We start from the raw sequence: 54,476 nt of genomic DNA, 5'->3' as shown, positions 1-54,476 counted from the left end.
CTGTTACAGGAACTGAGACTTTTTGCACACTGCTCTGGTGTCTTTGGTTTGATTTGCCACTGATCATTTTCTTTTTCAGAATTCAATATATTTACTCTGAAAAATCAACACCAGACTTAGTTTCTACTACACTCTGTCTGTCGTCACAAATAAGAAACACTGCTACCCTCGATATTTCTGCAGGTGGTGCCTAATGATACAGCACGACACGCATCTAAAACTGTCCTATCCTTTTCAGTCAGTTAAAAGGGTAACATAACAATGTCATTACTATGTCTTCACATGCGTGAGTCCTCTGATTCTCTTTAAAAAGTCAGAGTTAACAGAAAAATGCCTGTGAGGTAAACAGGAGAACTAGTAAATACACTTCATATTAGGAAGTAATGCACCAAGACAAGCTGCTGTGTGTATAATGTTGGTCAGGCTAACTTTGCAAACTCTGCTAGCTGATGCTTGATTGAATTGTAGCAAGAGGATTTCTCTCTCTTTTGATCTTTTTGTACTTTTATGCATTTAAATGAAAGAAGGAGCTGTGTATTTTCCTGCACTACTGTCAGTCTGAACACATGGCCTTACTGCAGCATCCCTCCATCCCAGGCATGTGTGGTCAGGCTGTGGCTAGTCCAGACATGCCTTTAACAACTGCAGAGCGGAAAAGGAGCTGGAGGGTGGGGGCTTTGTGGTTCAGAGGTTTTATTAGACTACGCCTAAAAAGTGACAATTATTTAGTTGTCCAGTTTTGTTGGCAAAAGTATTAGAAAAATCAATCTTTTCTTAATGAGGGATCTTTCCACCCTGTGACTCAAAGTGTGTGGGCACTGGTGACTTTGTGATTTTCATGTGTGAAATTTTAATCACACTGAGCTCTGAACGTAGGAAATCTCACTGTGTGTTTTTTTTTTTAAAGTTTGGTACATGGTTCAAGACTTCCTGAAACATATAAAAATTTGACAAATTGAACACTGTTTCTACCAGCTTGAACCGATTTGCAGCCTTTCACAGACGGAAACAGCTTGTAATGTTTAGATGCAGTGAAATTTGTATGGAAAAGGCCAAAAACAGAAGAAAACAGCACAGAGTTTGGCTGAGATCCCAGACAAAGAAGTATGTGTGACTTCAGAGCTTACACAGGGAACTGGATATAACTTCCGTTAAGGCGGTTTTATTTATTTTTATTTATGGTTTCTTCAGGTGATTCACAAGTGATGCTAGGAGTGTCTGACATCATTCTCTGCAACTATTAAAGAAAAGCCTGAAGGCCCAATTTTTGAATGTTAAGATATCCTGTACCAAATGGTTGTATTTGCCAACTATCACCACCACCTGACAGACCAGCTTTGTCCAGTCAGTCATCATGCCAAACCTTAACCAGTTGAATGTCTCTGCCTTAAAATGAATGGAAGTGACTGCAGCAAGCCTCGAACAAGTTTCACTATTTTCTTGTATTATGGTTGCTGCTTGGATATGTATAATTCAAGCAGCAATTCACATGGCTGAAAAATTTATTAATTACATTTATTAATTAATTAATGAGAAAAACTGCAGTTCCTAGTTTGGTCACTTGAATTAAGCGCCATAGACATCCACGATAAATTGCTACAGCTTGGTAGAAAGAAATGTTTTGGCCTTCATAGTATATTGCTCCATGACTACTTATATTGACTACACAGAGCTATGTATGTTTTCTCTTTCTTTCTCTTTCTTTTCTCTTTCTTTTTTTCTTTTTGATTGACATGCATACTAATAGGGACGCTAGGTCTCCCCTCTGCTAATAGGAGGGACCGAACTGGATGTCTCAACTGAGTATTGAGTTGATTCTTTTTGGAGTATTTTTAATGGTATTTTATCTGACAAAATATATATCTTTTCTGCAATACACGGCTACAGCACTAATTAGCAGATGCATTGCAACCACCTTGATGGAAGGAGCTTGCTAACATAGCTTGCTACTGCTGATAAAGTAATGTATCTCCCTCTCATTCAGATAGGTTCAGTTCTGGCAAAACAACATGAAAATGACTGAAAGTCCAGAAACTGATGGTTGAAATCACCTGTAATTATGCTTCTCTCTATCATGTTAGAGAGTGAGAAACACTCTCCACGGAGCACATAAACTTGTGCTGAAGCACCTAGATGCATACATTTGCATACTAATAAGAATACTGTACCTCCTCAAAGCATTAAGAACCATTTACATTAGAGCTGGTCATGTGACATTTGTTAGCTTGGACATATGTACTAAATATGTGCTTATTTAATAAATTTTCTGATTTAATGACCTCTAGTGCTGACAGGGTGTGGTTAATATATAACAGTGATTAAAGTTAGGAGGTAAAGTGAGGTTGGCAGCTTGAGTGCTTGTAGATGATGTTGTCCACAGTGTTGTAGCTACATGGTGCTATATTATACTGCTGATCCCTTTGAAAAGCTGTCGTTGACCAGCTCATTTTGAGATTGGAGCAGTTTGAGCAGCAGAGTTTTACTACAGCTACATCTGTATTCAGCAGCCCAAGTCTTTTGGCTTGGAGTAAATTCTGGAAGAATGATTCAGCTGTGTTGCACTGTTTTTGACCCTGCGTGCTGCCTCCAGTCTGCATCGATGGACTTGCACTGAACCGGGCAATTGCTGATAATGTTAATAAATGAGTTGCTGGAAGTTGGTGAAACGTGTCGAGCACTACGAGCACAGTAGGTCAGCACGCTGCTGATTGGAAGCAGGGCTAATCGGCTGGGGTTCGATCCACAGTACAGCATCTAGATTTGAACGCCCCTGCCCTATATCACATTGTTTACACGTACACAAACTGCTGGAGCTAAGCAGTCATCCAGACAAATTGAATTATAAGTCTGACACAGATGACAACCTTCGTCCCCCAGCGTGCAGTGCCAGAGACAAAATACTGGGGTAGAGACGGGCTGTGGAGAGTCGCAGATTGAACCTTTGACTTCGTTTTTGAGTGACTTTATGCAGCGGACCTCCACCATTGCAGAGAACACAACAGCACAGAGAGGTTAGATTCCACTCGGCTCTACATGTAGAAAAACAACAAACACTTTTAGTCCTCTTGGCTCAACTTCTTCGCTCAGTCCTCTTACCTCTTTCGGGCGCTCCCATTGGAGCTCAGCAAAAATAACACCGTCTCACATTTCCCTCACCCCAAATTGACTTAATACTCAACTGTGCTTGGGTGGTTTCGGTTTGATACACTCATTACATACACCTCTCCCACTCAGTCCTCTTCAGCTCTGTACCTTCATGTGTCTTTTTTAGATCCACGGTTCCATTTCTCTAAAATTTCTACTCCGCAATGTAGAGGTAATGCATTGTCCACATAACATCCCCTCAAAGGGGAACACACAGGTGAATTGCTTTTTTTAAGTGCAATGGGCCTTGTGGAACATTATGGGAAGTGCTTCTCATGCTGTCGGCTCCAGCTCCACTCCCGCAGAGGCGTCCATTAAAATAAAGTAAAAACGGAAGACGTGAGCCTTTGACTTGTTTCCTGCATGGAGGAAGAGTAAAGTTTTCCTCGCTACAGGCAAAGGACAGGGAGTTTTCTGGAACAGTAGGGTGCAGGAATGGGTGCAGATAGCCTGACACTATAATTAGTCACTGGTAAAGTTTTGTGAAAAGTGGCCGCTGTAAGTCCTCAGGCTGGAGGAAGAGAGTTCCTTATCCCCCAGCAACATGCGAAGAGAGGGAGGGAACCTGCTGAGGAATCTCAACCATGTGTACTGCGTTTATGTGTGTTTGCGTGTGTGTGTGTGTGTGTGTGTATACTCTCCATCAAACCCTGTCGCTCATCCATCTCTCACGCCTGTTGGCCCCCACAGAGCGAATCGCACTGCTAATGTCTCCTCTGGGAGGCTTAGATGTGTCAGTTATAATGGAGAACTTTCTCCTAAATCACAACTTTTTTCATATGCGCCATCTGTGAAAAGCAACCTACACAAAAACAGTTTGGTTCAATAAACATGTTATCATCACCCTCAGCTACTTTGGAATTCCATTTCAGTTTTGATAGGAAAGACTTTACAGACGTTCTGCAATCCTGTGGTTTTGGTCAGTTTCAGTGTTCCCTTTCTGCATCTTGTTAACTGAGCCACTGTGCACTTACTGAGCAATGAATAAGGAAAAGAGGCCCAGTGTAGCAGGCTTTGTGAAGTAGTATTAGCTTTACAGCTTCTGAGTCAAGCAAGGGGTTTTTTATCCTCTTGGCAGCTTGGTGACTCAGGTGAAAGTGAATGGAGACACTGCTTGTGGCTCCAGATGTGAGTTATCTCAACCCGTCTCAGTGGACCAGCATGCTATAAGTGTTTGGGGACTAAGGGGAGTAAGCTAGGAGGGTGAACTATAGGTTGGTGGGTAGAGATGGGTGCCTGGTACTGGCCAGGCTAGGAAATGCATCATTCTTCCAGCATGCAGATGTATACATCTACTAATCTGTATACTTGCTCAGCATATAGCACAGTTCAGTCTTTAACCTGTCTATTCCCTCAAGCCCACAAAACAGCAAGATAAAACCACATTTCCATGATACGACACCCTACCCCCCTCATAGAAGCAACAGTCGCCTCAAGGTGTTTTATGTTCTAGTAAAGACTCTACAATAATCAGAGAAAAACAATCAGATGAGCAAGCACTTTGCCGACAGTGGGGAGGAAAAACTCCCTTTTAACAGGAACCAGGCTCAGGAAGGGGGAGCCATCTGCTGCGACTAGCTGGGTTTGAGGGAAGGAAGACAGGACAAAGAAATGCTTTGGAAGAAAGCCAGAGATTAATAATGAATAATCCTTCTTCATCAGCACAATTGCACTCATTAACTACAAAAGGAACTGCCATAAAATAAAAGAGTTAATTTTTCTGAGTGTTACAAACCTTCAGTCCCATGACAATTGAAAAGAATTTCATATACTAAGTATGTTCATCAAACAGAAAGTCAGGTGGCTCAGTCGGTGGGAGTCCTGAGCCTGTTTCTGAGCTTTACTGAAAGACGCTAACGAGCATGCTCTATGTTTACAGAATTCACAAAATTTCGGTACCTCATGGAAGATGCTTTTGAACTTGTGAACTTTTCTGATATGCAAAAGGTATTCAGATGAGGCACTTACCTGGTTCCAGACCTTTGAAACTGTTAGTTCCTTTGCAGTCAATCACAGCCTTGAGTATAACCAGTGGTTTGCACCAATGTTGCAGACCCTCAGTTTTTTTACATTTATGAAGATGTCTCTTGATTGCAGACTTGTACAAGTATCATTGTACAACCTCCTTGAGCGTGCTCTTGGACATGGAGGTCTTGCATATTCTAAAAATGGTTTTGATCACTGTTTTGAAAGCTAACCCAAAATGCACTTTTTGAAGTTTTCTCCAGTAAAAGCAGTTAAAACATACAGGGTAGCAGTGCTTGTATCTGTTCCTTAATGTCACAGACATTAAACTGGTTCAGTTTTGCTCTTTGCTAAACAATGACATTTCCCAAGTTGTTGATGTTGGTTATAGAAAACAAACATCTAAAAATATTTTAGATTGGCTTTATATTGTGTCATTTGGAGTGAGTGTAAAACTGATCTGAGTTCAGTCACCCCCCCCCACACACACGCATACTCAATGTGTAATATCACTGATCACACTGCACCTCTCAATGCACCTGCTAGTTAGTATATAGATGTAAGCGTGTATGTGGAAATATGTGTGTGTGTGTATGTACGGATGCATATATGTATATATACATATATGTATGTATGTGCATGTATGTTTCGTGTGGGTGGGTCTTTTATTTGGGAAGCTATTAGGGTTCAAAAATGCTGGAAAAATTAGCTGAATTAAATGGACTGAATCTACCATCAAATTCTGCTTTTAATTACCTGTATAATTTCACACAGCTTTATTAGATATGAATTAGATAAGAAACTGTTAAAAAAGGTGTTATTGCACACATTTTCTACCCCCCAAAACTGCTCTCAGCTTTTAAAAATCATTCCTTTACAAAAATCTAAAAAGAACAAGAGTGAACTGTACATTTTGCGTGAGGAAACTTTTTAAGAACCGTACACCTCTCAGCCTGTCTCCTCCCTAATATCCACCACTTCACCCTCAAATAATGCACTTTCTCTACATTGTCAAGACACGTAATTAGGCTAGCTGCGGTGCAATTACACATTACTGCCAACTTATAAAACTTCCTGCAGATTGGAAACACTGGGCTGTCTACACGATAAGCCTGTATTTTCCCTCTGGCGCTCCACCATCATCCTTCTCTCACTTTTCCATGTCTGGCTGGCTGGGCCTGTCTGTGCGTCTGCTGCACTCCAGTCAGATCCCACGAGACAGCCTATATTACTCTGACCATGTGCGTGTGTGTGTTACTGGGACTGTGTGTTTTGCCACTTAACAGCCCGGCAATACTTGGAGGAGCAGGGAGGAGCACAAACAAGACTTTGGGATGGCAAAACACACATGCAGAGTGATTCATTGAGTTGTCTACCAAGTCTGGCATGCCTTTCCCAAAAGAAAGATCTATGTGACTTCAAATTCTGTGTTGTGAAATGAACCAAATGTAATGATTTAAGGGTTGTTTTTGTTTAGTGGGATTCCATATCCAGGCTGCAGACAATTAACGTGAAGTAGATCACCATTACTCCGCTACCACCCATCCGATTTTCCATCTGTAACGGCACAGAAGATGGCAGGCATCAGTCTGTCTCTGTGAAGTGCACTAAATGTCACTTCTGACCCAAGCGGTGTGGACATATCAAATTAGCCACTATGGCTGCATGAAAGCACTTCTCTGCATGACTCATATACCAAACAGAGGTCAAATATTTTGCCCATGGGTACCTCGTGTCCTGCCTTCACAAAGCATCTAAATATTATCTAATTTAGATAATAGAAAGCACACTTTTGCATTTAAATAACGAGATGTGCCATAGGGATCAGCAGACAAGTGCCTGTGCTTTATCGGTTCTCTGATCTGATGTGTCAGTCATGTTGTGCCTTGGAGGAAAGACACTAAAGTGCTGATCACTGTGTATCCCAGAAAGTCTTGATTGCTAATTTTTCCCTGAGTAGGATCCAGTTACTGTGCAGAATCCTCAAGGAGATCTCAAATGGGCAACAGCTGGATGAGGAGGGGGTTAGTTTTATTTACCAATGAATTCAGGTTGAAAAAGGATGTTTCATTACCCAGAGATGTGCTTATCATCCCAACAACTGTTCCACCACTTTTAAACAAGTATCTTAAACCAGATTAAATGAAATCTCAGCAATTAAAAAGGAAAGGCTTGAAGGAGGTCTGCAGTCAGATGGCTCACGATTTTGCAGTCCTTGGCTGCGTTTCTAAAATATCCAGTGAAACAAGTAAATACCTGTAAAGACTGCACTGATGCAAACTGTGATTACAGTACAGGAAAATGAGCGATTCACATCTCAAACGTTCAAAGAACTACTCGAAGACCACTGCAAACAAAATTGACCATGTGATGACGTTGCAAACGACTAATGCAGAGGATATGCTGGCATCTTAAGTAGTCCTGTCATGGACTTTACCTGACCTCAGTCCCTCTCAGCATTTGCCAAGATATTTGATGATTAGAAGACTAAAAAGGTCATGCATCCATTCCTGGAATCTCAGAAAGCTCTTTGGAGTATTGTGAGATGATGCTGGGAATTCGGAGATTGACTTTTAACCGTTTTGCATCTAAGATATGACCTTTTGTCGGTCTGGCCAAGAAGTGACACAAATATATAAAAATGTCAAAGGTATGCTTGAGGTTCTTCAGAAGCGTCATATTTATTTATTTTCAATATTGCGCCATATGCTAAAGATTAGCCCTACAACAATTTGTTCCATTTGATTCTGCCATTATTTTTAGCAGCCTAGCTTCTTTGAAATAATTCTAATTATTGCAAAAGGCAGAAGTATACTTGGTAGTTAGAAGTAAACTGAAATATCTGTTACTCACTGTGAAGTGGTAATTTTCTATATGTATAAAATGTGAAGCTCTGCTTTTTTTCAGTGTTAGCAGAAAGCAGCTGTACAGGCCTCCTTTTTTGTTCAAATGCGTTAATAATGTCCATATATCACATTCAGCTTGTGCAAATTAAGCAGGGGCCCAGGGCTTATTTTTGGCTCCGTGGCATGTCTATGGGTTAATGTGGTCCTGCTGGGAGAATGCTCCATTTACACAGGTAGATAAAACCTGGTAGCTGAACATCATGCACTTTCCAAATGAAACTCTCCTATATGATATGAAAATGTCTGTTTGCGTGAGTCCGGATCAAGGTGGATCAAAGGAAATCTCTACATCAACACATAGCAGCTGTTCACTCCACTGGTTCAGAGGTGAGGCAGCTTTACATGATCCTCATGTGTTGAGAGTGGCCCGCGTGCCCTCTTCCCCACAGATCTTTTACCTTACAACAATAACCAAAATCCACAGCCGGACCAAAAACACGCAAAAAAATGCCCCGCCGGTTCCTCAGATCTCCTGAGCAGGAGCCTCTGGGTGGTGTGATACCGCCGAAGGGGGCTCAGACCTCATACACTCAGGCCCTTTCCACATCTGTCTTTAGTTACAGAGGGCACTTTATTCTGTCAAATCCCAGCTGTTTAGGGATTTACTTTGTTGGTGGAGGGGCAGTTTGATCACGGCTGTATTACGTGGGTAAAAGCCTTGAGATCATATTTGAGAGGATTCTGTGCATGTTTTTGTTTTTGCTTGGATTATTGGTGCTTTTTCTCAAATTTCTCTGCCACTTCAGCTAGTCGTCGAGCGCCCACTTTGGGCTTGCGGCCTTGAAAAATAAAAGCCTTCCGGAGGAACAAACTGAGTAGATTAGATAACCAGTGCTGGGATGCGATGTACCAAGCTCGCTCATTGTCACTGTCTATTCAAATTGTAATCACATCTGATCATGTGATGGGTTACTAAGATGTTTTGTTTTTAAATGAATTTCTGAGACATACTGCTGCAGACAAAAAGACAACAGCGTTAGTGAGAAGTAAACATGGAACACATGTTCATAATCACTGCACAACAATACTCCAAATGTTGACAGTATTCCCCTGCTGTTGATTCACAGTTTCATTGGAAGCGATGATGATGGAGAGAGGAATGTAACACACACTCAGTTTTGTGTTTATGTTACACTGTGGTGCAATTGTTTGGGTTCAGGGCAGCTCCTGCAGTTCTGCCAGATAGATTCAGTCGATGCAATGACCACTGGATACTCTGGCGTTCTTAAAATAATCCTAATTATAGGTCTGCAGATGGATTCTGATGGGAAATGGACAATTTTGGTCCAGGAGGCCCACAAATGTGCAGTTATTATAGCTGAGCCAAGTTTAGCACATTCTTTCTGTATGAAAAAAATACATCAAGCTTTTAAAAAAAGAAAAAAAGAAATCAGCTAGATGGACTCGAAGCAGCAGAAAATCATTCTTTGGCATTCTCTTTGAGAGCGAGCCATCAGGGCAATGTTAAATAAAACCTGTCTGGGAGAGGTTTCACATGCCCCACTTTTCTTTTTTGTTGTCAGGAGGAAAGCCTAAATCATCATCAGCTATTTGTCAGAACTCAGAACAAATGCTGAGACAAGAGACTGAGAACCAGCTCCAGCATGACCAGTGGCCATAAATTAGACCGATCACAGAGAGCGGTGTTTGCCAGGTGGCACCACAGCCCCCTGATGGTAATCTGTCTGGCCCATGCCAAGCTTTAAAAGGTGGCTGCACTCGCTACATTGGGATTGCTACAATTACAGCCTTCCAAAGCCCATTACCTGCTGATCTATTTAAAGCTACTGTAGCGAGCCTCTTTCCCCAGGCACCTTTGATGTGAGCTTTACCTTGGGGGTAACCTATACAAAACCCTATACCCACTGATTGGACATAATGACAATCAGTCAGAGGTGTATTTACAAGTCAAGACACAGACGTTTTTTAGATCCAGCTCATATTTTTCTTTCTCTTTTCCTGTAAGTTGACAAGTTTAGCAATTACAAGTTAGAGTTCACATAGTAGAATTTATTTATTCTTTATTAAAGCTGTCTCAAGCCTATTTCCAGCTCGTAAATTTGATTCCTCATTTCTGGGCCCAAAACCTGAAGTAGATTTTTCAACTTCCCATATTACTTTTATTGAATATCGAAATATTTGCATGAACTTTTAAAAACTTTTTAACAGAGGCCAAATGATTCAGAACAAAAGGTAAGATTGGATGAAATGAAACCAAGTTCTAGGAGCCTCACAAACTTTGTTACTATGGGAAGATGGGAGGAAGTTCACCAAGTTCAAGCCAGACCAGAAACTTGGATTTAGTTCAAAGAATCACAACAGGCGAAACAGCTAGCCTAGCTCTCACGCTTATTTTGGGAAGGACAATACCTGGTCCTAGCTAGGCCAGAAGAAGGTTAGCTTAGCACAAACACTGGGACCAGAGGGATACTGGTAGCACAGATGTTTTTGGGGAGTAAGGGTATCCAAGAATAACAAGAGCATCTCCATTTTTCTTATCAACATGTTTGATTTAACATGTAAATGAATCAGAACGGTAGCAATATTGAAATGTATTGACTTTTGTATAGTATTTTTTTTCACTCTTATTTTTTTTCTAAATGTACCTGTATATTGTTTACATGTTTGAAATAAATTAACAATCAATCAATCAATCAATCAATTTATACAATAAAATGAATAAAAAGTTGTGGTAGCAGCACGGATTTTACACACTTATCATAAAACTTTCTAATTATAACTAGTGCTCATAATAAGAGTTTACACAAGAAACCTGCAGCAATTTCTCAGAAAGGACAATCTCAGAGGAGGAGATAGAGAAGGGTGTTCAACACCTTTAAGTTTATCAAGTGGTCCATGATATTTGAGTTTAGTTTTCAGTCATACACAATGTTTCAGCCACAGATACAAGCGATCTAATCTGTAAGAGATGTGCTTATTGTCCTCTACACAGTATCAATCTTAAGATTCATGAATTCATGTTAGAGTTTTCTCCCTGGTTGATGCTGCTGGATGATTAGAGGAACAGAGAGGTATTCATATTAAACCCCTCCCCGCACCTAGAGAGTCAAGATGTTACACCCGAGTTCTGGGGAATCAGGGAGCGGCAAATGCAGCAGCCCACAGTGGGCAGTGCTGCTCACCGAGCTCAGAAACGCTCAACCTCAAAACCACAACTGGCAAACGGAGCAATGACATCAGTGTCTCTGCACCACATTTCAGTGCGCTGCATATGAGCTGCATACGCACAGCACAATGGAAAACAGACGCAGGCCAGTGTGTTGGGTGCAACACGGCTCACGTGCAGTGTGCACTCCCTGAACACATGGGAGAACCACTGGCATTGACCTTCACTGAGCATGTGCAGATGCCAAAGCAACACAGGCCAAATGAAACATTGTATCTTATCCAAACTACCGTAGAACAGCAGCTAGAATGTCTCATACAACTTTTGTTACTTTTGTTCTTTTCAGGTTCAACTCACTTTCTTAACATGTCAGGGAGGCCAGAGTCATCATGTCTTAACTGCTTCATTCAGTAGAACAAATGTGCACAAGGGAACTTAAATATCTCTATCTTTTTGACTCTGGTAAAAAAATTGGGCATGTTATTTTTTCTTCATACACTTACAGCCAGGGCATGTAGAGTCAACAACTATGAACAATGGAGGGGAAGAGATAATCATCAAGGAGGTAATTCAACATTAAGCTGACTTTATGTAAACATGACCGCTTTTGTTGGGAACATATTAACAGCTGTGATCAGGCAAATGGACAGTCGAGGCAATCATTAAAAATAAGTCAATGATAAGACACTGAGTCTACCAGCCTTACTTTCAGGGGAATTCAGTTATACACAACATCTGTGTCAATATTATGGAGGCTTTAGGGTCCTCTGTTCTTTTTAAGGCCTGGAAAAGGAGTTGCAGCTCTGGAGGCTTTGAGCCAGGTGGGTGTAAAGGAGGTTCTGGCAAACTTTATGTGGGAACAAAAAAGTTTGATTAACTGCTGTAAATAACTTTTTATACTAACTATGGTACATGTAAGCTACAGTAATTTGTTGAAAATGGGCCTGCTGAAGCAATTCATGTAGATATATGTTTACTTTGGCACAAGAACTAAAGACTGCTGCTAATGATCATTTTTCAGTCATTGTTGAAACAGTTAAAAAAATGGAAAAGAATGGCCACTTCTCAAAAACAGCAGCCTAGGACCAACGAGCTGTTGGGCTTCTGGCTTGAAAATTACATAAACAATAATCAGTTATTATAATAGTTTACTGTTTTCACAGTAATTAATCAACTTATTACAGTTCTGCATATGTTAATAGAAGCAAAGCAAGTTTGGGCATCTAGCCTGTGTATGCTAAATGTTACAGAACCTACAGCAGTGATTTGTTCAGAGGTGACCGTTCCCCAATGCATAGTATAGTTACTCAGTACTTGAAATGAAATATAATTTTACTGTATTTCAGTACTTCATGTTATGCTACTTTCTCCTTGTAGTCCAAAATATTTTGGATGCAAACATCATACTACAACATTTATTTCTAAAGCTTCACTTTTGTTAGCATCACTATTGAAATCTATTATACTGTATTATTATAATTACAAATAATTAGAATAAATCTTCTGCTGCAACATTAAAGTAATACATTGGCCCCCTCTCATTGCAAAACGTGAAATAAAAACAAAACCCAGTGGATTTGTTCCTGGTCATGGACATCCATGCTCTTGTTTCTTCATGTCAGTCAGCATGACTATAAAGCTAAAGTATGACAGTGGTAAGTATATATATCACCCAGCCAACCAAGTAAATAATAATAATAATAATGATGTATACTTTATTGATCCCTCTGGGGAAATTGTTCTCTGCATTTAACCCATTCACTCAGTGAAGCAGTGGGCAGCCACCAGTGTGGCGCCCAGGGAGCAGTGTGTGGGGACGGTACCTTGCTCAGGGGTACCTCAGGGTAGCCGTTCAGGGGATTCGAACCCCTGACCTTCCGATCAGGGGGAAACCGCTTTACCTACTGAGCTATCCCTGCCAGATTTACCCTAAACAGAGTAAATCAACCAGTAGTCATTATAGTATAACCCTGAGTAGTTTTAATGACAATGAATAACAGTAATAACAGTGTAAAAATCTGTCCTAAAATAGTACTTTGATTTTAATAAGCTCGAGTGAGATGTTTGTGATGAAAAATCATGTTCTGGGCAAAGGGATGGAAATTTGTGCCTGGGAATGCAAAAAATGTAAATATTTGAGTGAAGAAACACAAATTGATAGATTAAATGCTGTGACTATTTCATGTACCAATGTTGGATTATATTAATTATTCATTTTTATGATCCAAATATTGTTATATTGTATGTGATGCATTATGAACACTTTTACCTTTGCTACTATAAGTATACTTTGATATTAAAACTTGCATATTATTAATTTGATTTCTTTCTTCACTGACCATTTTTCACTCTCTGTGTTTAACCATTACTTATTAATAATCTCTGGCTCTCTTCCACAGTGTCTTTTATCTCCCTCCCCTCGCCCCCAAATGATTGCTGCCCCTCTCTGAGCCTGGTTCTGCTGTAGGTTTCTTCCTGTTAAAAGGGAGTTTTTCCCTTCCACTGTCGCCAATTGCTCACTCACAGGGGGTCATCGTTGGAGTTTTCTGTTAAGTATTGTAGGGTCTTTAGCTTACAATATATTGAGCCTTGATGTGAATGTTGTTGTCATTTGGTGCTATATAAATAAAATTGAATTAAACTTTAAAAAAAAATCAAAAGTATTAGTAGTATGACTATAAGGTATTAATTATTCAGTACTTAATTTTTAGGCTGTCATGCACAGCTGCTTTCTATGTAATACCATTTGTATGAGGCTAACAGAGAGCCAAGTTTCTACACTATTTATTTCCGATCAAAAGCTGCTATTTCCTGTAACTTCCCCGCTTCTTCTTGGTTCCCCTGTGCCGCCGCCCCCATTTAAAAATAATCCTGGAAACGCCCCTGTGGTTTATGGAGTTGCTCATCAACTCACATATATTTCTGTTTGCAAGTCGCCTTCAGAGGCTGACACGGTGACGTTTAATGTGCATGGATAGGTATAGCATTAAAAGAGAATTCCCTTTTATTTTTCTCCTGAAACCCTAAGTGTGAAGTGACCTTACTGCTCAGCAGTCTCCAGCTGCCTCCCTGCTAGAGAAGAGGGATGTTTCCTCGGCGCTGGTGGAGAAGAGGGGCTGTTCCCTCAGCAGATCCCAGTTCAGTCCGTCCAGAGAAGCGGCACGGGTGAGCGGCGGGGACTAGGCGGCAACGCAACGACGCATTTCACAGGTAAAAGTGGAGCGACACAGGGCGCCTTTCATCCAGCCATTCTTTTGGACTCGGGGGTCGTTGTTGATTGTGGCTTTTTCTTTCTTTTTTCCATTTTTATTTTTTATTGATTTCTTTATTTGGCAACACATGCGGCAGCTGTGGAGGCGAGCTGCTGCTGCTGCTGCTGTGAGGCAGTAGACAGCGGCTGAGAGTCGCATCTGCTCTGCCCTCAACATTTCCAGCGCTCCCTCAACTTGATCCAGCTGCCTCGGCGCTCTGTCTGCCTCCTCTGGTGGAATAGGAGGTTCGGGACAAACGGCCGGGCCACCTCGAGGAGATGGCATTAGAAGGTGAAGGAGTAGGAGGATGGAGCTCGTTGTTTATTTATTTATTTTTTTAACTTGGAGCGTCTGCGGTGGCGGCTGCCACAGTTTGCGGACGCGCTCCTATCAGCTGAAGGTTAAAGACTGCTCACGGAGCTAGTCCGGCTAGCGTTAGCCCAGCTATGTGCCGTTCTGCGCGCGTGCTGGGGGAACAGAGGCCAAACTCCGTCCAAATTACGCAGTTTTTAATGTCCTAGCTCGCGCACGGACATTTCCATCGCCCGGAGCACTAATTAAAGACTTGAGCGATAACACTGCAGGCCATGGCTGGTGTTCGGGAGGCATCCCGCGTTACTCCAAACAACTATCACTTATATCCAAATGTAACTTGTAGAAATGCTTTTTCTCTAATTTCCCTCTGCTGGTATTCCCTTCCTAGTGATTAGCCCGACTTATAAAACGGAGCTACCATTAAAAGATGACAGCATAGTGGATCGCCGAAATCAGCCAAGGAGTTCCACTCATCCATGTAAGGTCTCAAGTCATGTTATAACGTCTACTCGTGTATTGCTCACATGACCAAACCCCAAACAAGCTGATTTTATTTCTCTGTAAAATTGCGCGTTTCTGGGCTAGGCTAGTAATGCTACGACACACAGTAACCTGCAACAGAACCAGCGGGGCTAGCAGCATCCTGCCGAGCCCGTCAATCATTTTCTGAGAACAGCACAGTGACAACACTAGGGTCCGGTAACGCGTGTAGCTCTCGGTGCCTGTCGGACGTACGATGAGCGCCAAATTGCGACGGAAGCCTGGCGCAAAGAGCCTCTGGCAAATGGTCTGCCAAGTTTAGGCGGCTTTGATGTTTGCTTGTTGTCACTTTGTCACACCTGCAGCGTGTTTGCATGATGGTGGCTGCCGCTGCTGCTTGACCTCTCTTCTCCTTCCCACTGTGCAGCCTTCCTGCACGCACTGCCTTATAACCTCCGCACAAACGCGCTGTCAAAACAGCCACCCCGCTGTCACTTTGACTGGGAAACAACACGATTTGGGGTCCATTGTTTGACGCTGATCTTAAATGTTTTTCATTGTGTAAATCTATTAAATAGCCCACAAGGCTAGATAAGTATAAAACACTGGCCTGTGCTCTGCCTCTTAACCATACATCTTAAATTATGTCACAGTGTTTGCAATGGCTCTGCCGCTTTAATTTTAGAATGGCTTTCACATAAATTCCTACTGTCACTTAGGGACCTCTAGGGGCCAGATTGCCAAGACTGTTTTACCTGACCAGTCCAAGTTCAGGATTTTGTTACAGTTTAGTTATTGCGGTGCATTTATCGCACCCAATCGCTCATATTTAAGCTGACCTGACTTCAGCTGTCAAACTGCTAATTAACATTATGCAGGGGTGATCTGTTCTTTTTTTCCAAGGTCTTTCTTAGGTCAGTAAGTTTCCATCGAAAGCTGTTAGTAAATGTCAGCAAAAGACATTTCCTGGACCTCAGAGTGTGTCAGGATTTGTAGATAAGAAGCCAAAACACTGCAAAAAAAGAAAAGGCTAAGAAAAGTGTGTGTGCGTGGGTGCATGAGTGTTATGTGGTAGGTCTTTTGCACATCCTTGAGATTTGAGATGGTGTGGGAATGCGAGGCTGTGATAGATGCCCTGAGGAGGGTGTGTGTATGTGTGTGTGGAGTGGAGAGTGGTGGGGGGTGGGGGGGTAGGGAGTGTCCCTTCTTAATAGAAGGGAAGCAGCTCATTAATTCCCTCCACCAGTGAGAGGAAAGGTTTGGTCAGCAAAACTGAAGGGGCCCTCCACAGCTATGAAGTGAGTCGTAGCAGTTCAACTCTCAGGACTGATCCAAACTTCTCTTTCAGTTATCCTGTCTGTGTGTATGTGTGCGCCTGTAAGTGTGTGTGTGATTGTTTGTGGTGTCTTTAACAGTAGCAAGGCCTGCCCTCTCTCTCACTCAGTCTCCAGCTTCTTTTGTAGGCCAAGAAAATTATTGTTTCTTTTTTTTTCTGCTATTGGGTGGCTGCAGCCGAAGCCTTTGAAAGCCATCTAATGTTTGCCCGGCTACAGGGATCCCCTCTGAGGTCTCGCCTGATGTCACATGTGATGTCAGAGCAGAGGTGACGCAGGCAGGAGGGGAAGGACGCTGGTGGATGAAGCCTGCCTGAAACATGTGAAAGCTATACTGACATCTGCCAGCATGCCTCTCAGAGCGAGAATCAGAGGCATGAAATGATCTGGAAAGCACGCTCTCTCTCTCCCTCTTTCTCTGCATGTATATATATATCTATCTATCTATCTCTATATATACATATATATATCTATCTATCTATATATATATATATATATATATATATGTATATATATATATATATCTGTAGAGAGAGAGAGAGAGAGACAGAGATATTGTTAAATCCTGGCTGCTAGCCGGTGAATGCCCATATGTTTGGCAGATGGCATGAGATTGTGTCTGCTTTGTGATTTCTCTGTGTCGGTTTTATGCCAATGCGGTGATGAAGCCCTTGAGATAACCCTGACTGTTCATTTTCATGTGTTTACATAGCAGTTTTCCACATTTACCAGTGACAGCGCTCCTGTTTCCGTTTGCGTGGGAGAGCCTTTTTCATCCCACCTGTGATGTGCATCACAGTCACCTGTCAACACAATTCTATCAGCTGTCTTAAAATGTGACACGCACGCGATGTGCTTAAACTTTCCTGATGATTCTGTTTATGCAGGATTGCTCGCTACCTCTCCCTCTGTGATGCTGAGCAGGAGCCGTGCACAGTCCACATCTGATTAGCAGAAAGCCAGAGCGTGCTAACCCTTTGATCACTGTGTTGCTGGCTGATAAACCACACCACTGTCATCTCTAGCAAGCTCCGGACATTGACAGACACTAATTACCATGAAGCCAGTTTGGAAAGGCTTAGAATGAGTATGAGTTGGGAATAGCTCAGTGCAGGTGAAGCCTGCTGTGTAGCTTTGTGGATGAACGTGCTTAAAATCCTTCTTTTTTCCTCTTCTTTCCTCACATATGAAATTATGATCATTTCCTGACTCTGGCGTGGATCTCCCTTTGCATACCACTGCTGGATGTGTTCAGTCGAGGAGAATCTCGTGACGTCAAATCACTGCGTTTGAGCTGAACTCCGCTAAGCCTCACCGCACAATGGAAAATGAGTCCACTGACATAATAACCGTCACATCATCAGCGCCTTACGACTTGCCTCGTGCATTAATGAGCCATCAGCTGTGCTGTTCTTGTGCCCGAGCCAGTTGTTGTTGAACGTTTTCTTTGGGTTGAACAAATGTTTGGCTGGACTACTTCTTGACAGTCTGAAATGAATCAGAACCAGACGGTGCTGTTGCAAATTCTGATGTGTTGGAATATGGTGGAGCGAAAACACCACCCTCCCCCTGGTCCTCCCTCCTTTCTCCCAACCTCCTACTCCCCTTCTCCATCCCGTCCTGCCTTTGATTTCTCTGCCAGCTGAGTTTGACTGTAATAAGTTTTGGAGCACGGCAATGCAGCAGGAATATCTTAGCGGTCCACATGCTATTGTCTGCGAGCTGCCATTCACAAAAGCAAAAACAACTGTTGCCATGGGATATGCTAAACAAAATAATGCTAGTGGTTGGGGGGTTTTTTGTGCTTTTTTTTTTGGTAAAACCTTTCCTTTGTTAGATAATTGACTTGGGGTAAAAACACCCAGTAGTGCTGTGCGAGACTGCAATCCAATACCAACTAAATACAGGGCCGGTATTGCATGATGCCGATACTGATACTTTTAATTTCTAAAGGCATCTTAAGTAGGGGAGAGCAGTGTGTCATGACCTATGACATGAATCGTCATCAGTTTGGAAATTCTAAACACGTTTTAATGACCAATAAATGTATTTTCTGCAATAGTGTTCTTTTGGAGACCCGGAATGTAAATGTTCCTGTCTCTAATGGACACTGGACCAACTTCTGTTCTTTAAATCTGCTATAAGCTATAAACAAAATAGACATGACAACACAAAAGGATTCAGACAAAAATGAGTTATATTTTTCTTTTCCATAAAAATAATTAATTTAGAAGAATTTAAGTGGACGAGATACTGAAGTTAGGGAATAGAAACAAAGTATCATGCTTGTGTCAATCCAATACCCATACCAGCGCCCACCTCTAGCACCCAGCCTGTTGCTTCCCTCTCTATTAGGAGGGGTGTACATGCTGGAAAGAGCACGTGGGTTGCAACATGGTGAAGAGCTCTTGTTTTGTAATAATCTTATTGCTTTCAAGCATTTCTTTACTTGTTCATTTTTAGCTGTAATTTTTCTTTTTTTTGCAGCAGATAATAATTGCCCTAAACTCTAGTGGCTGCTGAGCCCAGTGGGATTTTCCTAAAGGATAGCAAGTGCCCAGAGGGCACGTAGCCCCCTGGATAATATGCCCACACTTCATGTTGCTGAGTTACACTCCTACCTGATGTGGGGAACATTGCGGGTCACTGTGGGTAAAATATGGCCTCAGGCTCACTTGGGCTGTTTATTCCTCCGGCCTCAGCCCAAAAAATAAAACGCCTCCAAACTTCTTTCCCTGGGACAAACAGGAGCCTGCCGAGCGCCTGATTGGAAACACTTGCGACACTGCTGGCTCTGCTCCGTCCATCCACCCCCCCTCACACACACACTCACACTCAACGCACTTCCTCAGGAAGAGAGACGGCCCCTCCGCTGGACATGGTGATGTCACATAGATAAACAATCTGCACGGCGTTGCTGTTTGCCGAATGTGATGGGCCGTCATCTCTGAGAAGCCCCTGTGCATGCACACTCCTAACAGATGCAGCCCAAACACTTGCCAAAAACACACCCACACAGGTCAGTTGTTATAGTTCCAAGGAGACTGGGAACAATGTGCTGGAGAGGTGCGGCTCTTGTGGAATATTTTAGGAAGCGGGCTTATCGTCTTTTTTGGTTCCAGGCCCTGGTGTTTGAGATTTCTTTTGTTGTGGTGCCTTTATGCTGGAGCCTGTTAAATCCAGATTTGTTTTTGTCTGTAGTGCTTCATTTTAAACAGGAATGTGCTATTTTAACACATCTGTGTTAACTTTAATCACTGTTACTCAGTGGGTTTTGAGCACAATGTGAAAAGTCTTCTGTTTTTCTACTTCAGACTTCAACTGCAAACTGTCTGTAAAGTTTATTTTTTTTAGATTGAATTATTCTGCTAATGTTTACCGTGCTAGGTTTGTAATCCGTGCATCCCGGGGTGCTTAGTCACACCCTCTAACGCTGCAGTTCTGTCCACCTCAAGGCCTGATTTAGGTCTCTGTCCTGCATTGTGTGCCCCCTCTTCTTCCCTCCCCGCCCCATCTTAGCTAGGCCATGAATAAGGAGCTGACACCAAACTGTCAACCTGCAAGCCGTCATGCCCCTGCAGTCCGCCCCAATGTAGCCACCACACACTCAACTAAAAGAATAATGCTCCTACCTCTTTTTAATAACAGCGTACAGTTGTGGTCAGAAGTTTACACACTCTCATGATAGAAATTCTTTGCAGTGATGAGTATATTTTGGTCTTTTAATGATTTCTTTGAACTGGATAGAATGATTGTTTATCATGCATCTTTAATGACTTTAAAAATCAAGAAATAGGTGAACAACTTAGAATTTGCACCTTGACCAGGCACTTTTGGCGACCATCAGCCTGCTTCTGGGATTATTTTGCCTGGATATTTGCCACTTTTCTTGGCAGAATTGGTATAGTTCATTTAAATTACTTTGCTTTCTTGACATGAACCTAAGTGTAGTCCACAAATTTTTAATAAGGTTGACATTGGGCTTTGGGAAGGCTCTTCCAGAAGCTTAATGTTAGCCTCCTTTACCCTTTCCAAAGCCAGTTTTCGTGTGTTTTGGGGATCATTGTCTTATTGCAAGACTTAGTTGTGAATACGTTTCAAGTGTCTAGTTGTTGATTTGAAGTGAAGTGTTTGGAAGTAGTCCTTCTTCATTATTCCATCCAATTTGTGCAATGTACCACTACAACTGGCAGCAAAACAGCCCCAGAGCATGATTCTTCCACCACCATGCTTGACAGTTGGTTCATTGATCTCACTTTTGAAAGCCTCACCGATATACTTCCAAACATACCTCTCATCTTTGTGGCCAAAAAGCTCAATCTTTGTCTCGTTTGACCATAAAAGTTTTCTCTATAAGGCATTTGGCTTGACCATGGTGACAGCTGCAAAATTCAGTTGAGCTTGAAAGTTTTGGTTTTCGAGCAGGGGTTTCTTTCTTAGTCAGCACTCTCTCATGTAAAACTTATTTTACTGTGGCTCCTGTTTTCTACTTAAAGGCAAGCTTGAGCTGTAGTGCTTTTCTGCATTGTTTCTGAACATTCCAACCATTCCTCTCATCTGATGTTGACAGTATAGCGCCTGGAAAAGTGGTGTGACATCCAAATAACTGGTACTTATGTACAATGATCTGAATCAGTAGTTGTTTAATAATGGCTCCAAGAAACCTTCAGTGGACTTTCCCATTGTTGACTGAGTCAATCCAATCCAGCCTCACTAGTCAATCCATATGGTGCTGGCAAAAAGAGAAACTACCAATTGTAGTCGATCATGATCACCAATGAGACGTGAACAAGCCTTGGACTTGACATTGTAGAACCTATAGCACCACTGCCTTTTATATGAGTTAGCGTTTGTATATGTTTGAGCCTGTATTTATAATTTTGATCCTGCGAATTAGAGATAATCAAAAATAAATTAAAATTTGTTCACACACACAATTCTTGTTTATAAAACTCATTAAAGATGTATACTGCACAATAATTCCACCCTGGAAAAAGAATGTTTCAAATAAATCTTTAAAAACCCTAAATTACCATAATACACATGATACCCGTGATCAGTGCATGTGAACTTCTGACAACAACTGTATGTTAATTGACCTCTTCTATCATTCACAAAAGATGCTACAGTAGTAGTTTATAGTATGAGGGGTGGTATGAGAATGCCAGTCCTCATATGTTTCCACTTATTTTTAGCTTACTTAGCAGCACATGTTATCCATAAACTATATCATTAATTTTCTCTCTGTGAGTGAGCCATGCCATTAAAAATACAGCAGATCAGCCCTTTTTTCTAGTTGCCAAATCCGAGAGGCTGCAACACCAATGTCTTTTTCACATAAGAAGGCATTGTGGTGAAACACAATGTTGTTGTGTTTTGGGGGTTGAGAGCTGCCCATTGTTGCATACCAGTGCTCAAATCCAAGGTTTTATTTGACATAAAATCAGTAATTCCATTGCGTAACAGAATTAGTGGCATTTAAACAGAGCCCGTCATGGTAGGGAAGGAAGGAGTGGGGCTGGTGACGTGGTGGGGTGGGGTGGGACGGTTAGAGGGACTGAATGAATGCAGCTCACTTTACAGTAGGAAATCCTCACTTTTACTGAGGATGCAGATAATCTTCATTTAGCGCTGACACCGAGAGCCTCAGATTGAGGATTAAGATAGATTAGTGAGCATATGGATGTTGAGTTAAGCTTGGTTGATATGCAGTTATCATAGCAAAAAATGCATGATCATATTAGCCCTTGGCCTGAGGCTTTAATTAATTAAGCCTGGTTGGAGGGATAGGCTTGAGCTGCAGGAAGGAAAGGGTACTGATACCAGTCAGATTGCAGATTCTGATACAGGCCTTTGCAAGGCTGCGGGGAGGCATGGTGGTTATTCTTAATTTAAAACACAGAAGAAAAGGCCCATCACATGAGTGACAAACTGTCATAAATATTAACATCTTAGCGTGCATTTTACTGGCATTTATGCTATTTCTGCAACAGCTGTACCAAGCTTAAGTTGCATTAAAGCTCAGCAAAAAAATGTCTACGTTCTAAGTCCACATTGCTTACTTGAAAGCAAATGAAGCAAACTGCCAGCCCGTTTGCACTGACCTTGCTCACAAGGAGCTAAAAACTCCAAACCCAGCTCCTTCTTGAGAAGATTACCCTAAAACACTAATGGAAAGAGTTAAACTCAATAAAAGTAATAACTGGGTAAGAGCCAAGAGTCAATCCTCCAAAGCTAACAGGTTTAAGGTTTTAAATGAAAAATATAATCGTATTAGGGGGCCAGACATACAAAGAAAGCAGCATTTCACGGTCTTGGATCCTGTTAATCACCTAGTAGGCTCTCCTACAGTTCAGGTACAAGAAGGAGGGAGAAGGGGTGGTGACGCTGTCCTCTGAGTCAGGACTCCTTTTATAGAAGGATTTTTTTTTAATCTCTTTGTGACGATCATGGCTGAACAAATTCTATGGAGCAAAACAAATGCTAATGTGTTTGCAGCTGAATACATTTCGGCAAGGCTGCATTGCCGTCTGTCTTTCAGAAGCGAAAACAAGCAATTTGGCTCTGCCGTTTAACAATCATAAAGTGATTGGCTCTTAAAACCGTCTGAACGGCATTTGATTCTGGCAACGAGTCACACGGCACTGTTCCTGTATGCCATTTCTTATTAAGGACAGCCAGGTTGTTGGCAGTCTGTTCCAGCAGAAAGTATTGAATGAGTGGGCCGCAGCAGCATCTGTCCTGTTGACAAGACAGCAAACATGACTTCATCAAGGGCATTACATCACGAGCAGATGCACACTGGGTATCATCATTTCAGTTCTTCATCAGCCCATCATACTGATACTTACAATGAGCAATGCTTAAAACGTTAAATCCAGCCTTCCCCTGGGGTCCCCGCACTGCTGCTTGTTTAGAAGGTTGCAGAGAATGGTACTATCATGGGGGTCTAGCTCGTCTAGCTAGCCTAAAGTGGATGTAGCACTACAGTTCCTTACTGGGTTGCTTCAGAGTTTTTAGCAAAAATGTTGTGCAACGTTAATGTCTGCTTATTTGTTATACTTAGGAGGGATGCTTCTGTTGTGAAATTTTGGGCTGATGTTGATATTTAAAATAAAAATTTGGTCTACAGCTGATACCAGTATTTTTTCTGTTTGCGTATTACCTGGTTACCTGGTTACAAGTATATGGAGACTTTTTATTCAGCGTGTATCAGAAAGAATCACTCGCTCGCTTGGCAGAGAAGCTGGCGGTAAATTTTAAAATATAAAGCTGAATATAAAGTTTTCCATGCAAACATGTCTGGAGTCATTGCAGCCACTGCTGTTGGTACGCTACTTACCTGCAAACACGTGAAACTCACAAATCCGCTCTTTGTAACGCAAGGCTCGTAAAATTTCAAAATCTCTGGTAGCCCTTCGGGCAGGCACTCTTCAGTTTTTGGTAGCCCAAAATAAATTTAAGTAGCCCGAATAAAAAAGAGAGCAATTTTTTAATGTTTTGTTTCCTTTACAATATTATACATTAAAGTATAATATTGTAACGGAAACAAAAATTTATCAGAAAGTTGTTAAAATACAAATCACAACATCTGTATAAAAATCACAGTCATCAACTCAAATACTTGGTTCTAATTGAACAGAAATTTCTATGAACTTGCAAGAACTGTGTAGAACATGAATCAGTCTGTGTCAGATCCTGAATCTGAAATTTCCACTGAAGTCAAGGGTAAGGGGTAAGTGGAACCAAGATCGAGGCCATTTGCTTTTTGAAGTTTGCAAAGACTGCTAAATTTTGACAATGGTAGTTCACTCTTTGCAACATAGTACGCTTTTGAAAGATTTTTCAGGACTTCTGCTTGTGCTTGGTTTATTTTTAGTATGTTTTTTTGCAATTGCTGTGTGTTCTGGGAAAGATATTGCAGACTGGGCAATAATGCATTTCTTGCATTTCTCATGGGTTCTGATGGGGTCTTTCTTAAAATTACTGGTCCCAGTTACAAAGGCGCTTGTCGACTCAAATGAAATGAAACTCACAACACACCTGGCAGAACATCATGTTATTTAGCTTGTCATATTCCAGCCACATAAATTCTTTTGTCCATGAAACCACAAAAGCTGAGCTTTCTTTTTGCCTCATAGTCTGATTTGTCATAACTTTTCCGTTTTGTGGTAGGCTTTTATTTGGCTGCCCCTTCTTCACCCTGACCTGTCTTATTTGGCTCAGCAGAACTAAAATACCGGCGTAAATCCTGCTGCTTTTACACACGTACTTACATAACGGTCAGCGATTCTCTGCGCAATCAACCTCTCACATGTTTAAGCTTGCTGTGGGAGATTTCACTTGTCAGGTTTGAATAGTAAGCTAATGAGTGATAAGAAGATGTCAGAGGAACTGGTGCGCAATTAATCGTCACTCACCAATCAGTGCTGCCGCTCTCTACACACCGTTCGCGCGATCGCAAAGTGAAAGTGAAAGCAAAAAACAAGCACAAATTCAAACGCGATTTCAATATGTCATATATTGGCAGTGGCTCATCGATGCCAATGAGATAATTACTCAGCTACATTTTCGAAAGAATGCAAAAGCACTGACATATATTTTCCCTTCCTATGATAGCCCGACGGGCAGGGCTGAGATAGATTTTGGTAGCCCGACTGGAAAAATCGCTAGCCCCGGGACTTCGGGCTAGCGATTTTGCGAGCCCTGCCAGCAACAGAGCACTGAATCCTAATGAACCTTGATGAACATGTAGCAGTGAGTAAGTCACATTAAGTAGTGCACATAAGTTGGTGTCATGTCATTACAATTTCCCTGCTTAAGTTTTTTTCTATAACCATTGAACTAATAAGATAGATTAAGTTGTAGCGTTTCTCTAAAAAATAGCAAACTTTTGTGGTTTATGGATTTAAATTTCCTTTGCCAGGATAATCATAGACTGAAAATCTGACATCATATGAAATTCTAATGATTTTTGTACAGAGCTTAGGAGTACACAAACGACTACTCCCAACTAGGAAATTTATTTAGGGCACATGTCTAAAAGCATGTCCTCTTCTTCTAGAACCAGAAAATACTTTTGATATGACAGGGGAGAGAAAAGATGCGGAGGCGGGCAGAGAGAGAGGAATACAATCCCCCAGTTGCTTCATTGATGCAAAACATGAAGCAGCGGAAGGGGCTGCTAACAGCTACCTTACAGTGACTGTATGGAAGTCTACAGGGAGCCTACTGTAAACAGTGACATTTTGCATTTTCACTGCAGCGCCAGCAGCCCCCTGAAACTCCTCTTCCCGCTGAGGAACATGCGACTGCGGCTTGTTTTTGAGGGCGTTCGTGTAGCCCCGGTTCGCCCTCAGTTCTGGAGCGTTGACGGTTTGGTGCTGATGATGTCTGAGTGAAATGAAAAGAGGGTTGTTGCTAGGAGGGACCGGAGAAGATAGGTGGGAGGGAATGGCTGTTGGGAAGGCGGATGAGCTGGGTTTTGTCGTGGCGGCTCAGAATTTGGGGTCATTTTCTTTTTCTTCATTTTGTGCCTTCAAATGTTCACAAAGCTCGGGAACCCTAACAAAAACTGGACACGGGTGGCGGGGATAATGGTTTTATCGTCACCTTCTTTTTTTCTGTCTCCCTTCTGCTGTCTTCATGTCATCCCCCTCTCTCTCTTTTTTTTCCCAGTGATGGCCTCAGCTGCGCAGCTGTGCCGGTGATCCCGCCGCTGCACGTAGGGAAGAAGCAGAAACGCCTTGACAACCGACCTACCTTCCTCTCTCTCAGAAAAAAAAAGCAGAGAGAGGAAAAACGAAACCACACCAGCATAAACAAATGCGACCATGTACAGCGTGGAGGACCTCCTCATCTCTCATGGATATAAGCTGCCCAAGCACGCCACCTCCTCCACCCCTACCCCTACCCCAACCCCTGCTCCCTCATCCCACCAACCCCGTTCATCCTCACCACCGTCCTACAGCAAGCACCATGAAATACTAGAGAACAGGTCCGGGCCCAGGACAGTAAATGGCTATGAAAGAGGGCCCGTATTGGCCTATGGGAATGGTGGCGGAACCAGGCAGCCCCAAGCATACGATGCTGGGGGCTGTCCCAACAACAATGAGTCCAGGGATAGGAGCCAGCCGAGACGGGACGGCGAGAACCGGTGCCAAACTGACACTCACTCCTTGGGAGAGTCGCTAACCTCAGACAGTGGGTAAGCTACAGACCTGAGATGTGCTGCTGTCTAGATGTCTTTCTGCACGCTCTGTACTGATTCTTTTTGTCCTGACTGTTTATCATTTGATGTTGTGGTTTCCTTGGAAGAGATTTCTAAAATGACGTAAGTCATCAAAGAGTTTTGCACAGGGATTTTGCAGTACATATTCAATGGAACTAACACCGCTGCCGGTTTTTCCCCTGTGTGTAACTTCATCTCATTTCATCTCTATTTCCCTCTCGCCTCCTCTTTCCAATCAAGTCTTGGGCGAGGGGAGGAGGGATATTGTGTGCTGGAGTCTTAATCTGCCACATGGGGCCTTGGAGTTGTAATCAAAACAGCTTTTGGCCAAACCTATGTGCCCCATTTGAGCATGCCCAGTCTTACGCACACACTTAGGTTGCCAGGTTTGTCAGGATACCCCTTTCTGTATGCCAGGTTTGTACATATCAAGTATACTTTACTGGCTTCTTCTTGTTTTAAAGGCATTAAACCTGCTTAAATAATGCATATCTCATCAATTATAAAGTATTCATATAGTTTTTTTAATATGTATATGGATCATAGGCTATATATAGCTTAGTCTGGAGTAGTTATGCAAGTGAAACCCTCTCGGGTAAGGTCTGTTAGAACCTATGATATTTCCGGAGATATCGCCAGGCTGCAGCCAGCCCATTTTTTCCCCTGAAAACAGGATTGTTTAGTTTGCCTATTTGCACCAGTTCTGGGGGTTAGTGTGCTGTAACTGAGACAAAGTCAATACAGCTGTTCCCTTGTCCACACAATTAGACAGGCTTGTCAGATCTCTTCCCCAACCCCCTTTTTCCTTACATTTTGCTTGGATGATTCCCCATAATCCTTTTTAGCCAGCAGTCAGTGACGGAGCATCTCGAAATAGTCAAATGACCTTGAATAATGTCAGCAGTTGTGTTAGTGGCATTTTTCTTTGTTTTTCATTTTTGGTGTTATTCTTTGAGATGAGTAATCCGCATTTTCATGTCGCTGCTCTGCCAGTGCTATCAGAGCATTCTGCTGGGAATGAGGGAATCGCAAAGACATATGTTCTGCGATTTCAGTCCGTTGTTTGCTCATCCCTCTTTTCTTCCTCCTCATGCAAATCTGTTTTGCCTGGCAGCTTTGGTTCAGATAAGGAACGGGCCTTTATTGGCACTTCCACTCAGCAGTGCTACTTAGACCAAATTAGCCTAATGATGTTAACTCATCTTACACAAGATGCCCTCAAATTTAGCAGACTGCCACGGCTACTCTCCCTTCCCCTTCTTCTCTTTCAAGCCAACGTTTGTGGCCAGTGATGATCACGGATGGAAATGTCAAGGACGCTCGGCGGCCTCGGCCTCGAGGGGGAATACACATGCGCTTGTGTCTTGTTTACGTTGTCAGTCAGTCTGTCACTCCACAAATAGGCTGAAACAATCCCGCTGCATGTAGGGACCAATTGCGGCTTGTTGTCTGTTGGGTCTGTCATCAAACATCTTCACAGAGATACAGCAGAAGCTGTCGTTGCATTTAGATGGTGCCCATTGTCTTAGATTAAGGACTAACGAGCAGTGCTGTAGAAAGACTGTCAGTGAAACATCCTCTACATTTTGATCTGCTTCGGAGGACGCCCGGGACTAACAGCCACAGTTTGTCATTGTGTAACATCTTCATTATGCCCCATAGAAAATCACAATTACCAAACACTCCATTATTACTGATAGTTATTTGTCTCCATCTAGTGGGAAATGCGCTCCTTTTTTAAAAATTGAATCTCTTCAAACTGTTAATAAAATTTTGCTACTTATATCACTTATATTTTATTTTTTAGTGCCCAGCTTTACTGAGATTTATTCAGTGTGTATGTCATGCAGTATTGCATTGGCCCACCTCTAAATCAACTATAACGATAAGGATCATGAAGAGAGCCTTACCCTATGACTAAACTACTTCATCTACAGCCAGATATTGGGGAGACACTTTCTTTAAAGGAGGGAAGAAAAAGAGTTCAAATCTTGGTTACCTAGTGCCTAAATATTGGACTAGTTTTTCTATAAATAATATATATGATCTGAGCTAAAGCCAGTGTGAGGTTTTTCCCTACATAACACCCTCTACCTTTAAAACACCTCTCATTAAGACTACTAACTATAACATTTTAAATATTTTGAATGAATAAAAAAGTTTTAACATCATTAGCTTTGGCTTCACTGCAGGTTCTCCAGTGTTGGCAGTTTAAACAGGAAGTAGTCTCTGGTGTTTAGAAGTATCTCCTGTTTTCTTATCTAAACAATTTCACTCACAGATAAGGGAATTTTATGAATTTCACTGAACTTCTATTTCTATTCTTCATCTGTTATTTCTGTCCCAGTTCTTCATCCAGTTTCATCCTTATTGTGCTATGGGTTGTTTCTTCTTCTACAAGCATTTCACTTGAAGCATATGGATGCCTTTGTGTGTTTCGTCACAGGTTTTGTGATAGCACTAGAGGTCCTCAGTCTCAGTCCAAAGATGTGTCCTACTGGCGGAGGAGAGGCCAGGACTTCACTGTGCTGCTGGATTATGCTGATTTCCGAGATCCCCATGGAGGGGGTCCAGGGGGCTACAGCAGACCAGACAGGCCTCAACAAGCAAGAGGCCAAGAGCTCTCTGCCGAGGAGCGTCAGAGGGCAGCTCAGGAGAGGCAGCGATGGGCGGCCCAAGCCCAAGCTCAGGCCCACGCTCAGGCCCAAGTCCAGGCCCAAACCCAGGCTCAGGCCCGATCCAGAGACAGGGAGGCTGCTCTCCATCAGTGGAGGATGGCGACTGAGAGGAAATGCCAGAGCCTGGGGACAGATGAGTGGCGTCCAGCTGTGAACTTTGGCAGCCAGCTGTCACAAAGTGAGGGCGAGCGCTGGGCACAGGAGCAACAAAGGCTCCATGCCAGGACACCAGAGGGGATGGTAGTCCACCCGAGGACCAAAGCCAAATCCCAGTCCCTGCCCAGGATGCTACAGCCTGAAAGTCTGCAGTTTGTGGAAATACCTTCATCTGGTCAGGACCTGTACAGACGGGTCAATGGCCACCCATTCTTACACCATGACCTTTACAGAGCACCGCGCTGGCCAGAGAATGGCAGGCCAGCTAGCGCTAACCAGCTCTCAATGACACCAAAGCCCCGCTTCACCCGACCCCCCAGACCTCCCTCTTATGAGATGCACCAGCAGATCAGGGGAAGCTGTGAGGTGTTGTCTGGCAGAGACTCGAACGTTCCCCAGTCCAGGGACAGAACGCCACTTCCCATATCAAGACCAGGTGACCCCCAACTGGACTATTTTGCACAGGACTCTGGACCTCCAGGATACATCCCTCCCCCATCATATAAAAGAGCTCCTATAATGGGAGGGGGGCGGCGGGGATATGGTGAAATTGCTGTTGACTACAGGTATGGACATGATAAGAAGCTTTAATGTTCCCTACTGTAATGTTCCCCATTGTAAAGTACCCTACAGCAGAAAACAAGCATGACAAAATGTGTTGATATTTTTTGTAAGAAAAAAATGTCAGAAGGAAATATCTGATACCACTTCCTATACATATTTTTCTTAAGTAGGACATGCATTTTATGCATAGACTAAAAGCAGGTAGCCACTCTGACATCATTCGTTGGTTTGGGAAGCCCAAATATGAAGCCTTCAACTGATAATTTTTACTGTCACAAACTTGGGGTCATAAAACTAGACTTGTCACATGAGAGGTGTATCTTACTGAGAAACCTAGCAATCATTAGCTATCAACTTGTCAATTACAAGTCTTTAGCCAATGAGCATATTCCAATTTAGACTTGTCTGTGACTCCAATGGGGACCATAATTTACAAAATGAGTATCATATTGTGTTTAATAAGACTTGAAACAAGCAACCAAAAACTCATTAAGTGTTTACTGAGGTCATAAATCAAGAGAGCTAAGGGCTCTGTTTCATACACTTGTATCACTTTTCACACCCAGAATATAATTCCATCTTTTTCATTTCTATCAAAAGGCTCAATTTCTGTCCTTTTGGTGGTAATTGGTAAATATTAAATAAATTTACCTTGTGATGCATAATTCTGACCTGCTATACAACAGCTGGAGCAAAACTATGCAGTAATAGTTTAGTAATTATTCACAAATTAATATTGAAGCCAGTAGGTTGTTTTTTTATGTTCATCTCCGTATTGGTTAACTTTGTTGTTTTAACTCGTAGGTACAGAGGAGAGATGTACCAGCACATTCAAGTTGCTCCAGATGGATCTCACTGGTTCACCAGACATCCAGTAGGTCCGTGGGCTGATCCACAGAGAGAGAGGAGCCAGAAGCAACTTTACCCTGTGTATACTACCCAAGAGCACCCTGGTGGAGGGGTCCAGTATATCCCCTTTGATGATCCCCGTATCCGCCATATTTCCTCAGCTCTGGGTGGCAACTCCTTGACAGATGCTGACAAGATTCGCCACATTCGTAACGAGCTTCCCAGCGTCACCGTGTCGGAACCTGCACCCGACGACAGTGCCTTTTTGCCCCCGCCATTGGGGCCTTTCATCGCTGCCAAATTGGCCGATGACGGTAACCAGACGTCTTCTAGCGACTTTGACAATGACAATAAGAGGTGGCACAGCAATTTGCACAAACAGACTGTCGATAACTTCCCAGCACCTGACCAAAACTGCAACAACAGATATCCTAAAAACCAACGCCCTCCTCCTTCGCCCTCTTCAGCCTTCCAAACCCCGTTAACAAGAACTTCTTCTCGTCAGGGCTCCAGCTCAGACCAGGTCTTTGCTGAAACCATCACCCAAGTGAAGAAAATTGCCCCAGATTCAGGGCCAGAAAACAATAGGAATACCAAGAGAAGAGTGAGTGAGACCATTTTCTGCCTTGTGTCTGTCCCTGTTCATACACCGACTAACATTAACAAAGACTTTGGAGCTGATCAGAACAACAATGAGACAATACCAAGCTTGACCGTCACCAACACTGAGACATTCGCTGTAGGCCTCAAAGAGAGCCCCAATATTAGGAGCAAGTCTGTGAACGAGATGCCTATTAAATCCCATTATTCTCGCTTTCACTCCAGCAGCACATCCTCAATGAGGAATTACAAGAGAGCTCCTTTAAGGAAGGAAATAATAGATGCCTGGACACTTCAAGCCAATGAAGATAAGGAGTTGTGCTATGCTGGGTCTTGGCCTGGAAACCAGTACCGTAATCAGGAAACTCAGACCGGCTCACCTTTGACAGTGGTAAAAAGTCCAGAACTCCAGAGCCCTCCGGGTGGGCAGGGACCTGTTCAGTCTGCCTCAAATACAACCACGGATATTGGTGTGGTGACAGACAACAGCTCCTCTTATGGCTATCCGATGGCAGGCCAGAAGAACCTTCATCTCTCCAGCAACAGTGCTTTTTCCCGTCTCAGCCTGAGCCCAACAGAACCACTATCCCTTCAGCCCTCGCAGCAAGACCCGTCCTCTCCAGCCAAGGTTCAAAATCAGGGAGACGAGCAGCCATCATCTCCAAGAAAAAACAGCACCCCAGAGACTGCAGAGCAAGTCGTCTTTGGTCAGTTTCTCCTAAAGCCAGTGAACCGACGACCCTGTGATGTTATTGGTGAACTGGAGAGCATCAATAAGGAAATGGAAGACACAATCAGCAAGAGGCCCATTGTGGCTCAGTGCATTGATGATCTTGATGGGATGAATAAGAGTTTAGCTCGGTTTAATTCAGGAACACACTTTATTGCTGGTCCAGAACCAGGCAGGGAAGCAATCAGTCTTCCACCATTGCACAATATAAAGCCCAACACTACAAAAGTCAGATCAAAGTCATTGGCATCTACTGCTGACCTAGAGTCTATGGATATGAGGAGTGTTTTTTCCAGCTCACAGGCCAACAACATACCAGCCACTAATGATCTTTCAGTTCGCTCAAACTCAGGCTGCAGAGACAACCTGTCCTCGCTACCCCCTCACAATGAGTCTAACCGCCACTATAGACAGGATATCCCAGTCCCTCAAGAGTCTTTACTGAAAGATGTGGGGTTAACTGTGTACACTGAAACTCCCGGTGGTCCCGGGGAGCCAGTGCAGCGCTCACTCTCAGTCCCCTCACCACTGGATCAGAAAGATTTTACTCAGTTGATGGAGCCCTCCTGGGACACGAGGACAGCAATTCTTAAAAATAGGTGTAGCCCTGAGCACAACTCAAATAATGAACTTGAAACCAAGGGGAATACAAAAAGAAAGGCTGAATCAAACAATGTTCCACATTTAAGGGGAGACGTGAATTTAACCATCTGCAGGACCAGGAGTGAAAGCAGCAAATCACCCCAGAAAGACAGTTCAACACATATCACAAGGTTGACCACGGAGGTTTCTTTTGTATTTGAGGATGATGATGGTGATATGAGATATGCCATGTCGGAGCCACTGACCTACAAGAATGAGTCAACAATAGCAGATAAGCACCTAGAAAACTTATTGATTCAAGAGAAAGCCAATGCTTTACGTGCAGAGGATCTCAGCAACCTGTACGAGGTCAAATGCGCAAAAGGAATCCCTGAAAATGAGTCCATTGAACAGAGGGCGGCGCGGATCCTGGGTATAGCCGTTCCAGTGGAAGCTTTAGGCGTGGCTGACAGGCAGTCTGATGACAGCCAGGATGATGCAGAGGAACGACAAAGCCCAACTGATGAGACACAGCAAGTGAAACGAGAGTATGAGCAAGTGAAAGAGGAGTCCTTGGTTGTCCGAGGTGCAAATCAAGAAGAGTTCAAAGAGACAGAATCAGGTATGGATAAACAAGTACAAGAAGAAGATAACAGGCAACAGCACAGCAACGATCACAGTGATGGCAGGGACAATGACGATACAGAGACTCAGTTAGTATTAGACCTGCCCGAATTCCCACCAAGTAAGCTTCCCCTGTCTCTGCCCATCAGCCCCGATGAGAAGCTGTCCCTGAGCATTTGCAGTTGGGAGAAAAAGGGGCGAGGTGGAGCATGCAAACTAATCGAATCCCTGCAAGATAAGCTGAACTCTACTGCGGTTTCATCTGCTACTTGTATGGGCAGGTCAACAACAGACAGAATAGCCCGTCTGAAAGAACTGGACTCTGTGTCTCGAATAAGACGCCTTAGTCTCAAAGACATCAGGTCTGGTGAAGAAGAGTACTCGCAAGAGATAAATGAAGACAGAGAGGAATGTGATGTTCAGGAGGAGACAAAAGAAGTAGACGTAGTCAAGCAACAATTAGAAAAGGAGGAGAAGGAAATGGAAAGAGAAGAAGGAAAAGAGGAGAAAATCCCAGGTGAACATGATAAATTGGAAGGTTCTGAAGAAGACTGCATATCAAATGAAGTGAATGAAGGGTTGTGTAAGGAAGAGCTGAGACAGAAAGATGAGTTAGAAGGGATTAATGTTAAGACTGTGGTAACAGCAGACCATGAAGGAAGTAAAGAAGTAGAAACTGATGTTAAAAAGGAAGAGCCAGAAGAAGAAGTGGTTTTGAAAATTGTGGAGGAAGACAATGAAAACTCTAAGGATAAGGTGGAAGACAAACTGAATGCAGCGGGGGTCAGCAGAGCGGTGACAACTCAAGATACTGGTGGGCGAAAGTTACCCAAACCAAAGCAGCGCACTAGGCTCCAGAAGCCTCCTCTGCTTCCTAAACCTCGCAGTGTTCCCAAGAGAGAAATAACGCTGCCACTTAACTACAGCGCTGGGACCTGTGGCCCCTCAGATGAGGATGAGGAAATGCTCTCCATTTCAGGTGGGTTCAAGTCAGTGGCTAGATTCAACCTTTTCATATGCCAGTTTTCCCTCCTGAACAAAGCACCCTCAGTATACTATACACTTGTGTTTATTAACCATTTACAAGTAGGTACACTGCTGATTACTTTGCTGTTGATAGCTGGGGGAAAGATTTAGAAGAGAAGCTTTATACCCATTAAATATCTGTGTTAAGATACAGTTAAGCACATCAAGAATATAGCCAGGAGTGCATGTGAGTTCACACAAAGACACAAGTTTGCACCGTTATGTTAAGACTGTTTTTTTATATTTGAACAAAGCCAGGCTAGTTGTCTCCTGTAAGATGTCTTATAGCTATAGCTTTATACTTTGCGTATCTCATATCTCACTATAACGCTTACAGCATGTTTTACATACATAGAAACATCAAGCTTTGCTATAGCTAACCTGCCTTGGAAAGAACTAGCCTACTAACATCCCTAACACTTCAAATGAACAACTTGTGTCTCATTTATTTAACATGTTCACAAACAGAGATGTGAAATTAACTTTTTTAAAAAACCAAAATGCTAATTATATTTAGCGAGCACAGGTTTGGGCTATGACATCAAACCCTATCAGATAGCGTCACGTTGGTTTTTTAAATTTTTCTTTTTTCTCCACTAACAGTTTCTATGTAGCTTTCTTGTAATTCACAAAGTGCTTGAACTTCTGCGTGGAGATATAGTGTATTAATTACTGAGCTTTAGAGGTGATAGATAAATGCTTAACCTTGCTGTTAGTCTACATGTTAAGCTAAGACATTAGGGAGGCTTTGTAGACCCTACAATGTACCCTGACGTAGCCACAAATGACATTCTTGCTGTCATTTATGCTTGTTTGGGTTTAATATGTGTTTATTATCATGTGTTCATGTCCCAGTGTTTTATATGCAGTGCCAGCCTGTAGAAACAAATAAAATGCTAGGTCATTTTCCTCCCGTGGGTCCCTGCTCTTTGTTGTGGTCAGTGTTTTGTTTTTTCGTTGCAAACAAATCTCCCCTCAAGAATTTCCTAACATTACAAGTTCTTATATTGATGCTATGATTATTCTTCCTCATATTGAGACGATGTAGTTGTTGTTGGTCTCTGGGTGATACATTTAAAAATTAGAAAAATACACAGGAGGAATCAGTGAATAGGCCAATCACAGTAGTTGCGGGATGTCTTGACCCAACACGCAGTTACGTTTCTACGGAGATCGGTTATGCCGTAAGTCACAGCGTAGATTTCCTCCTAAAGCATAAATCTGCAGCAAGTTCTTGGCCCACAACAATCATCAAGCATGGCTGTTATTATTTTGTCAGCGACACCTACAAAATTTCACGAGTGTCTTGCGTAGTTCCAATTACCGTACTTCTCTCTAGGAAATCACAAATAAATGTGTTTGTTACAGTCGCACTATAACAATCCCAAAATGTCAAACTGTTCCTTTAAGGTCCACTGAGGTGAGAGCAAATAATACCGTTATGTCTTGTTTTCGATGGTGTTGTCTCATCTTTTCTTTCTTCTCTTTTCTCATCAGACTCTTACGACCCCAGTCGAGTGGAGAGGGTGTAACCTCTGACCACTGCCTTCACCACTGTGGAAATCAGTCTTTGTCAAGTTAACAGCTTTTTCCAGCAACAAAGGCTTTCATCTCACCTCTTGGCTCAGTCAGCTGTGACCCCTCCAGTAATGTCACACATGACTTCTCACAGAACTGACTGTCCCGGTGCTGCAAGAGTTTTTTTTCTTTCTTTCTTTCTTTTTTTTTTTTTACAGCCAAATAAAGGCACTGCTGGGTGCCAGCTCTCCAGGCCTTTTTCAGTCTCGTCATTGTCATCCTTCCACTCTCTCCACTTCTCAGCTAGTTTATTTGCTCGAGCAAGAGGACTTCCTTATTTTGAAGTTGTCTTATTTTGCTTTTGGAGGAATGCATGTCATTATTCCCGTCTGCACTCGGGGCTTTCTCAGCAAGCTCTGGTGTTGAAATATGAATGTAAAAGTGCTTCTGCTCAACAAACAAACAAAAGAAATGTAACAGAAAAAAACATACAGACACATGTGAAGGCGACAGTATTGCATTACAATCAGTATTAACCTAACCAAATGTAAATAAGAAAGAGTTATAGGATTTTATTAAGAATATTAAAAAAACAACAATTTAAGACATTTAATTGCTGAAGAAATGTATATTTTCTTATGTATGTTATGAAAGAGTAGATTTTTGGGGGGATTGTAGTCTTTGGGTGTATTACTGGTAAGGAAAGCCCTCGCTCTTTATTCTTATATTTGTGTGATAGAGAATGTACTGAGAGAGGATTGCATAGAGAAACACTGTGGTCCTTGAATAGCTTCACTCAGAGCAATACAGTTGTCACAAGCAGGGGTGTTTGTGAAATGATTTCAGAAGCAAGTCTCTATTTCAAGGCACTGATCTCATTTGCTTTAAAGGCTCTACCTTTTGGTACAAGCGTTAGATTTGCACAGCTGAGATTATTGGCTTTATGTTACCAATGAGCACCTGATAATCTCTGCAAATACTCAGAGATTATACTGGGAGGGATTTGATTTCACACCCTCCCCGCTCGAGTCTCAGCATCAGCAGTCGAGACATGTACCGGGACTGTCTTTTGTTAATCCTCATGTTGTTCCTAAAGAAATCTCAACACATATATTTTTTTCTGGCATTAACAGAATCTGTGGAGTCTTTGCTGTTTTTGCTCACACCCTACCTTATGTGTGACTTCAGAAGTGCTTTTTTTTGCAGGAAATGATAGATGTAGCTATGTAGCAGTGTGCCTCGTACACGCTGTTTTTGTGGAGAACTTTTTCTGTGTGCTTATTTAAACTGGACATGAGCAAATCCATTTTATTTTAAATGAGATTGGAGACGTATGAAGGTGTTTTGGCAATAATAATGATATTAAGCTGGAGAGGCTTAATATCGATGCTGTACAGAACATTGGTGTTGGAATACTAATCACAGTATCTGTACATGTTCAATAATTTAACGCTGACATATCAATGCTTTGTAAGTTGTGGCCATAACTGGCCGTTTGGTTCAGACTCACGTCACTTATGGGGTAGCAATACTAGAAATTTAAACACAAACCAAACCAAACTTTGTGCTATGCATTGGACATCAACACTCACTGGGTTTAATGGCAAAATTCCAAACTAAAACTGTAACTCCTGGTTTGCTTGTATGACCCTGTCACTCTTTGATCCAGTTGTATTTGGGATCTGGTTTTAGACTTTCTCGGATGTGGCTCTGACCATGAGTTCATCGGCGGGGCATTAAAAACAAGGTTTTGTCTTTGTTCTGTTAAAACAACCCAGTACCCGTACCTCTGTGTTCCAGGTAATGTGTTATCTGGTCATTCCTGTAGGTCTTTTTGTACGGCGAGTTCTTTGTAACATAATCTAGACTATTGGTGCACATCTTGCTTTGATATTTTCTATTTTCATACAGAGGTATGTACAGCTTCTTTTGTATGCGCTGCATCTTTTTTTCCCCTCCTCTTTTTTTGTGCATGTAATGTGTAAGAAGTCACAGAGAGAAAGTGTATTTGCATATAATTGCATTTGGTACAATATAGTCTATCCAATAAACAACTGTTATATTTCATATAATGTATATTTTATTTTCAAAAGTTAAGCTACATATTTAAAAAGAACAAGGTATTTTTAGATTATTGTGAAAAGGGAACTGTTTTTGAAGGCACAGTATTTGTCTATATTTGCTATGATCATTAAGAATGATCAGAAATACAGACAAGTTTGTGCTGTTGTACAGTACTGCAGACTGTTCATAAATAAAAGTCTTTGCATGAAACATTTTGCTTCTGGTTGTTTGCATTGTGTTAATGTAATGAAATATCCTTCAAGAAGCAAGCCAGTAGTGCTGTGCGATACTGATAATTTCAATGTGATACCAAGTAAATACGGGGCTAGTGATACCAGCACCTTTAACCTATAAAAGGCAGCTTATGTAAGGGAAAGCAGTGTGTCAGGACTTATAAGGTGAATCATCATCAATTTGCAAATTCTGAACATGTTTTAAATCACTGTGACTTTTACTTTCCATAATAATTAGTTCAATGCAAAACACAGCTTTCAGCTTTTTATGGGTTTAAAAATGAAATCTTTGGAGACCTGGTATGTAAATGTGCCTGTCTCTAAAGCACTTTGGCTCAAATTCTGCTGTTTAAATGTGCTTTAGGCTAAAATACATGTGACAGTCAACACAAAAAGCTTTTAGTGGATGATTATATTTTTTTATTTAAAGATTTTGTATGTATTATTGTAGGGTCTAACTTACAATATAAAGCGCCTTGAGGCGACTGTTGTTGTGATTTGGCGCTATATAAATAAAATTGAATTGAATTGAATTGAAAAAAACTCAAATATATATTAACCTGTTCATCTGCTGAAATGCAAATATCTAGTCAGCCAATCAGATGGCAGCAGGAAAGGTGATTTGAGTGACTTTGAATGTAGCATTGCCTTGTTAATGACAGAGGTCACAGGAGAACAGCCAGACTGCCTCAAGTGAAAGGCAACAGAAATGCAAATGATCTCCCCGTACAGTTAGCGTAGAAGAGCATCTCTGAGCGCCTCAAACAATGTTGATAGAAGAAGACCACACTGGATGTCATGCCTGTTACATAAGAACAGGAAACTGTAGCTACATTTCACATGGGCTCACCAAATTTGCACAACACATGATTGGTGAATTGCAGAATTTGGTATAAACAATATGAAAGCATGGCTACATCAAAAGAAAGAAAAATGGTACTTATGTGTTATTTACTGCAGAATGTTAACTGCATGCAGGATTAGCAGGGTTTTATGTTCAGCGTCCTCTTTGATTTTGTCAAACTGATGTTCTTACTAAATCTGAAAGGGATTGATATGTACAAAATTTCCTATGCAACCTGAGACAGTCATACAGAGACAGAACAGAGTAAGAGGACCATCTGCTGGACACATACAGTGGTTTTATGACAGCACTATGCTGTCAGAAATACGAGGTTAAGTGTGCTCAGGATGTCCTCACCTTGATGCTCATCATATCATGCACACTTTTTTGGCATTAAAAATTGTGCTCCTGCTTTCACTCTATTTGGTGAGTTTTCACACAGTGAGTTTTCTATTTTTTGTAGACGTTTAGTTTTAGTTTAGTTTCAGTTTTTGTCTTTATTAATTATTCTTGAATGGAGGGCAGATGTCAGAGGCAAGATACAGACTCACAGGCTTGTAGACGTCCAAAGTCTTCATAAAAACCTCCAAAAATGCCTTTTCACACCTACTTTTAGTTATCGCTTTGGTTTTAGTTAAATGCAATAACAATGATCCAGTTGTAAAATTAGAGACAACCTCCCCCCCAAAAAACCCCAAGCCTAGACAAAAAGAAAAAGGTACTGCGATGGCCGGGAATCGAACCCGGGTCAACTGCTTGGAAGGCAGCTATGCTAACCACTATACCACCATCGCAAAGTTAATAACTTACTGAGCGAAACCCCTAAACTCCTTTGATCTCTGAAATGAATCGCTGTTGTATGAAGAACATAGACCCTCTGCAGTTAACATTTTGGAATAAGTGATGGAGGGAATTTTATTGTAATTACAACAATCCTAAACAGCCCACGACTTTCAGACACATAACTTAGTGTGAGTCTTTTCAGGAAGTCCAGCAGCTTTTTAACGTCAAAAGTCTTTGGCTGCTGTAGAAATGAATATGATCATAAATCTGGCGCCAAATGTTCCTCAGTTGGTTTTTAAAGCCACCGCCTCTGTTCAAAGATGGTCGTTCACAGTGGACATAGATGGCTTCTTTCACTCCTCTTTCAAACCATCTGTCTTCTCTGTCCAAAATGTAGACCCTTGTTATTCAGATGCAGATGTACTGCTGAGTCTTGTCCTGTCGAGGTGGCTCTTCTATTTTCGGCCATGCGTTTATGAAGTGGCTGTTTGGTTTCTCCAATGAGATGTTGCTGTTTCAACACGGCGGACAATGGGCGTCACGCTGTTAAAGGGATTATCGTAATGTCCTATATTCTCAGGGAACTGTTCTTATCTTTTCCTCTACCCATCTTTTGTGTCATTTAGGAAAGCTCGGAGTTCGAACAGCACTTCTGGGCTGGGCTGCTAGACAAAGAAAATGGAGATGCCGGGGATTGAACCCGGGGCCTCATACATGCAAAGCATGCGCTCTACCACTGAGCTACATCCCCTTCTTGTTCCATGATTATCAACTCAGGTGAGATGGTGTAATATATGGACATTGCACGACAATTAAAATTTGATTTCCTGTAAGCAGCTACAGAGATCAGTGAGTACTGCTAATGGCAGTAAGTTTGGTAGACAGGTAGAGCTGGATGTCATCACCATAACAATGTGAACTTACTTTACAAAAGATGATTATGATTATTCACAATATTGTGAAAAGTGGATTTATAATTTATCAAGAAACAATTTTCCCAAGTCAAAGCACAAATGAAACGAGAAGTAAAACAGGCTGGTCTAAAGTATGATTAAAGACAATTACTAATATTGGAAAACCAGAATACTTACCATTCAGTTGATGTCTTTCTGTCTAACAGCTCCATTTCTAGACATGCAACTGTTTGATATAATGTGGAGAGTGCTGGTACAGATTTGATACTTAACGGCTGCGCAACCAATATAACTTACAATATAACTTATTTCTTTAATCTTGCCTTTCCACCTAGTTAACACTTGGTGTGCGTTGGTACATTTTTATCCGTTATGCTTGTGAACTACTTTTATATCTTATGATTGTCAAGGTTTTATAATTGATACGTGCCAGGTCCTTTCTCTTTTCCCTCCCATCTCCCTTTTCCTATTTTATTTTTGTCAAGCACCTTGGTATACCCTTGGTTTTTTAGTGTGCTTTATAAATAAAGTTTATTATTATTATTATTATTATTACAACATAGAAAGTCGATGTACACCTCATACAACCAAATTAGACACGCGCATAGAGTACTTATCAATAAAAATAGTAATTTCAAAACACCATCTACTACTACGTCTGAATGTGTGGGATTGCCACCTTCAGTTTGGGTCTAAAGAGATATGTTTTGTTTTTTTTTAAATGTAATTATTTCATACTTGTTTAAAAAGCTAACTTTCAATATATATAGTTTCTAATAAGCACAATGACCAGATAAAACATGTGGCAGTGTTTTTATTTAACATAGGCTACCGCAAAATCTTTCTGAACAAACTGTGGGTATGAAATGTAACTTCTTCTTCTTCTTTTTTTTTTTTATAGAAGGACAAACTAAATTACTTTATTTTCAACTATAAAGCCAAACTAGATTTCAAACATTTAGTAGGCCACTATTCTGGTTTATGAATGTCTTAGGTTTGGTTATGATATTCACAACAAAACTTGATTCTGAATTCAGTTTTTAACAGAAGAAATACCATTATGCTACTGTTAATTAAAATGTAAGAAATGCTGGTTAGTTAATTGTAAAAACAGCTTGCTTATGTTGCTAAAGATTGGCTAAATTTGACATTAACAGATGCCACTGGTGGAGGAATGAATTCACCAGAAAAGATTTTAAGCTAATCTTGATTAAATAGATAACCCTGTCTTTAAATTATGTGTCGTTTTCTTCTGTCATTTATTCATGTTTCAGTATTAACTGAGGGTGTAAAAGTGATCGGTGTTAGAACTTAATGTTTAATCAATTAAAGTTCAGATCCTGGTGATCATCGATTGTGATTTCAACATTGTTTCGATTGTATAATTAACTGTAATTATTTTTTCACTACTCTCTTTACCTACATTACCAGTGTGTTTCTTCTACAGTAATCTAAACATTGCTAAAATTATTGTTTAAAAATGACAGCATATTTACTTGGTAACTCTAAACTATTTTAATGTGTTGTATGGGGCTTTCTCCACAAGATGGCAATATTGGCTTTGATTCTTGCAGAGGCGATGAGAATCCAGCCTGCAGTATTTCTAATGATAACAGTGTAACTCCTTCCCTTATTTTACCTCACAATGCTTATGATATACTACATATCATACAATAGTAATACCACATTCTTAAAGGTACTTTGCTGAAAACAGTGTGGCTCTTTGTGTGGCTTTGTGTGGCTCTGTATATTCAGACATTACAAAAATCTATCATGCAAGTATTTATATGTTGGTGTAAGATTGTTTTAGAGCTGATGTACAGCACACATGTAAGTGTGTTTGTATAATCTCACCTAGGACTATAGCAGTGGAATCCCACTGGTCACAATGAGGTCTTTGTGTTGAGTGCAGAAGCAGCAGGTGTAAACTCATGTGATGGAAAGGCAGTACATTGTGCAAACCCAGACTTAACTGCACACATTTATGTCTCTGCACAGTGTGGATAACCTGCAGCACACATATTTGAGTGACTGTATTTTTGACCCTAAGCTTGTCGGCACTGGTGCGTGCAGCCAACAGAACTTTGGGTGCAAACAAAGCATCGATCTTTAGAGTCTAGAGCTGCTGTGTGTGGATGTGCCACCAACTTGAATTTGCACAAGTTATTTAGGGCAATAATTCAGAAATTAGATTTTCTTCTTCTTTCATGTGAACAGTCACAGCAAAGAAATCCTTCCAAAACTGAATTATTCAAGCATCTGATGGAAATTAACAAAAGAATCAGTTTTTATTCTTTCAAGTCTGTGTTGCTCCATCATCACATACAAATATGGACTCTTAGCAGAGCCAGGGCTCCTCTGTCAAGCCGACAAAGCTCTGTCTGTGCTACCATGAACAAGCCAGCGGGCACATTTACTGCATGTCCCTGATGGAACAGCACCATTTAGAACTACTGAAATTTATGCAGCAGCTTATGTGATGTTTTTCCACAAAGAGAATTTTCCTTCACTGAAATGATCACTTGAACTTAGACTGACAACAAATTTTGCATCTTGTTGTCTCCTTCAAGACTGGCTGTATGCAAACCTCTCTGACTTTATTTGCTTTCACATGAATTCGTTTGCTCTTTTGACTGTGACTATAATAACTCTGATTGATAATTGACTACCTGCAGAGAGTGTTTGTTGCCAGATGGGGGTAGTATTAAAAACATGTGCCACAACTGGTCTGTGTACTGCTCTTGTTGATGCTGCTGTTGGTCCGTCAGAAGTGTGAAGTCATAACATAGAACGAGCTGAAGTGAAACTGAGTGTTAAAAACAATGGAAAAGGTCCACTGTCTGTACTTTTCATACTGTATTTTTTGTCTTTGATTTTTTTCACACTTATCCCATTCCTTGTTAACTCTATTGTCACTCCCCTCCCTATTCCAGTCCACTTATCAACCAACTAGTATTCAACGATTGCATTTGTCATCCATGTTCAGTGATGTACATGGGAGCATGTTTGCAGTGGGTGAAAACCTCTCCGTACAGTACACTGTCCTAACAGAAACCCAAACACAGGCTGTTTGATTCATGAGGCTGTAGGCAGGTATCAACGCCTGTGCCATTGCTTGAAGACTGTTTGATTAACTCGTAAATATCATTTGAACATGCAAAAAATGTCCACACGTACCTGCTTTTATCGCACACTCAGAAAGATTTACAAAGTGAGTTATACATCTGCATTTCATGAAAATGAAATCAAATTCCAGAATAGTCTTATAGCCCAAGAGAATATGCTTGCCAGGTTCCCTCTCTGAATGATGAGTTGGAATATTAGGACTAAGAGAAGGCAAACAGACACAGTGAACCAAAACAACCTAGATTTCATGGTCTTACCAAAGAACCGCTGCTTGTTTTCAGATGAAGCAATCCTGGTATGGCCTCTACGGCTTTACACCCGGGGGAACAGCAACCCTACAAACAGAACTCCAATGCCCTTTCACTTTGAGAAATGCAGGAAAAAAAGCCAAAACATTCAGATAGAAGAAAACAAACTCTGTTTCCAGAGTATTTCTCTGGGTCAGATTCACAGACACAAATACAGCGAGAACACAAAAGCTCTTTAAAGCCTTCTTTTGTGATTTTAGGTGACTTTCCACTCTGCATGCCACCATGTGGAAAATTGTACTGGTACTATCTCAAGTACAGTATTTCCTCACAGAGCCTATCTGGTGACGCCAGTGTGATTGTCACATTGGCAAGCCAATAGTTTAGATTAGTTTAATGTCAACACTCATTAGAAAAATGAATTCTTTGTGCATCACAGACCTCACAAACGTTAGTTGGCCTGATTACACGCAAAGTAGCAAAGAATGCATTGCAGCTATGCTGGGTGGTCCTCAATACATGTTCTTTTTCAATTTTGTTTTTGTACCAAAGACTTTTCAAAGAAATCATTCCCAGTCGTTCATGATATTTTATCAAGCCTTACCTAGACACCTTTTCATAAAGTTCATGTTGGGTACATTTAGCCTAGAGCTCAATTGTCAGATATATCTTCCTCCATTCACTATAAAGAATCTGCTGAAGTGTGAGAGTGACATTTTCACCTAGACTACTGTAGAGAAATCACAAATGTCTCTCATCAGGTCACTAGTTTGGATCCCGTCTGTATCACATTACTAGCCCCTACCTGCTCTGTGATTAAGGTGTTCCTGTTCTGTGTTTGTGTTGTTTAATACTGCACAAGCCAGTAAACTACCAGTGACTAACAATGGATATCACTCCAACATAATGCTACTGTAGAGGCCCAGAGACTTACAGCCTGACATTAGTGCTGATCGCACGTGTTTAGAGGATCATTCAATGTCTTGACCCCTTAAAAAAAGCTTAACACTAGTGGCTTGGAGGGTGGGATAAAACAGACGTTTTATTGACGGAACTTACATGGCTAATATCGGTTTGGACAATAGAGTATCTATAGATCTGAATTGAAACAAATCTGTACCCATTTTAAAAAGTCATAACCTGACGGTATTACAGGCAGGTGAGAAGAGGCCTGGATAAGCTGTATAAAATGGATAGACGAATAACTAAAAGTAATCTAAAATTATGCATTGTTTTATTTATATATATAAATAAAGAAGTAAGTCATGTAAGTCATTTATCTTATGTAAGTCATAAGATAAATGACTTACATTGGCTCCAAGTGAATGCGAGTGATAGTAATGCATGTCTAAACAAGCTTCTGTTTGCTAAGTTTTCCATAATGATTTTGAAAACCATTAATTCCTGAATGCAACCTCATGGCAGTAATGTGAGCAGAAACCTTACCATGCCTTCCAGCAGACGTGATTCTGTGCTGTTACTTGGCCAAACATCCTGTCAAACTTCCCTGCACTGAACAATATTGTTTGTTTAGCTGTAATCATCCACTGTCTTGTCTTAGAGAATTAACTTTATGACTTCCTTTGGGTCCCTCTCTGAAATTCAAACCTCACAATTCTCTGACTCTCTCATAGTTTTCTGTCGTTACAGAGCAAACAAGCCAACTCATTATTTGTTCCTCACTATATAAACTGGAGTGCAATTCATGTCTGTGTAAATACAGGTGAAAAGAAGGATCTGCTTGAAGGAATGGGGAATATACGTTGGATTTAACAGGTCGTGCAGTAGTTATTTTAGTATCAATTTAACTTTAATCTTTATTGCATAAGACTTGCCACGCATCTGCTTTCAAACACCATCCAACAAATGCTAATATAAGCACTAAATCTGAATTAACAATAAGAATGTTTATTCTGTTCCTTGTGGACAGATTTATCATCTGTAAAAGGCAGGCTGGGGATCAAAGAAACATGAAGATGGAGTCTAAACACACAGTATACTTTACAGATCATTACACATAGCACCTGGGGCATTTTTTAAACATGTAATATCAGTGCTCACTGCGGCCCCTAATACTAGGACAAGAAAGGAAAAAAATCCCAGTTAAAGTTTGCAGTACATATATTTTGCCACTGGCAATAATCTGTGATTGTGCCTTCAAAATTTACACAAAATCCCCTCAGGTCTTCCCAACAGGACTGGAAATGGATGCCCCAGAAGTATGGCAGGAACACAAACGGACACTGCAACTGGATTAAGTGCTGTGTTTACATTTGGGAAACAAATATCATCATTTCAAATCAGGATAAATACTTGTTTAATACTTGTTTAATTGGATTTAAAATAATTGTAAGTACAAAATGAATGAAATACATTTCACTGAAAATGAAACAGCAAACATTTAATCCTTCTTGAAACTGTACCTAAAGGCAAGCGATAGTCCAATAAATGGCATGAAATGTACATGTTGTAGTTTGAATTTTCATGTAATTAATGAATTTTTTTTATTATTTCTATAAAATCAGTTAGAAAAACTACACAAAACAGAGTTGCATTGTTAAAGGTACTTTTTGTATTTATTCTCTGTAGAAATTGCCTAAAAGGAGTCTTTAAACAGTTTTTAATCACAACAATGACATTTAGATTAAATACCTTTAAAGCCACGTGTGAGAGCATAATATGGCACCCTTGCTCTTCCTCATCCAATCCACTTTCCACCGCTTTCCGCCAGACCTGTAAAGAATAATTCATTTCAATTCAATTTTATTTATACAGCATTAAATCACAATAACAGTTGCCTCAAGGTGAAGAGCAGTATGTTTTATTGGATAAAAAAAGTAGCCACAAACTCAAACATGTAACCGCAACATCATAGGTAACTCCTGTACTTTTAGCATGTTACAGATTTTAATTGGTTATAAAATAATTAGATTACATAGTTTCTAGTCAATTTTATTTAAAAGCATGTTTTAATGTAAATAAAGCATATATTAGGCCACTCTTTTGAATCTTTATTTTTTGCATGTTCTGCTATTTTTGTATAAGGCACATCTTTGATAAGGTGAATATGGCCAAATGATGTATCACTGACATGTATCAGTACTTCACCACAAGCCATCGCCCCTTCTGAGATAAATGTGCACTCAGACCCACAACGACCCTTAACCTCACAGCAAGATTGGGTCTTTTCATTCTTTTAAGACACCAAGTGTTTCTTTTTTCTTTCTTTTTTCTCTCTTTCTTTTTTCTTCTTTAAAGTGAAACAGTGAACCAAACACTTATGGGGTCCAAATTGTTTCCTAGGCAAACTCCTGCTGCTGCCAGTCCAGTCCAGCCCGGTCCTCCTCCTTTTTCCACTCCTCACTCCACATGTCTCTGTCCACTCTGTTGCCATTCTGTCTTCCCACTGTGAAGGCAGGACAAGCAGCTGATCCTCCACTCCAGAGACCACCAGCCTGACAGCACATACAGGCAAAGCATGACTTCAAAGCTCACTGCTTGTGGGTCATTCTTTTGGTGTGTTTTGGGACAACTAAAGTCTGTTCTTTTTGGAAATAAAAATCTTAAAATATTTCATTCCAAGTCAAGAGGTTTTGCAATGTGATGGAATGTAGACCTCATTTCTTCTGCTACATAATAAAAGCTTGTTGATGACTAAAATATGTGGAGCTGCAAAATTAGAAACTCACATCAAAGCAGTTTAGCAGCAGTGATGACAGGAAATTGAAATGTCCCCTTAATATTAAGCTATAGTGAAGCCTTCATCTTACCAGTGTGCTCTGTTAGCTTGAGCTCAAAGGAGTGAATGGTGCAACAGTATTTATTTAGGTCAGGGGTGTCAAACATAAGGCCCATGGACCAGAATCGGACAGACAAAGACTCCAACCTGGCCCACTGGACAGCTCTAGAAAATGTGCAGGAGTGTATAGATTTTGAACTTTTACCTGTATTTCCATAGGTTTTACAGCTTTATTGATAATTTGCCATTCATACTACACCAACGCAATCAAGTAATAGATAAACAATTAAATGACAGAATGTTCCTGTTTATTCAAAATCTGCTTTATAAATTTAGGGGTTTTTTTTACACTTGATTCACAGACATTTTCTTTGAATTAATGAAAACATTATATTTTATCATTCCGACAATGAACCAACAGAAACATTTTCTGTAATTTTACACATTTATTATGTATTTTCACTGGACCGGCCAACATAAGATCAAAGCAGTCTGTTTGTGGCCCACCATGTCAAATGAGTTTGACATCCCTGATTTAAGTTGTCACCTATGTCAGCCTGCACAGTGTCATTTACCAAAGTCGCTGAAGTGAACTCATTTGTGTGCAAACATGGTTGAATGAACATTTCATTAAAATCTCCACAACCCAGCAGTGAGTCAGCTACATGACATTCATGGGTCTTTTTTGCTTTGGGGTTTCTGTGTGCTCTCTCACACACAAATGTAGCAGTTCCTTTCATTTGCATGTGTGTGTGTGTGATCCTAATTGTCTCCCCGTTCTGCCCGGCATGTTTGCTTTGCTGACATAGGGCACCGCGGCTGTTTATCTGCACCTTTACTCCACACACGGGCTGTTAGGAATGTGTGTGGGAGAGGACAGCACTGAGCTAACAGGCTCTTCTTCCAACGTCATCTCTGTTTACCTGCTATTGTTCACAGCTCCTGTGTAGCGATGAAGAGAAAGAAGTGATTTATGTGTGTAGTGACAACAACAAGTGTTTGGACTGCAGTGGCGCCAGTGCATTTCTTTATCCCGTGGAACTGGCTGAAGCCCGGAGCCGTTAACACCACAGCAACTTTAATTTGTGGAGACATATTGTGTGATTATTCGCTGACTTGGAAAAAAAATGGTGATTTTTAAATTATTTGTTAATAACAGTTTCTAGCAAGCCGACACAAGCAGAGACAGACGTGTTTTTTTCCCTAAGTTGCCCATTAGGCGCCTGCTTCTCCTCGTTTTATCCCCCTTCTCCTCTTCTATGCTGCATCTGATATTGTTGATGTTGTTTTTCTTTCTTTCTTCCTGAAAAATGAATAGTGGCTCTGTCACGTCGGGGAGCACGGGGTTCTGGGTTGTCTCCTTCCTGTTGCCTGTCTTATCTCGTGCACAGATCCTGGCTTGGCCTGCTTTGGTGTCAGAGCCCCCCCCTGCCTCCCATGGAGTTAGACAGAGTAGGGGTTGGCCCTGCATTGCCCTACCATTTTCATAATCAGTGCCCCAAGAGTTTAAAGCAGCGGCAGGAAGTTTCTACCATCTCCTCCCTCTTAAAATAGACAGACATGCCGAATATGATGCAAGTTTTAAATGGAAAGTGGTAAAACGCAAGACAGGGAGGGACGGATGGATAACGGGTTTGGTATGTGGAGGGCTTTTACTTGAGGCCCCGCCATGAGGTCCTCATTTGTTCCTGGGGCCATTACTGCGACAGACTGTTTACAATCACAGACAGATTAGGTTTACTTAAGGATTTATGTTATTCCTTTAGCTGAAACGTATAAACATGGCTAACGCTTTTTCACCACCCTGCTGTTATAAATTAATACTGCTTGCCGGGGCCGTGGGGCTTACTTTAAGTACACCAAAAATGTGTGATTTACTGAACTCTGTGCGTGAAAATATGCCCTAATTCTTTCCCAAAGAGGTGGAATGAATGGCACGGTGAGCTCTGAACCATGGTGCTAATCGAGCTGGCTTTGGCTTTATCCACTTTCTTTGCACTTAACAGAACTCAACACCCTATTAACAAGTGTACTTGAGTCAGGAGAGCCCTGCTGCCACTGGGTGGTGCAATATGAAAGACAAGTTGCTCAACGAATTCAATAAAAGGAAAACTTTGCATTATACCTGATCAGCTACAATAGAAATATAAAAAGTACACACAAAACTCTATGTATAGCTTACATGATATAAAGAAGATTATATAGCTATAAAACATTTGCATATTTCATTTTTTTGAAATATGAATGCAGCAGATGGTATTTGATAGAAAACTTTAAATATAATAACAGCATACAGGTCACTAGCATATTCTAATTAAACAAAATTAGTCTGTGGGAATACAGCTTTCTCTCTTGAACTCTGTACACATGATGAGTTTCTGGGCTTACTCATTTTCTGTCATCCATCCATTTTCTTCCACTTATCCAGTTCAGGGTCTCAGGGGGCTGGAGCGTATCCCTATTTTTCATCACACTGAAGAAAAATGCCAGTTTTCTGTGCAAATCTTGGTCATATTGTGTTTTAAAAAAAACAATTATCTATGACTGGCGACCTGTCCAGGGTGTACCCCGCCTCTCGCCCTATGACAGCTGGGATAGGCTCCAGCGCCCCCCGCGACCCTGGAAAGGATAAGCGGAAGCGAATGGGTGGATGGATGGAATTATCTATGTCATTCTCATTGGCTGATGACTTGTTCTCACAGTCAGACCCACTTCTCCTCATCATGTTTAGTTTTTTGAAACCAAGATGGCAACAGTGAAGACGCTCATTTCAAGACCTCAAAACAGGCCCTGAGAAATCAATGGATGACATCATGGTAGCTATCTCAGTTTTTTACACTGTCTATGGTTACAGCATGCAAAGAGCTGAAGTGAAACAGAGAATTGATAAAACTATAAAAAATGTGCACTGCAGCCACTGTCTGTGCTTTTCATGTGGTTTTATTGATCTAAATTATCTCTTTAGGCATCGACCACTTCTTGTGAACTCTGCTGTTCAGGCCCACTTTTCAACCAGTCAGCATTTAACGTACACACAGCATCGTCCCCATCTGGCTACGTAGTGTCAGCTCTTTAAAGGACTGCACACAAGTATGTCTGCATAGGTCACATGTGGATAATCCTTCTCTCTGCCATCCATTGCTCCATGGGAATGCAGATAACTGATTGACTGGCCTCTGGCTCTCTATCAAGTTCTGGTGGGATCTTTCTCTTCATGCTAGAAGTTGGAGATAATCACCTTGCGGTCACTTTCACTTTCTGTGTTCACACAGATACAAAGAGCAAGCTAGCCACACCTGTGCACTTGTCTTGTTTGTGCCAAGTGTCACTCTAATCTTTACTCATTCTCCAATTCAGAATGAAGCAGTGCTTTCCACCACCGTCTCTCCATCTTCATTTCTTCTTCCAAACCTGTTGGACGAGGGCATACTTACTCCTGTACTGACTTGCTAAACGTCCTTGCAGTATAAATAGGCATCATATGTGCTCACTCAGATAATGTTGATAACGTCGGTTAATTCTGGGAAACCTATTATCATTGAATGGAGCTATTTTTATTCACACTCCTTTAAGGGCTGGTTAAAAGCTAGGAAAAGCACAGACAGCCTTAGAGTGGCAGTTCTCATGCACTGCAACCATGTGTTAGGAAATGAGTTTGGTAGTGTTGAAGACAGTGAGAAAATGTTTCAGTCTATTGTCAAAAATTATTCTAAATATACCAATATCTTAAACTTTTTCTATGGACCAGCTGAACCAGTTCATGGTATTATATCATCTGTATATGAGTGACTCCCCTTCGACAAAACCAAACTAATATTTAAATGCTCCATGCCAGATGGAAGCATATTGGTTAGATTAGGTTTTTCTAGCATGTGAAGATATCCTAGAAAAAGCTGTCAACTCAGCAGGATACAATCAAAACCTCCTAACTAAAATTTGCTAAAGTTTTCCATTTGTCTCTGTCTACACACCCTCTCATCTCTTGCAGTGCCATCCCTGTCCTGTGGCTACAGCCAGGCCAAACCACAACTCCTCAGATCTTTCCTAATTACATGTCTGAGCCTCAGTCACAGAAGAGCTGCGCAGCGCTGAGGCTGCTGAAGATTTTCGACAATCATAACAGAAAATGGCTTTGTGCGCTTCCTACTCTGCTTCAACAGCAATGACAATAACTATGGGGGTGTGGGGGGTGGGGGGCTATTTTCCCAGGCTCTTTTAGTCCTGCTGAATAATAACTTTCCAAGAGGAAATGATAAACACATGAAGCAATTACACTATATAAGAAATTCAAGTCAAATCTGAATCCTTGCTTTCATGTTTATGACTGTGGATCAATGCTGTCATTTTCAATTTGGGGCCAGGCAAGTATCAGAAATAAAATGCTCTAAGCTTGGCTCAGTGAGACTTATGGGAGATATCATTATTGTTCTAAATTTTCTCTCGGCTTCTTCCCCATGTTTTTAACATGGGGTTTTTCCATCCAGTGTTTTTTTCAGTGAGTGTAGCCCTAACCGCACTACACGAAGGCCCAAGTTCATTAGCATGCTGGCCTCTAATCCAAAGTGGAGGTATTCTGGCTGACCTCTCACACACCTGCATCTGGACACTTTTAATTAATACATTCCTTTTTTCCATAGGTCTGTTTGTCCTTTAAAAAAACAGGGGGGGAAAGGGTAAGAGTGAGTGAAGGAACATGGCATCCTAGGCTGGTTGGTATCCGGAGTAAGGTTTGGCATGTAGCTCAGTGGGACCACAGATATTCCTTGGTCTTCAATCCCCTCCTTTTTTCTTCCTCTGACTTGCCTATCCCTCCTCCTTTGCTCACTCTTAGCTGGGCTTTAGCTAACAGTGTGGCACATTCACCACTGTGTCTTTTCTGTGCTGGGGTCATAACCTCTCTTAAGAATGCTGCGCTCTGCCTTTTCTTAAGGCGTGAGGAGGGTCACGCCACGCTAACAGAGGAGGCTGTCTTCCATTCATGCTCTTTGGAGATGTACAATTAAAAAAAACACAGGCCTGTTTGTCTTGTTTATACACGCAAACAACTGGAGTCTGTGTGAGGCTGTTCGTAACCCTCGTGTCCCAGTGAGATGGATTTATACTGTGTTCTTTCCCAAGAAAAACCAGAAACGTCATTCACTCTGTCCACCGGATCCAAAAATATTTCAGCATGAATAATTTAGTGTACTTCTCAGTTCTTCATTTTTGTTTTTTGAGGACTTCACAAATTTAATTTGAACACTTGCAGATGCAATCTTTAGCGTGGTTAATTTGTACTGCTTGGCCTGTGATGAACTGGGAATCTATCCAGAGTGAACGGATGGATGGATTTGTAATTTCAGATGCTAGCACATCAGTGCTAATTAGCGAAAAAGAAAAAGTAGAGCTGGGGCTCATTAGCTTAGCAAATATTTTGTCATAACCCAAAGTATTAAAAAAAAAAACTACAAGTAAAAACTGCTGCTGAAACTTAAAAGTTATTACAAAGCTCAAGTCATATTCAGGAGAACATGAATGTGTTTGGTGAATTACATCAGCTGTGCACGAATAAGTGGTGGTGATTTATTTTAAAACCTACCAGGCTTGTTTAAAGCAAAATTATATTTTGAAAGAAGAAGAATTTATGCAAATACAAAGCTGCATTCATCCAAAAGCAGGGTGAGCACTGAGTGGGGTGGTTGGGCTTTCAGTTTTGATTGGGGGGGGGCAGTAATCCAAATGATGTTCATTATACAAATAACTTGTCAAGAACAGTAGCCACAGCTACAAAAGTTTAAACAATACCAAATAATACCAAAAGGCATGAAGGAGCAGAGTTGATTTATGAATTCACCACATTGTGAATGTAGAATCTCCTCCACACAAACCTTTTCACAATCATTTCACTACTTGAGTGAGCTCACATTTGAAAGCTAGTGGCACAAGCTGATGAATGACCTCTTATTAGTTAGATGAGGAGTACTTCTCCACTCTGACTTGCATAGTCTACCCTCTTTAAATTCACTGAGGTAAATGTCAGCCTGTCAGCCACTTAGCACAAGCATCAGGGTGATGTGTGGTAGTAATATCAGCCAAATCGTTAGCTTGAGCTTTGTTGCTACTGCCACAAACTATTACTAGTGCTGGTGCTGTTCCAGACAGCTTATTCATGTCCATATAAATTGAAAGTAATTTTGAATTAGCTTTGTTGAAAGCAAAGAAAGAAAGAATAAAGAATGAAGAACAAAGAAGAAGTTCCCAATAGTGCCTTCAACCTACTTGAGTTAGTAGCAGTTTTTATTTGAAATGCTTCCTATGGCCAGCTCTCACTGTGCTTCATTTTGCATAGTAGGGTTAAATCTCTCTTACCAAGCTGTATAACTTAATTGCATAAATCTAAAAGTATTTTAGTTTTACTTTTATATTAATTTTATTCAATTCAACTTTATTTATGTAGCACCAAATT

At 41.3% G+C, this 54,476-nt stretch overlaps 1 protein-coding gene and 2 non-coding genes across 5 annotated transcripts; 1 reads left to right on the top strand and 2 right to left on the bottom strand.

The window, feature by feature from the left end:
• Nucleotides 1-14,057: 14,057 nt before the first annotated feature.
• On the top strand, nt 14,058-38,356 carry jcada (junctional cadherin 5 associated a). Of its 3 annotated transcripts, XM_019362963.2 has the most exons (6): nt 14,058-14,352; nt 14,491-14,684; nt 26,201-26,729; nt 29,200-30,153; nt 30,956-34,515; nt 36,060-38,356. In XM_019362963.2, exons 3-6 carry the CDS (start codon nt 26,356-26,358, stop codon nt 36,092-36,094), a joined length of 4,923 nt encoding a protein of 1,640 aa, XP_019218508.1. In that variant the 5' UTR covers nt 14,058-14,352; nt 14,491-14,684; nt 26,201-26,355; the 3' UTR covers nt 36,095-38,356. The 3 variants fall into 3 exon arrangements, with proteins under 3 accessions (XP_019218508.1, XP_005471703.1, XP_005471705.1); XM_005471646.4 differs by lacking the exon at nt 14,491-14,684; XM_005471648.3 differs by lacking the exons at nt 14,058-14,352; nt 14,491-14,684 and adding an exon at nt 14,966-15,186.
• A 1,587-nt stretch (nt 38,357-39,943) lies between these two features.
• On the bottom strand, nt 39,944-40,015 carry trnag-ucc (transfer RNA glycine (anticodon UCC)). The gene has a single exon. It is a non-coding gene; the product is annotated as a tRNA-Gly (tRNA).
• A 668-nt stretch (nt 40,016-40,683) lies between these two features.
• On the bottom strand, nt 40,684-40,755 carry trnaa-ugc (transfer RNA alanine (anticodon UGC)). Its single transcript has one exon. It is a non-coding gene; the product is annotated as a tRNA-Ala (tRNA).
• Between the last annotated feature and the right edge of the window lie 13,721 nt (nt 40,756-54,476).

This window comes from Oreochromis niloticus, linkage group LG9 (genome assembly GCF_001858045.2).
Source record: "Oreochromis niloticus isolate F11D_XX linkage group LG9, O_niloticus_UMD_NMBU, whole genome shotgun sequence".
Taxonomy (NCBI): domain Eukaryota; kingdom Metazoa; phylum Chordata; class Actinopteri; order Cichliformes; family Cichlidae; genus Oreochromis; species Oreochromis niloticus.
This window is presented reverse-complemented; position numbering and strand designations above follow the sequence as displayed.

Coding starts and splice junctions, on each gene's coding strand:
- jcada (XM_005471646.4), top strand. CDS start 26,356: ATGTACAGCGTGGAGGACCTCCTCATCTCTCATGGATATAAGCTGCCC. Junction 30,154..30,955: donor GAAATTGCTGTTGACTACAG/GTATGGACATGA, acceptor TTTAACTCGTAG/GTACAGAGGAGAGATGTACC. Junction 34,516..36,059: donor GGAAATGCTCTCCATTTCAG/GTGGGTTCAAGT, acceptor TTTTCTCATCAG/ACTCTTACGACCCCAGTCGA.